A 71,158-nucleotide genomic window follows, 5' to 3' on the forward strand; every position below is an offset into this window, starting at 1 on the left:
CTAGACAAAAACAAGCCTCTATTGTGGGCTTTTCTCTCGCGGTTTTCCGAAAGTAGTGGTTGTGTTGGGCTTTATTTGGGGCAGTTTTGGAAACACCGCGACATACATTTGGTGCTCACTCTTTGATGTTTCTACTGAAGTTGTTTGGTGTTTATTTGGTTTGGTGTTGGTTTGCTTAAAAAAATTTGGTGTTTTTCAAGTCTCACCATTAAATATGCTTTTATGAGCCGAAAACAATGGCCCAATGCATGAGTGATAATGAAGATAACTTTTCACGAAGTTACAATGAGAGTAGCACTTGCTACTAAGATAGTTGCCGACTTGTGATTTTCGGACCGAACATTTTTTCGTCCGAATTTTAAAGTCACTTTTACATTGGGCAATCCCTAGTAGTTTCTTACCAAGAATGTAATTATAAGGGAAAATAGTCCTATATAGCGCCTATGTGGAGATAACAAGTTGTTATTTGCATTGGGAATGCTCTAAGAGGAAATGGTAGAAACGCGTGGATGGAAAGAAATAAACTTGCTTAGAGTAAATTGAGCAAGTTGCATAGTATTGATGAGTGTCGTTGCCCATGGCTACCCATAGGGGACTAATTGATGGAAGAAAGAAGCTCCATCAGCATCCCCGACAAGCTAGCCATAGAACTAATAATAACAGCATCTTAAAACATCAGCGCAACATTTCTCTGCTGCTAGCTAGTTGCTTCTACTAGCATAAACCCATAGGATCCATATGCTCACTTATGTCTGCTACCCTCGATAGGCTCGACTCCCCTAGATCACATTTGGGGCAACCGAAGGTTCTAACTCCAAATTGTCCAGATCACCGGGTGCAGGAAAGCAAGTTCAGAAATAAAGTAATGTAATAAAGGGCAAAAAAAAAAAAAAGTAATTGCCATTAGCCAAACTAATCTACTACGGTTAATCTACTACGGTTTGATTTATTTTCTCATTTGTCATAGCTATTGCATATTTGGATGTGATGAAATACAGTCTGTGTGATAACAACACTACAAATAAGTATTCACTTCTCTTGTTTACAACAAAATTTAGATTTGTGTTGAAGTATACCCCACGTGCTATTATAGTTTAAGAAACTTGTAATAATAATCTTCGGGCTATTGAATTTCAGATATTGGAAGAAACCAAATTAAACTAAATCACAATTCAAATATAGAACTTATAAATGCTAAACTAAATCACAATTCAAATATAGAACTTATAAATGCTAATGTGACATGAGTATGTGGTCTAAATGGAATGATTCTAATGTATTCGGACAAGGCGAATTTTACTGTAGATACTCCTTAACTTCTGTAACATGATCAAATCTGGAAACAATATTTGTGTAACATTCAGTTGTTACACGATCTAAAAATTGTTAAACTTTTACAACGATGTAATAATTGTAAAAAATGTCTAAGAAAAATATTAGACCGGTGGTATTTTTCCATCAAAATGGTTATAACAATAGTTGATGTTCTTAGTATTTTTCTAATAAAATTCATTTGATTCTTGAAATAGAAATTGAAACACCATTTTTCCTTTTTCAATTTTTTGCAATTCCTCTACCAATTGATATTGACAACCGATCCAAAAAAAAAAAAAACACAATTTCTTCAATAAATAAAAAGTGGACTCGTGGAATTCCAACTTCTAAATCAATCTCCAAGTAATCCCCAAAAACCGGAAGACAAATACAAGTAGAACACAACCATGCCAAAGAAATAAGCGGAGCACATAACACTCACTTCCTCTCCACATACCAAATATATAGATTATCCAAATATCCTAAAAATCCCCACATCTCTGTTCCCATTTTTTCTTTTCTCTCTCTCTCAAATCTTTACAACCAAGAAACCATCATGACATTAAACCTCTCAACTTCCCCTCTAACAAGATTACTCAACACTTCAAAATCTCCCAACACTCATTTCTCCAAATCTTTATGTTCTTCAATCTCTTATCAAAAAACCCATTACACAAAAGAATGTTTCTTTCAGAAAAAAAGTGTAAAAAAAGACTCTTTTAAAACTTGGGCTATACCTGGTTTTGACATAGGGAGTTTTGAGAGTGCACAATCTGTTATAGAAGCATCAGCAGTAGTTGCAGCTATAATATTTGTTCACGAGAGTGGGCATTTTCTTGCAGCTTATCTACAAGGAATTCATGTAAGTAAATTTGCAGTTGGTTTTGGTCCTATTTTAGCTAAATTTAATGCAAATAATGTAGAATACTCAATTAGAGCATTTCCTATTGGTGGCTTTGTTGGTTTTCCTGATAATGATCCTCACAGTGAGATACCAGTGGATGATAAAGATTTGTTAAAAAATAGACCTATACTTGATAGAGTTATTGTAATCTCAGCTGGAGTTATTGCCAATGTGATTTTTGCATATGTGATAATTTTTGTACAAGTCTTGTCAGTTGGATTGCCAGTACAAGAAGCCTTTCCTGGGATACTTGTACCTGAGGTTATACAGGCTTCGGCTGCTGCCCGAGATGGATTACTTCCTGGTGATGTGATTGTTTCTGTTAATGGTTCTGAATTGCCGAAAGGTGGATCGAGTTCTGTTACACAGCTTGTTGATATCATTAAGAAAAGTCCTAATGTGAATGTGTCACTTAAGGTTGAGAGAGGGGGGAGTGATTTGGAAATTGGTGTTACGCCAGATGAGAGTGTCGATGGAACTGGGAGAATAGGGGTCCAATTATCCCCAAATGTCAGGATTTCGAAGGTTATAGCGAAGAATCTTATGGAGGCTATGAGTTTCTCTGGAAAAGAATTCTGGGGTCTTTCATCAAATGTTGTGGATGGATTGAAACAGACTTTCTTTAATTTCTCGCAGACGGCGAATAAAGTTTCGGGTCCTGTTGCTATTATTGCTGTTGGTGCCGAGGTTGCGAGGTCAAACCTTGATGGGCTTTATCAGTTTGCGGCTGTGCTTAATATAAACCTTGCTGTAATAAATCTCCTTCCATTGCCTGCTTTAGATGGGGGCACTTTGGCTTTGATACTCGTTGAGGCAGCTAGAGGTGGGAGAAAGCTTCCTCAGGAGATAGAACAAACGATTATGTCTTCTGGGATCATGCTTGTTTTTCTTCTAGGGATTTATCTTATTATCCGAGACACACTTAACCTTGATTTCATTAAAGAGCTTTTATGATCACCAACGAGCTCTTTGAAGTTTAACAGTTTGCCAGGCCAAATAGAAGATCAAACGAGCTACATTTGGCTTAGTTTCGGTCATGGTGGTTTATAAATCAGACTGGAGGAATCTTCGAATGCCTGGTGTGGTATACAACTTTGTCCGAGATGCTTTGTGGTGGAAAGGGTACGGTTTCGTTCTGTATTAATTCAGTTCAAGAGCATGTGCTCTACTCATTCTGATGTAAATTTTGGAGCTTATGATACTGGCGATACTGTAATAGGTTGGGGACTCTAATTGTCTAGTTTCAACTTGAAAATCATGTATGCTGAAAATTGATATGTATGATATTCTCATTAAGTTATAGTCCCTGGATTAGTACTTGGGAATTATGAATTCCCTTCCATTTTTCAATTTGAGAGCAATCATTAATAAGAAACTTTTCTTTTTTCCAATTTTTATTTATTTATTTAGATTTGTTAACAGCTGCAGAGTGCAGACTAGTAGTAACTTGAAACAGTATGAGAGTTTTCTTAGTCAATTGAGGCCAAATAAATTGTGTATTAGCTGGAGCTACCTAGAGAGACTAGATTATTGAAGAGTAAGCTCTGTGCAATTAGTTTAGTTTCATCATCATGCATACATGTATGTGAAGAGTAAGCTTTAATTTGTGCAATTAGTGTTTAGTAAGCTTTGATTTGTGCAATTAGTGTTTAGTTTCATCATCATGCATACATGTTATAGTGGTATCTACAATCTGAGTTGTATAGGCATTATTAGGCGGTGTTTGTTTTTTTAGCCTCTGAGCTCTGAATGGCTGAATGTGCCCTCTCTCTCTCAAGTATCAGAGTTTCAAACCCAAACGCAGGTTACAGAAAAAAAAAAAAAAAAAACTTACTCTTCAAATAGTATTTTTTCTCTCTTCAACCACAAAAACTCATGCATGGCTTCTCTTCAACCAACAAAACTCTACAAGGGTTTTACACAAAATCCATGTGTCATGGAGGGGTTCTAAGGACATATATTAAAAAAACACGTAAACAAATTCATGATTGTTACGGCATTTCTAAGTTTTAGATTTGGCTAATTTTTTGTATATATGATCTTTCAACTACTCTAAACATTGTCACAAAAAATTATTCTAACAATGTAAGATTCATGCAGATGTTGAAGTTGAGAAAAGCAAGTCTTCTTCTTCTGATAATGATGCTATACATAAGCTTTTGAAGAAGGATTATAAGTGGGGTTTTTCTTCTGATTTCGAATCAGTTTCGATACAGAAAGGAATTTCTGTTGATACCATTAGGCTAATTTCTAGTAAAAAGAATGAACCTGAATGGATGCTCGAGTTTAGATTGAAATCGTTTGAGAAATTTTTGAAATTGAAAGAACCACAATGGTCTGATAATAGATACCCTTCATTTAACTTTCAAGATATTTGTTACTACTCGGAAATGAAAAAGAAACCAACTTTGAATAGTCTTGATGAAGCTGATCTTGAGCTTTTGAAGTATCTTGAGAATAGACTAGCTAATGTTGCGGTTGTTGCTGTATTCGATAGTGTTTAGAAAGGCGTTATTGGATAAGGGAGTTATATTATGTTCAATTTCTGAGGCTATTAGGGAGTATCCGGCCAGATTTAGTTGGGAAGTACTTAGGCAAAGTTGTTCCATGTGAAGATAATTTTTACGCTGGACTGAACTCTACGGTGTTTAGAGATGTGTCTTTTTGTTATATCCTGAAAGATACCGTGTGCCCAATAATGCTGATTCAGACTTATTTTTGGATCAATGATATGGAAACTGGACACTTTGAGAGCACACTTATAGTTGCTGATGAGGGAAGTAAAGATCACTATTTGGATGGGTGTACAGTGCCTTCTTCCGATATAAACCAGCTTCATGCCTCTGTGGTTGAGTTGTATACAGAAGAGGGTGCTGAAATTAAATACTCCATAGTGCAGAACTGGTATGCAGTAGATGAGGAAGGGAGAGGTGGGACAACTTTGTCACGAAGTGTGGTATTTGTGCTGGTGATCGCTCAACGATATTGTGGACTCAACGATATTGGAAGGTGAGTTTTATTCTGTGGCGTTGACAAAATATTATCAACAAAGATGATACATAAGGGGAAGAACACTAAAAGTACAATACTCTCCAAGGATATTTCAGCTGGGAAATCGCGGAATTCCTATAGAGGGCTTGTTCAGGTACTAAATATTATCATCTTTTAGATAAACCAGAGCTATGAATCTATGATTGTCTGGTTTCAATCTTTCTATTTTTCTTGCAATGTGGAAATGTAATAAATTTGCGTATCTAGATGTATGCATTCCTCTAAGATGATTTCTTCGCCCTTTAACAGGCAAAGAACGCAGGCATCTAGTATTGAGCACGAAGCAAGTACCTCCAAAGTTAATGAAGATCAGCTATTCTACTTCCTGCAAAGAGGCATTGGCCACGATAAGGCTGTCAAAGCCTTGATTTCTGGGTTCTGTCAGGAGGTAGTCGAGACGACGCTTCCTTTGGAGGTCAGAGCTGAACTGCAAGAGTACACGGGTATAAAATTGGACAGATCTGTGGGCTAGGAGATAAGCAGACCATCGACGTTTCTTCTGAATTGCCGAGTGATCGACTGTTAATGGACATTTGGAGCACTAAATAAAGACCGGCCTGATTTCTTTCCTAGGCTGGAACATTTTACACGCTGGCATGTGTCTCAGTTCATAAGCCGATTAACTATTGGTCAATCCACACACCACAAACCATGATCATACTATAGGTATATCTGACGATATCTCTAATTATATGTAAACAGATAAAATGGAGGATGTAATCCTGGCGATAGTTCTTGCTTTGAGTTTGATGAAGTCTGATTGTCTGAAGGATCTCAATTAAGAAGTATTATTACACATTTTAATAATTGATCTTATGTCAAAAGCCAAAACTATAGTAGTGTATAATTCACCCGTCTTCAAACAATGTTTGTTTAAAATAGTAAGATGATTTGACTTACGGGAAAAAAATGATAAACAACTATGAACTGCATCATAGTTAACATAAAACTAAATTATTGTGGAAGCAATTATTAAATAGAAACTTACGAAGTTTGAATAGGTTCAAGTTATCAATAATTTTCAATTACTATTAGTTGATAGTAGGTGAAAAAGAATCCTGACATTTGTCTACCTAGGACCACATACTGCCCATACTAAATTGTAGGTTGGTTGGCCATAATTTTGAATTGGTTCTTTGGAAGTTTGGAACTAAGACGTGATTCTCTGTAAATCACGTACTAACTACTAAATTGTCAGGTGCCAAATTGCCAATAGACCACGATTTCCGCTCTGGACACTTCCAGAAGTTCGATGGCTCGTGCAATGTGTATTTGTGTAGCCCGAAGTCCAAACACTTGGGGATGCCGAAACTTGGTGCATTACAAGTGAAAATAATCTCCCTCTAATGGTGAAAACTAAAGTGAAGTTTTGCAATGTAAAGATGAATAAAATATCTCGGACGGAATGTTAGAATCTGTCTAGAGGCTTTTTGATCCAGATGGAATGTAATATCCCATCCAGTATTTTGTTTGAAGTTAAAAAAAACCGAAAAAACACGCAAGACGGAATGAAACATTCCGTCCGAAAAAAAATCGAAAAAAACACACGAGATAAAATCCAACATCCGTCCGTAGCTAACAAGTCAGCGAATATCTCGGTGAAAATTTCACTTTAAAATCAACTGGAGACTAAAATCACCAGTTTTTCACCTCTACATTACCTAGCTATTTTCTAACAAAATTGGTGACTATAGTCACAAACCTTCTTATTCACTTGCATTGCAAATGCTTTTATAGATAACAGTATATACACATATGTAATCATATATTGCCGACGCTATAATTAAACTTGTGAATGTCGATCATCAATCACTATATTGAAAAATTTCTAGCCACTGCAAAATATACCAAATTGAAGAAGAACCTTGAATGATGACGAAGCATGAACTATGAAGTATGAACACTCGGCAAAACTTCCAATAAAATGTCAATTTTCAACCACGTAAAATGACTTTTAGTAGCAGAAGTCACGTTCAGTGTCCCATTAAGACACTTGTCTTTTGGTCCAAAACACCATACTCCGAATTATTATCACACGTCATCAACGTCTAATACTTTGATTTGATATAAGCTATATAGTTCACGAAAATCTTGGTCGTTTCCAATTTTATGCTACGTGGCTTTTTTTTTTACAGCTGTGGCTTTATTTTGTTCAAGGAAACTAAGTTGTGTCTTAAAGAATAAAGATGAACACAGATTCCGGCAGACTAATTGTAAAATTTTACCATTGACATAAGTGACATTTATTTTTTCAGTTAGCTGTTACAACGTCTAAATCGGAATTTGATTGAGAAAATTGATGTGATCACATTAAGTAGTCTGCCAACATCAACAGTGTAGAAGAAATGTTCATCATCACAAATTAGTGGCTATAAAAACTTCCCCAATTAATAATTGGACCACTTGATCGTCATCTTTTATTGTTCTGCAAAAGTTATTATTATTATTATAAAGTCCAAAAGAAAGGCCAGGGCAGTACGCTATCAAGACAACACGCCAAAATCACCGGGCATTACGGTCAGTGAGAACATGTAGAGAATTACACCTATACCCTTCCCCGTCAATAACGCCGTCCAATCCAAAGCAAAGAAACAAAGGGCAACCATTGGTCAAACCCCACCCGAACCTCAGCTTCGGTTGTAAGAAAAAGAGAAGAAAAAGAGGACTAGACTGAGAAAGAAACAGAGAGAGAGAGAGAGATGATGAGAGAGAAAAAAATGGGTAAGATTAAGAGGAGGAAGAAAATGGGTAGACCACCAAAAGGTGTAGTAGTAGGAGCAGATCTAGATCCACATCCAGCTCAACGCGAGCGGGATTTAAGGAGAAGTACGCGTAGAAGAAGTGTGACTTACGTTGACGACTTTTACGACGATGAGGACTTGTTTCTAGAAGATGAAGTCATCAGTGAAGAAGAAGAAGAGGAAGAGGAGGAAGAAGAAATGGGGAGGGAGAAAAAGGTCAAGTTAGTTACCAAATTATCAAATAATAATAATAATAAAAAAAAAAATAATAAACATAACTCAGTGAGTCGACTCGGTAGAGGTAGAGTTGGGCACGTGTCGTCTTCGGAAGAAGAGGAATTTGAGGATAATAAGCCATTCAAGAAGCGGAAAATTGGTGATGAGGATGATGATGATGATGAGGAGGATAAATCTTCATCAGATCATGATGATGATAATGAGGATCGATCGCGGGAAGAGAAGAAGGTATAGGCTATTTTGTATGTAGAGTAAAATGAAAGGGTTTAAGGTCCAGCTCAGCTTGAACTTGTTGTTAGAAGAATTTGTTGTTGTTGTTGTTGTTGTTCAAATTTACTTTCTTTATGTGGAAGATTTAACGGTCAGGTCAACTGTCATAACTAACCCCACACAAACATATGTTGAGAGAGAATCTTGTCTTTCTCTCTCTCCTCTTCACCACACACCACCAACATAAACACTCACTACACACTCTCTCCTGTCTCCCCATTTCACTATCTCACACCTAGAAACATTAGGCCACACTGTTTTGTCTTTCTATGTGTTCTTGTTTTCGAATTTGTAATGATCTTTCTTACTTTTGGTGTTTTATGCAGGGTGTTAAGATAAATGGGGTTGTGAAAAAGTTGGAGTCGGTTCAAGTTCAAGGTTTGTTTTTATGATTGTAATTGTTTGGTGGATTTAGTTTTTTTTTAGCCCCAAGTTCATTGAATTGAATTTCAATTTTTGGTCAGGAAAGCTGTCTGATTCTTCGAAGGGTGTTGTTCGATTACCGGATAAGATGCATTTGGAATTTATACTTGATAAGCTTCAGAAGTAAGGGCTTGTTTGTTTTTTGTTGGAACTTCATTTTGTGCTCATCCTCTAGTGAAGGGTTTTTTGTGTTATTTATGTGTTTGATGGAAATTTCAGGAAAGACAGATATAATGTTTATGCTGAGCCGGTTGATCCCGATGAGGTATGTTAATTAATAACTGTTTCGTTTTATTGTTAATATGACATTCTATGCAGTTTGTAACTGATATGGTCCTTTGCAGCTTCCGGACTATCACGATGTCATTGAGCATCCAATGGACTTTGGTACTGTAAGAAAGAAGCTAGGGAACGGGGCATACTCTAATCTGGAACAATTTGAGGTGGGTTTAGAGTTTTAAGGCTATGATAGGTTTTTCCGACAGCATCCACGTATATCCTCTTCACTATGTTGTTGCTTAGATTCCGTTAGTAGATACGACTTAATGGTAATTGGTGTCAGTAATCTTATGTAGTTCGAAATTCTTGATTCTTTGTCTGTACACAATATGATTCAACTGAAATTATTGTTAAACACAATTAGTTAAAAGTTAAAACACAAGTTAGTTTTCTTACTTCTAGTAGGGCTTTGTTATCTCGTAATTTGTACTGGTCCAGTTTTCTCTGTTTTTGTTAGTACTTGACTAATGCTTGATATCCCTTTTTGACATAAGGGTAGTTGGCTGTATGCAGCCAGGGGTGCTCTCATCTCTGTGGCTTTCCTTTTTGAATTTCTATATTACACCGAGTCACATACTTCTGTAAATGATGCATTACTTATTATTTCTCACCAATCTTAATTGGGATCCCATCTTAATAATTACATAATATATCTACAAGCTGCCAACAGTACATTGAATGTAGGCAGTTTTTGCCTTTCTTTGTTAATCTGTTGTCGTTTTGCAGTTCTTATGTAAGCTCACTATCCAGAATTTTATCTGTTGAATATTAACAAAGAAAGCCCATTGGTTGAAGACTATATATAACTAAGGAAATAATTTTCTTTCTGAGTGGGGACTGGGGACACATCTTGATGTTCCATTTAGAGCACTATGCTGTAGGATTTTGTGAAGATCCATGGTTGATGACAGGACATGGCTGTAATTTACATCAACATGTCAGTGAATTTGTACCTTCTTGTGTTTTATCTGAGATTGTGTATTTGTCCCAAATTTTACAAATGTGATTTCGGTTTTGATATTATTAATTTTGTAATTTACCCTTTTAGTTTCTAAGCTTTTTCTTTCAAATGCAGAATGATGTGTACCTTATCTGTACGAATGCAATGCAATACAATGCACCAGAAACCGTATACTATAGACAGGTATAACATCTTGTTTATTTTGTTAGTGTTCAAGTTCTATTAATGAAAAGTTTAATAACTAATTTTATCATATTGTTATCTTGGAAAGGCGCGCTCCATACAAGAGTTAGCACAAAAGAAGTTTCAGAGGTTAAGGATTGAATTTGAAAACACTGTCACAGAACTCAAGTCAGAAGAATGTAATAAACCTAATTCCATAGTCGAGAAGCCAGTCAAAAAGTCCCCATGCAAACCCATACAAGAACCTGTTCGTTCTGATTTCTCCTCAGGTGCCACTCTTGCCGCAGCTGGACACACTTGTACCTTGCCAAATGTAACACAAGCCGGTGGTTTTGAGAAACCTAGCACTTTTGATGCACATGTAGATGGGAATTCTTCTTTGACTGAAAGTAAACCAGAGAAGACTGAGGAACAACTTTCAGGTATCATGCTGAAGCCCCTCTCTATTACCATCTCAGCATGCCAGAATACCATTGTGATTAAATTTTGTTGATGCATATATTATGGGGAAGGGTTTGGGGGACATAAGCGCATTTGACAAAAACAAACTCGTTAGTGTTGTGCACTTAGAAAGTTTAGACAAGGCTAATTTTTTGCAAGGATAATCTTCTAAACATATAAAATGATTCCAAGAAAATTAGTCAAATTGGGAATTTATATCCTTGTCAAAAGTTGTTAACAAATTGAAGAATAGTGAACTGCTCATTTTCACTGTTTACCGGAAACTCCAAAAACCTCTAAGCAGGGACATAATTACGCAATTCTGTTACCAATGACTGGGTTCTATAATGTTGGTACTGGTGCTTAGTGACATAAATATCTTGTCCTCTGAGTTGTGGATTCTTAATGCGATTTCAAGTGCATCAGATGTATATCCACTATGGTTTTCTATCTTCTTATGTAAGCTTAGATTTGATACCTTGCACTTCTTTCCTTTTATAGGCAAAGGATTCCCATCAAAGCTTGGGAGAAAGCCATTTGTTATAGATGAGAGTCGTCGTGGAAGTTACCACATTTCAAATGAACCGGTGGTCAGAACGGAATCCATGTGTACAATATTCGAAGGAGAAAACATGCAGCTTCTTTCTGTATGTATTTGTAATATTATGATTTGTTAAATACTTAAATTTTATAGTTTCCTTCACCTCTGAACTCTTCAAGTCTCAATATTATGATTCAGGTTGGACTTCATGCAAATCACTCTTATGCTAGAAGCCTGGCACGTTTTGCTGCCACTCTTGGACCTGTTGCTTGGAAAGTTGCTTCCCGGAGAATCGAGCAAGCACTTCCTGCGGGAAGCAAATTTGGTCGTGGTTGGGTAGGGGAATATGAGCCCCTTCCGACCCCCGTACTTATGCTTGAAAACAATACACAGAAACGGCCAGTTTCAATCTTCCCTGCGAAGTTAGCCAAGGATGTCAAAACAGCTGAAAGCGCAAAGGTAAGAGCAAGTGAACCCCTTCCAAAGCCTATACTGACGATTGAAAAACAGATGCTGAGGCAACCAAGTACAAATTCACGGGGTGCAGCTGAATCAAGAAAGGAAAAGGTTTCTGAGGCATCAAAGGTGTTCAATAACAATATGCAACTAGGCCTCAGAACTACAAATTTATCTGGGTTGACAGCTTCCTGCAAGTTGCAAGATCCTGCGAAGGAGCGCCAATATACTAACTCTACTTCAGACGGGAAGCTCGGTCTGTGTAATGTCCCTGGAAGTAAATCATTTGGGAGTGCCTCTTATCAGAAAAGAAGTTGTTTGTCTATGGATAACGTGAAGTCTGAGAACATGGTCCTGAAGCAAGTCCAGTTACAACAGTCATCCTCAGCTTGTGAGAGTCCAATTGGAAGTGCTTCACAGAAGCAGGTTGAGCACAGTTCAGAAAAGACAACTTCAAGGTTGCTGGAGACAGTTTCAAGGAACAGGAATCTTCCACAATCTGTGCCCTTTAAGCAGTTGGAGACTAATGGAGTAGTTGCGGAGGACTGCCTAATGGGAAACTTGGAAATAGCTCACATAATCATCAAGCAAGCAGTTTGTCCTATGGTTTTGTTTCTAATCAACAGGCGAGAGCAGCAACATACTTCCCACATGGAACTCCTGAGCAGTGTCTTAGTGATCCAGTTCAGATGATGAGAATATTAGCCGAAAGACCTAAAATTCAGCAGAAATCTTCAAACTCGGTTGCAACTGAGGGTGCACAAATTACATTATTGGATCCATCCTCAAGAAGAGACGATTCTAGTTCCGCTGCCAATGCTGCTGCACGAGCGTGGATGACCCTTGGAGCTGGACATTATAAGCCGCCACCTGATAGTGTAGGTTCACCCAAGATGCAGATTGCAGCAGCTTTGTTGTACAACCCGGCGAGGGAAATTCCACAGTCTGTTTCAGAAAACCGCGAAGAAGCCCCTGTTTCTAGGGGCCAGTTGCAGTGTGGGAATAACAGGTTTCCTCCTCAGGTGTTCCTTCCACAACCCACACGGACTGGTGATGAATCCAGATTGTTAAACAGACAAATGGCTTTTCCACAGTTAGTCACAACCGATTTGTCAAGATTCCAGTTGCAGTCTCCTTGGCAAGGACTTGTACCACATACCCAACCAAACAAGAAGCAGGACACTTTTCCTCCAGACTTGAATATTAGTTTTCAGTCATCTGGGTCTCCGAGGCAATCTTCAGGTGCTATGGTTGACTCTCAGCAACCAGATCTTGCATTACAGCTTTGAGTCTGGTTGCTACTTTACGAAATCAGGACAGGTGAACAAAGTTGAAGAGCCTTCCACAATGGTGGTGGGGGCAAACTCCTATCGCAGTCAACAGAACTTGATTGTTCATCGTCGATCTCATGGAGTTGATTTTCTCCGTGTCCAACAAGGAGTTGCTTCTACAATATCATTATTTAATGGTATGCACAGTTTCACATTTTTGTTACTGGGAGATTGGATCAGAACACTTGCAGGAGATTGGATCACTAGTGAAGACATTTTCTGGTTCAGTCCTATGATCACACCCATGATACAAGTGGCGTGCTCTTTGACGAGTTGGTGTGGAGGTGATATGTATTGTTATAGAATTTGAGGATAAAGGAATGAGGGAAACAAATGGTACGCTAATTCTTTTCCCATTCATCCTTTTTGACCGAGGATAGCTACAGGCGGCAGAATGTTAAATCTACTATACAAATGCGTACCATAGGAACTGCTAGTAGAAGTTTGAGAGCCAAGTGGTATAGTTGACAAACTCATTCGGTTGTTGTTTACTACGCAAGTTACAAAAGGAAGATTAACTGTTTGTTCTGAATCGTTATGTCTGTGCACCACATTGTAATTTGATATCTGCTCCATGTACACCTGTAATTATTGTTGCTAACTACACTGGATGTATTAGTGGTAGCCTGCATAATAAGCTGTGTCTTTGCATGGTGTTGGGTTCGGCTAAAATTGTTGCATGGAAGAGATTGCTATATCTTTGAAATTCACTTAGATTAGTTCCATATATTTCAGATATTTGTTGCTCCTTGTCCTTAGAGAGTTAGAGCTATTCAAAGAGGAGCTGATGGCCAATGAATTCATATGTTAGACAGGTGATACCTTTCTCCCCCGTGGTCCAATAGTTTTGAGTGATTGGTGGCCGGCTTGGGAGAGTTGAGAGGAGTGTTCTAATTGGTCGTCATTCATTATGTTTTGTTGATGGAAAATTTAATTCTAAGAAGTGTTGTTGCATGGACTAATTAAAATTAGTTAACTAGAACAAATATCATATTTGGATAATGATTAGGAAAGATTATTCAATTTTCACTTTAAAGAGGCATACTATAAAAATAGCCCAGTTTATGAAAATTCTTATCTTGATGGAAATCAAGAAAATTCGAAGTTAAATAAATAAAGATATAGAAAACCTATTTTGGTTTAAAAAACCTCTTGTTACTCTTCTTTTCGACTATAAACGATGAAATCGCCCATTGAGATATATAAAAAATGATCGATTTGAAAACGCTGTAAGAAATGAAATGTCACAATTTTTTTTTAATACATACTGAAGTGATGGAAAACAAAGAATATCAAATAAATGACTATCGGAATCGGGGTTTTGGGCATAAAAATTTCACTTACCTCACAAAAGCGGGCCTAACCCTTGGGGATGCGGTAATACATTTAAGAAATTATTCCACCGAACGTACTCCCCCTAGATGAGGGAATAGCGACGTGAAATAAATAAAGAAAGGGAAAATAAATAAAGAAGAAGAAAATCTCGGGTTTATTCAATATCCCTAAAGATACAATAAGCAAGCTTTACCCCTTTATTTTAGTCAAGTCTCACAAAAAACCATCCGATTGAGGACAATCCCATAATTTTATAGATTCTGTTAGTTCATCTATTTACTCGATTTTTTTCTACCCCTCTCACATTGCCTCTCGTATTGCATATCATTTTTTTATTTTTTATTTCATTAATTTCGTGTGATCAACGCGAAGTTCATAAAATACCTCTGCCTTCTTTGAAATATCATTAGCTCTCGGTCTCCCGGTCGAAAAACAACGTCGATGAAGATGTGTAGGTGCACTATTGCGTGGTGGAGATTGTAATTTTCCATAAATTTCCCATTTATCACTCAACAACGGAAAGATTCTTGCTTGATCTTGTAAAAGTTTTACCATTTTAGGAGCCTTGCTGATAATAAAAAGAAGAATATGATGGTGGCCTAGTGGTCAAGGAATTTTCTATTTTCATCTCTTAATACGGTAACAAAGTCCCTCTCAAGAAGATTTGATTCGTGGAGAAATTATGTTATTTAAATTGAGATATTAAGAGCATCTTTAGGAGTGACATCAAGTATCAACCTAACATCAAACACCAATTTTTAAGAATTTGGTGTTTTTTCAACTTTAGGAGAATGACATGTTGATGAAAACACCAAAAAATAACCAAAGCTAGCACCAAATCGGCCAATATTTTAGTCTTGGCTTTTTTATCAGATCAAATCTCTAAATGTTTTTTAACACCGCATGGGCTTGGGCTTCTAAATGGGGCTTCTATGGCGGCGGTTTTGCCAAAACCGCGTGAGAGATTGAAAAAAAAAAATAAAAAATAAAGTTGATGTGTGAGACATTGCGGCGGTTTTCTCAAAACCGCGTGGGGCTAAAAGCTTTTAAGATGGGCTTCATTGGTAGCGTTTTGGGAAAACAGCGTGGCTATTTTATATATGGCGCGGTTTATCCAAAAACAGCGTCATTTTGATGAATTTGATGAATTTGAAGTTGTTTGGTGTTTTTTCAAAATTTTAAGTGTTTTTTAGGTCCTAAAGCTACCTAAAAACAAAAAAAACAACAAAAAAAACCAAACCAAAAAAACACCAAGCAATTTTAGGAGCAACATCAAATTTTCTACATCAAACTACGCAGTTTTGGATAAACCGCGCCATATAGTCTATGCGGTTTTCCCAAAATCGCGCCTTAGAAGCCCATTTGACTGGCCCAAGCTCATGCGGTTTTGAGAAAACTGCGCCATCTATGGCACATATTTTATTTTATTTATTTATTTATTTTTTCTTTCCTAATCTCTGGCGCAGTGCCATATAAGCCCAATTAGAAGCCCAAGTCCACGCGGTTTTGCCATGTGAGTGATTTGATACAACACCAAACCTGGAACCAAATATTAGTCGATTTGGTTTCAGATTTGGTGTTTTTTCTGGAACCAAATATTAACTGATTTGGTGTTTGGTTTGGTGTTTTTTTAGTGTTTGATGCTAAGTTGATATCACTCTTAAAGATGGTCTAAATGGTTTTGATGTTTTAATGTAATGCTATTTCGTTTCTTTTACACAAGGTACGGGATAGTGGACGATTTATACAGTACCTCTATTTGGTCAAGCAAACGGACACCGATAGAAGACAAACTAAACTCCAGGTTGATCTTCAGATTAAGTTTTATTGTACCCAATGTCGCTCAACACTTTTTTATCAGTTGCAGTTGAATTACAACAGTAAATTTTAACTGGTGCACGCATCATCTCCTCAAAGTTCAAATGTTCACTTAGAATGTGCTCCCGCATAATTTCATCAATTCAAGGAATAATGCAAGAATAAGTAAAAGCACTTAGGGAATACTAGACTCTTACAAGCTATGTTGTAAGGACGCGGATGCAGACACAGCAAAGTATGCGGAAATTAATTAACATTTATAATTTTATTTTATATAAATTAAACATTAAAAACTAAATTAAATATATCAACATTTATAAATTTAAAACTATTAAAATAAATAGCCACAAAATTAAGTTTAATATTTCCTAATCAAATTTTAAAAACATGTCATAAATTTTAACAAAACAAAAAAAATAAAAAAATTGAGTTTTTTAATATTATTTTAATTTATTTTTTATTTTTTTAAATTAAAATCCGCGTCCTGACCATATTAACTGTGTCCTGAATGTATTTTTACCTGCATCCGATTTAGTTGACTGCATTTTGACCATATTGACCGCGTAGGATGCAGACACAATAGGTGCGTCCGTACTAGTACTATAGAGGTTACAACTTACAAGGATTGAGTTCTCAAGTTTTCGATTATTTGAAGAATATTGTTACCACTGTAGGGGGCAATGGAGCATTAGTACTGATCGAGCACCTTCACTGGGCATCTTTCCATACAATCATAGCTCTTCCTTTGTAAGTGGCATTATCAGTACTATCGAGCATATTCACTGAGCATCTTCTCGTACAAACCTACCTGTAAGTGTTGATTATTTTTAGTGTATAAAATTAAAGCTACGAACCAGATTTATACACATGCACACACCTCTCAAAATATATAACCCTAGTCTCAAGTTAACAACTCTCAAGCAGCTGGGCTTTGAAAATTAACAGATTACAAATCATTAACTATATCTGTATTTGTACTGTGTAATAGTTGCAAACCATACAATTTTATTTTTTTTTTTTTTTTGCACAAATGTGTGCGTGAATATGGTAGACTACATTTATCTTATCAAAAAACATATTGTAGACTACTACATAGTTGAATTGGTGAGTTGGTGAGTTGGTGAGCCAAAAGAAATGACTGACAACCCAGAGACACCAAATGATAGACAGATAATCATCTGTGTCGTGTAAAAAAAGACTAGTTGGATAAAAGGTGGTAAAATCAAAGGTAAAGGAAGAAAACGCGTAGAGAAAATGAGACACCACGTAGCATGCATTGGAGAATTACTCGGACCGAACTTGTAGCTTTCACCTCTAAATCATAGCTTTCCTCAAGAAACTCTTCTCTGGGTCCCACTCCTCTCACCCCACATGAGCCCCAAAAAAAAAAAAAAATCCTCCTAAAACTCTCTCAAAATCTTTTTCTCAAATTTAATCCTCTTGGGTTTTCTTTCATGATTATCAAAATGATGAAATAATTTATTTATTTAAAAAAAAATATATATATATATATATATAAATCACAGTGGTCACCTTTCCTTGTGCAGAGAGAAGAGAGAATATATATATATATATATAACAAAAAAAATCTCTCTCTCTCTCTCACTTTTTCACAGAAGTCCATAGTACAAATTCACACACAAAGATCTTTGAAAAAGCAACAGAAGAGGGGCAGAACAAGTACAAGTACATTTTTCATTTATTTCTGTGTACAAGGCAAAAAACCTGTTGTGTATACAGTGGGAAGAAAAGAAAGAAAAACAAAAAGAGGAAGGGAATTTAAATGATGCCCAATACTGTAAGTGATGATGGGTCATCAGGAAGTGGTTCAAATAATAGTAATAATAATGGAGGTGGTGGAGGAAATGGTGGAGGAGGAGGATCAATAACATTGAAAAAAGGACCATGGACAGCAGCAGAAGATGCAATATTAATTGAATATGTGAAAAAACATGGTGAAGGTAATTGGAATGCTGTGCAAAAGAATTCAGGTTTATCTCGTTGTGGGAAAAGTTGTCGGCTTCGTTGGGCTAATCATTTAAGGCCTAATTTAAAGAAAGGTTCATTTTCTCCTGAAGAAGAACGTCTCATTCTTGAACTTCATGCTAAGCTTGGTAATAAATGGGCTCGTATGGCTGCTCAGGTTTGGCCATTTCTCATATCTTCTTTGTTTATTTCTTTTTATTTCCATTTTTGATTGCATACCCTTTTCAAATGCCCATCTTTGTGTGTGTATTTTTTCTCCTCTGATTTTGTGGTCCTTGATCTCTTGTTTTTTTGTTAGTACCCCTTCTTTGTTCCTCAACCTGTGTTTCATTTTTAGCTTAGAACTCAATTGATTTTAATTTATGAGTATATATGCATAATTTCACTTTTTTTTTAGCTGTTCTGCATATCTAGGATTTGGTTCATTATTAGTTTCTTTGTAATTCGTCTTTGCAGTTACCAGGGCGAACTGATAATGAGATAAAAAACTATTGGAACACTAGAGTGAAGCGAAGGCAGCGAGCTGGTTTACCACTCTATCCACAAGACATTCAGAAGCAAACATCGTCGTTCCAGCTCCACCCGAACAACCACCACCATCAAACTCGTCCCTCGTCAATGGCAATGTCTTCGCAACAGCAAAAACCCAATTTCATGACTCCTCTATCGTTATTTGATTCGATGAATTATCCTACGGCGCAGCCCCTACTAAGCCAACGCAACAATTCCCCTTATCTCCCCTCCCCGCTTCAGGGGTTGAAGCGATTTCGGGGCAGCAATGTTGGATTTTCTCATCAATTTCCCCCTCCTCCACGAACTCCCACTGTGCCTTCATCGTCGTCACTGTTTAATTATAATTTCTCCTCTCAGTTGTCGTCAACTCCAAATCTTCAGTACGAGATGAACACTTACAACTACAATCCCCCGTCAATGCTGCACAACTATTTCGAACCTAGTAATTTGATTACTCCTGGTTCAACATTCTCCGTGAAGACGGAGCTCCCTTCAAGCCAAATATCCCAGCCAGCAGCTAACACTCTTGCTTCGGCCATTACTAATGACCAAAAGATATCTCCATCTTTTGCAAGAAGCAACAGCGGGTTACTGGATGCGTTGTTGCAGGAAGCGGAAGCTATGGGAGGAAGGGAACAAGCAAAGCAAGAAGGATTAACACAAACTAAAGATGAGAAAAGTGGTGCATTAGAAGACTTCCTCGCCAATGGCCCACCTTCCGGTTCAGTTTTCAGTGAGAATGCCGCCACACCACCATTAGGATCTGGAAGTCAGTGGGACGAGGCAAGCTCTGCCCAGTCGTCGGCAGGTGAGTCTTTCTGTACTTCACAATTTACTTTTCAGGCATATGTTAGGTACTCAGGACTCTATGTTTGAATTCTTCTTGATGGTGGCTAAAATTTTTATATACATGTGAAAATAATTGCAAAAATGATTTAGTCCAGTGAGCACCTATACTAGATGTTATTCATTCTTTTTGTTCCTTTCATTTTGTGTATGTGCGCATGCTTCAGTTCTGAACTTCTGATATTGTACATGTACCAGTTTCTGCTCAGAGAAATTGTTAGTTGTGTTCTGTTTATTACTGTTCCAAATCTCATCAATGTACATCTTTCCATACTTGTTATCAATTCTCTTTCTGCTTTATTTGCTAGTTGGTTAAAACCCAAGATTTCTCTGGTTTGAAGCTTTAGCTAGAAATAAATAGCTATAGTACAATTGGTTGGGAATGCTCTTTCCCTGCTTTTAAGCATGAGTACAGTTTGTATCCACGTTCTCTTAGTACAGGTTGATTACAAAAGGAAAAGATGTTCATATTGGGGACTATTTTTGTGAACTCGACATCAATTTTTCTCATCAAACACCATATTCTGAAACTTGTTTGGATCACATTCAGTCAAATGGGCTAATTCATTTGGATTTAGGTGTGGAGATCAAGAAAGAATCAACAGTTGAGATCAACAATTCCCTGGAAGATGACGACTTGTCCAGCTTGCTTAATATTCTCCCGTCTAGCATGATGGTCTCCGACTTATACAATGAGGGTGCTGAGACTTCAAACGGGCAATCCTCTGTGACAGATGACGGCATTGGTCTCGATAGGCAACATGTACCAACTACGACAACCTCTGGCACCACAACCGCCATGGACCAGGACTGGACTATAGGAGCTTGGAACAATTTGCCTGAAATGTGTTGAGGATCATCGGAAAACATCTTGAGTTGATTTAAAAAGAGTAGAGATTGGTGGGATTTTCTTGTTAAATTACATTTAATGGGGGTCAGGGGTTTTGATTGAATGGATTTGTTTGTCTTTTTAGTTTTTAACTGATACTATATATACATATTGAAAAGTTAATATATTTATTAGTTTGCAACATTTAAACTAGCACACTAGAATTTAGAACATACTGCTGCATTGGCATTGATTGATTATTGAAGACAACTAGATGATTTCAAAGGAATCCGCTAAATTTGGTCAAATTTAGAACTTGCAAAAAAAAAAAAAAAAAAATGTTTACCAATTTTTACTTTCGATAGGTAGACTAAGTCTAAATATATCAATATCCAAGTTTAGAACTATGGTCATTTATGGACAAACATGAGAAACCCAACTGCCATATCCTCAGTTTTTTTTCTCCGGAATCTCGCTTTGTATAATGGTTGAACTTCCAACTTTGCTATATTTAGAGTTGCCATATGCCTTTGGTGGGCCTTCTTCATTAGAAAAGCTTTACTTTTTTCTGTTGAACAAGAAATTTTCCCAAGCTGGCTTTACTTTATCCTTAAATGTCTCATTTATTTAGTGGGAAAAAGGGTTCACGCACCCCAGCTTTTCCCCAATCATCGCCCACCTTTATCTACATATATAATAATTTTTATGAGAATGGATTGGCTGATCTCGCGATCCTGAACTATATAATCTACGCTCTGCAACCCCCCACGTCTGTTTTAAAAAAACATGACAACAGACATGGCACGTTGTTCCAAAAAGACCATAAATAGTCCTTTAAACACACCCTAGTGTTGTTATAAAGGACCATAAATGGTCTTTGGATCCATCACTCGATTCTTTCCCATAAGTGCATTAATGTGCCAAAGAACATTGGAGTGTTTGAATTTGTTTTTTGGTAGCGCAAAAGGATTGGGTTCTTCAATCAATAATTGATGGATATAACACATTTGATGACGATGAAAGTGTTTGATGATTTCACTGTAAGGTTATATATCATCATGAACATCTTGCTCTTAAAGTACTCACAGAGAACCTTAAAAGCTTTGGTGATCTCATCATCTATATTTCAATATCAGCGCACTGTCAAATCTTCATAACATGGAAGTCCTGTTACAAAAATTTATATGGGACAAAATCAACAAGTTGGAAACCATGTCAAGGATCCGAAATAGGCCGGCTCAACCCGGCTCTCTTTTCATTTAGACATTCTGTAGGCGGAATCAGTTAATTCCTCACTGATGTGGATTGACGATATAAGAACAAAAAAAATATACAAAAAAAAAGATTAATTAAATAATAAGATTACAAAAAGTCATAGGCACTCATTCTTGACTATAGGCGTTCCAGTTCCTGGGTTCAATATTTTCAGTAAGTTGGGCATGTATGCAACTCATAAGTGGCGTCGCCTGCTAGCTAAAACTGTTAAAACTGTTCTCGTTCGTTTTTCTAGTTACAAATGGTCAAGTGACCCTAAAGGTAGAAAAAACAGTGCCGTTGTGCAGGGTCAGCTTATTACCAGCTACTGACCATAAGCACGATTAAAAGAGGCATTGCCAGAAAGTGCGAATCAGACCGAACATGTATGTAGTTGTCTAATCTCAGCTAGTCGAATATATTTCCTAAAGGTGCAGAATATTTTTCTAATGGAAAGATGGAGCTAGGTAAAATTTCATCAAAACTTCGAGGTTAGATTTCACAAGACAGACAATAGTATATAGCAACACTAAGTCTTAGCTATTATTCAATATATACTAAGTAAAATTTTAATCTAAAAGTGGCGTTCAATGATGGTTGAGATATGATAGACATGCATTCCCTACTCGTTCTAAGTTCCAAAATTTCTGACTTAATTTCTGCATAGCATTTTTGTGGACGGTTGCTAGTACAGTGCAGGTTAAAAGTTGAGGAAACTGCGACACTTTTGATATGATTATATCAATTGGCATACACCGATGTAAATGTGCACGTACAATTGTTATGTGCAAAAAATTTGATACAAAACATTTTCTAGTTCAACACTCCAATTAAGCCATAATAATCAATTGTAAGATTGTAAGAGTGGACATTTGAAAGTGGGCTCCAAAGATTCTGAGGGGCATAGAGATTGCATGACCAAAGGAGGAAATAGGGTAATTGTCCATGCACATTACATGCTCCAAATTTGGGTCCGGGGGCATTCCCCACACTCCCACCTCATTTCAAGCCATTAAATGCTCCTCCCACAAGGTTTACTTCTTACTATAGAAATGTGTCTCACATCAACCTTGTGTCCCTTTCATTCATCATGTTGGTACCTCTACATCACAGCTTTAAAAGAGTTTATTTTCTAGAAGAGTCTCACTAGGAGGGAATCTTGTCCAATTTAGTTTCGCAATCATTCTAATTGTAGTGAATTTCACTCGCATGCCACTTCCACTTTGTGTTTTCACATTGCAGAAAATCATCAGAGCAATAGCATAGGGGACAATGAAGATTTGGAACCTTGCCAACTTGCTGAAAGTTGCTCGCCACATTTTTGGCATGGTTCTTTCAGCTTATAGCTTACATATTCCCCTACTTTCAGATCACCCTAAAGGTTGTATGTGTTTCACATGTGCTGGATATGCATCAACGTGGAGAAGTAAATATCTACTTTCCAAGGGAATTCATTTTCTTGTTTTTTAATGGTGGAAAATGAAAGTAACATCATTTATTTAAGTAAGACAAAATCAAATTGCAAGACCCAAACACAGCTGAAGTATTTTCGAGTACATTCCTTTTGTTAGGTGGGCAAATTAGCTTAACGAGGTCTCAATCTCAATCTAACAATGTTACACTGGCAAATTCGTAGGATTACTAGGGTGTTACACGGGCATTGGATAGCATTATTATTATATAGATAGATAGATTAACTCTTGGCTTATTGGGCCTTCCGCGACTATTCTAAGTTACTTGCAATGGAGCGGGCCATGAGTGTAAGCATTTGTTAATTTGAGGGTTTCAGAGTTTGAGGTTTAGGCCCAAAACCAATTGACTCAAACAACATTAAGTGAATTGTGAATTTGAATGATTTGAATCACGTGTGAATTTGTCTAAATCCATAATTTACCTCCTACACTGTCTGATTTTTATTTTAGTTATGTTGGTATTCCACCTAATACTAAAATTATTTCTAAAAAAGAGTTATTATTAAATTTTGTCTTTTTCCTATTTACACTTGAAATTCAGAAATAATTTTAGTATTAGATAAAATACCAACAAACCTGAGATAGAAGTTAGACGGCTTGGAGACATAATACTTACAAAAGTAGAAGGTTTATTATAAATTGGTGACAAATATGGGGGTTGATACAAATTAACCTTTGAATCATATAAAGGGGTGTAAACTGTAAAGAATAACAATTACAGATTCCGTCTAATTATGAAGAAAGGACTTGGAGAAATTTTAGGTGAAGGACGGACATGGGTCAGAAACAAATAACCAAAGAAAGTCTCATTAATATTTGCTTCTAGCAGTTCCATGAAGGGTTGAACTTTTTAGGTGAAGTTATGCAAATTAAACCACGAAATGATTTGGAATTCTTAAAAAATTATGGAATAAGTAACGATATGAATATATCAAGATCTTCCATCAACTTATTATCCAGTCCAACTCCAACCTCAACAATGAGCTCAGGGGATCCACAATGCATGCTTAGATATCCTTGTTAACTTGAACACATACTTTTCCAATGTTAGAGCTAGAAAAGATGGATCCTAAGCTCTCCACGAAGCTCTCAATTCCGTAGTAGATCTTATGTTTGGAACTGATCTTCCCTTGCTTCATATGGTCCTCCATCTCCTTAGCAAAGTCTCCCAAGCGATTCAGATATGAACCTACCATATATCCTTCTATTTTCAGTTCTTTGCCAACTATGTTGAGTAGATTACGAACCCCTTCCCTTTCAGTCCATACCTAAGCAACATTTGTAAATTAAATTTCAGTCTAAGAGTAGAACTTATAAAATATGCTTGTTTGAATCGGTTAATAATACATGATATAGATGATGATTATGAAAAATGTACCTGATTGTATTGAGATATCATCCCACAAACAGGGATACGAGCACGATAATTGACATGGTTAAGGACAGCTTCCAACATTTTACCACCCACATTTTCGAGGTAAATATCTATACCATTAGGAAAGTACCTACAAAGAATGAATTCTGCAAATGAAAAATAGTGATAGAAATGGATGTGTCTAACAGTATATAATATATAAATATAAGCTGGAGTTGTATAATGTTTCGAAAGTAAAAAAGCTACAGAGGTTAACGTACTTGCTTAAGGCAGCATCCAAATCACTTTCTTTGTTGTAATTGAATGCATCATCAAATCCAAGCTCATCCTTTAGAAGTTTGACCTGAAAAAGTAAATTTGTTATATTAGTAAGTTGGAATGAACTTATGAACCAAAGACAGTGTAGCATCAGTTAACTCTGGTGCGTTTCCAATTTATCAGGTATAAAGAAGAAATTGTAGAGCACTATTAGGATCAATTTGTTGCAGACAAAGATTTTTTGCTGTCTAATAAACTTGGAATCCCCAAACAAGTTCATGCTCGCTAAGCAGCGCGCGAGAGGTGTGTTGGTGCTAGCCTCTAGACATTAGGCCAGTTCCAGCACCTGAAGTTCATTTACCCACGTAGCATTCCAACTTGCAAGCGAAAAATCGTGTTACGCCTAATTAAGCCCTAACCTACTCCTCCATAAACAGTTAGTTAAAGTCTTAAACAGTTTTATTGGAGTCATTTAGCGTACCTTTTCATCTGACCCAGTGCTACCGATGACTCGACACCCTTTGATTTTCGCCAATTGTCCAGCATACATTCCCACCCCTCCTGCAGCCGCTGAAATGAATACATTCTCTCCTGGTTTAACTTGTCCAAGAACTTCAATTGCAACCCAAGCAGCAAATCCAGGAACTCCTGAACCATCACAAATTCCAAAAATGTAGCAACAAGTTTAATTTTCGCTTTTAATTATCATAGAGTCCTTTTAATAAAATAAATTGGTTTTACCTCAACTTGAAGAATGCTCAGATCAAGTTTAAGAACTACAAAATGTTTTGAATAATGTTAGACGCACCTGCGTCGAGCATCTACTTAGATACTCCAAAACATAATCATTTCAGGGGTCTGTTCTTGGGTTAGCTAGACTTTTTTGAATGATAGCTATGGGGTTAGGCGACCCCTACCTGCATTCCTTAATCAAAATCTTACATAGATTGTTCCTCTTACATCCTCCTCAATGATTTTAGTCAATTGTTCATCTAGAGGGGGTATAAAATACAAAAGAGTCTCGAGAGAGTCTTTTACACACTTAGCTAATAAATCTGCAGCCTTGTTGGTCTCCCTATAGCAATGGTTGACACTACTATAACTGAGTTTCTTCCTTTTGCTCCTGATAGATAGTACAATATTCTGACAATACCATGGTGATGTAGTCAAGCCATTAACTATACTCACAGCAATCATAGAGTCAGAGTACACCTGTACTTTGGTAATTCCATGTTTCAGACACCCCTCTAGCCCTGCATCAATAGCCATTAGCTCCTGTTGAAGTATAGACCTCTTTGGGTTAGAGCCCATGTAGGCAAGGGTTAGCTAGACTTACCCCCATTACTAGTTGCAATTAGTGTTACCCCATTTTCAAAAATATTAGTGATACCCCCATTTGTAAGATCCAAGGGCCATGTTTCTTCATCTGAAAAAATGGGGTGGGGTGTGGGTGTGTGTGTGTTAAGTCTAATTAACCCTCTGTTTTTTTTCATTGGTATTACTCTCATATATTGGTCTCTGAAACAGGATGGGTTACAAAAGTAGGTTTCATGCATGCATCCTGAGTTCCATATATCACTTGACGTTCTGTTCAATCGTCAAGACCACTGTTAGAACTTAGGACTTCTGACTTAGGTAGTGACTAGTGATATGATGATGTAAGCGATAAAGCAATCTAAGGAGGACATTACATTGAACCATCCTTAATCCCAAAGCAAAATCCTGGGCTAGAACTTGTACATTATTATAGTGAAAAATTACTTAACAGTCAAATTAAATGTTTTGATCACAACACCTTATTGTAAAGGTATTGAGAATCATGTAGTTTTGCATATGAATAGAAGTTTATTAATAAAAAAAATCGTAGAGTATTTAAATGTAACCAAAATTTTGTACCAGCTTAATTAAAGAATTTTACCAAGGGCACTGAGATAGTCAGGCAGGGGTATATTGCTGTGTGGATCGACCTTTCGAAGATGATCAATGGGTACAATACAGTACTCAGCCACCGGAGAGAATGGATTCACAACAATGTCACCAATCCGATAAGTAGTCTCTTTGGATCTAATCACCCTTCCTATTCCATATGCAGTCAAAACCTATGCTTCCAGGAAAGTATAAGTGTACAAAGTCTGAACTGGTAGATTAGATTTAACTGTGCAAAACTGAAAGGAAAATACAAACAAGTTTGTAATTAGCAAATATAGGCTACACCATCTTGCCAGTTTTCAAGGAAGTTGAACCGTTCATGTTGGATCCATTCCTAAATGTAGTGCATAGTTGTAGCAACTAGCAACTGTGTTCCTATAAACAGGAACAGAGAATTCCGTTTCAAACTGGCAAAAATGGTGTAGTTTCATTAGTTTGCATGAGGATCTCCTCGCCCGAGTATTGATTTCGATTACAGAACCCTACAGCGTATTGGCATTCCGTTCGAACATCCCGAAAAATAATAATAATTATTAATAACTTTTTGAATGCGGCAGAGGGGATCCGGTTTTGAAAACAAAGTGCCCTTAACTGTATTTTGCGAACAAGGTTGGGAGTTGGAACCTGATTTAACTCGAACTGAGGAGAATAAAGCCCATCTTGAGAACCAGTCATTCTGGTGCGAAGATATGGATCAACCGAGAGCCATAAGAGTTGCACTGCTACATGGTGATCAGGGATAGAATCATTGGACAATGTGAACGTCTTCGTTTGGAGTTTGAGATGATCGGTCGTTGGAACGCCTTGAGGTGCATAGGCAGATAAAATCCATTCTTTGTTCTCTACCAACATTTCTTCATCCTTCCTACTCATCTCTCCTTCTGTATGTCTAGTGCAATATTTCAAATCTAGATTAGTCTCAACGTTTTAGAATGTTGTAAGTTTTTATAGATGATCCAAATTCTAATAGAAATTCAGATTAATTGCACTACACACAGTCTTGTGGTTCTTGTGGTACATAGCACTAGACCGAGTCTTGTGGTGCAGGTGGATTGCTTAGAGTGTGACTTTGTGCTGGTGTAGCCATTAACCTTTTTTTGTGAGGGGTCACACTTGCCTAAAAATTGAAATTCTAACAAATGGTGGTACTGTTTGCATTGAGTGCCGAATTCATGCTTGCAAAAAGAAAAAGAAAAAAAAAGATTACTGGTGAAATGCAGATTTCCAAAATCTTGATCTATCTTCCGACTCCGGAAATTTTTATTATATATTGCAAAGTTTTGGGGGTCGATTGTAGTTTATTTTATCTGTGGTAATAACTCCAAGGAACCGAAGTTCTTCGTGACTATTTACAAAACTAGTGGTTAATAGTGAATGCATCAGCACTCAGCCACTCGCCAACTTTTTATTCATTTATGAAGACCATTCACCAAATTAATCACTATCATGTATCGAAGAACCAAAACGTTAGTCAATTGCAATAAGGATGATTGGATTTTGATAAATCCTGTGAATTATTTTAAAAGAACTTTAATAAGTAACTTAATTGGATGGCAAATCAAGAGTATATATACTGTTTGTTATATATGCGTCACTGTTTCATATTAGAGCACTCAGGTACTCATTTACATTGTTTTACATGGCAAATCAAGTGTACATAAATTTGATCCTGTTAGTCAATTATATCGGAACGACATTCGCAACATGGAAGGAGCAATTCGACAATCCATGTTTTGGAGGTGCAACGCCACCAGAAAAAAAGTATTCTTCTGGGGGCAGATTTTGTTTTGGGGATAGACAGAGTGGCAGTTGTATCTTCTCATTCTTCTTTTGGCAAGAGCAAATTCAAGGTAACTGAACCATAGTACAAAATATCAGGATATAGGTATTTATCGATATTTAATTTCTGGAACTGATAGTTGTGCCAGACATGGAGCAACACTACTCATGGGACAAAAGGTATGGTGGGATGTTCGACCTCCATTCATAAGAAATCTGGAGAATCATTATACTACCTACTTTAAGTTCATCAACTAAGATTTAATGTATTGAGCAGGGTACACAGATGAGGATACCCTACTTGAATTCTTCTTATCTTTCTTATTTTTCCATCTTGTAATATTTATTCTTTTAATTAATCAATCACCCTTTTAGCAAAAAAAGATATTCAATTTCTCAATACGTATCGTGGATATATCTTATTTTTGGAGATATTTGATATTGTTTCACATGAAAATATCGACTAATATCATAGATATTGTGGATATTTCTTGATATATCATGATACATTATTTATATTTATTTGAAACTAGGTATAACCCGTGCCGAAGGCACATTTGTCTTTACATTTCTTGATGCACATTGTGGTCAGAAAAAGAAAGTTAATATAATTCAGTAAATTTACTCAATATCATTTGTTAAGTGTTCATGGAAAAAATATATATTCGTAAGACACGTCAATTTTAGTATGCAGTTTCTTTTGTAATTGAATAATTTTTAATTATATTACTTTAAGCTCTTGTGGTTGGCACATTTTTATTCAGATACTTTAGCATGCAAGTTTACTCTCAAGAAAGAAGAACAATTTTTAAATAATATATAGGAGACAAATATCAGTCCAGACTCCAAACCGTATTACTATTCAATTTTACACACGATTCTGTTGTCATTCTAATTTCAGATACTAATTTTATTCCCAAATTAAAGCACTGTCCAATAACCACCAGTTGCAGGCCACTATCACAAAATCTGAAGCAAAATATTATACAATTTTCGACACGGAATATATTTGCAAGTCTTGCATTCCATTAACTCTGCTCATAAAATGGGAAGAAACGTGAAAATACTGTAGCAAATCTCAAGTCATTATCAAACAATAAAAAGTCTAGATGAATTTATTCAAATTCCTTTAGGCTATGTTTGGTTTGAGGAATCGAAATTTCTGAAAAAATAGTGAAGAATACATAAATGAAGAGTGAAGAGGAGAGATGCAGCTTATTAAAAAAAATATATATATAAGTTGAAAAAAAAAGGATTAATCAAACAATTACACCATTAGTACTTAAAATACGAACACTATGCATTTTTTTAAATAAGTACAAAAAATTAATTACAAAGTTTTAATTAGAGAGTTATATACCCTCTCTAATTGCTTTACAAATTTCAAGTATGTTGTATATGGCACTTCCTACCTAGTAAGCCAAGTGGGTTTACCAACTGTAATCTCATGATTTTGCTAGCCAAGTGTGGCATGCAGTCGTAAAGTTTGTTTTAGGCCAAGTACTTGACAGAAAAGAGAATTCTAGCCATCTTCAACACTTAAACCATCTTCAACACTTTAACCATTTAGGCTTCACTAATTACAGTAGCTCTGAAGATCCATATGCCCTCACAGCAGCCATAAAGTCTTATTCCACCAATAGTCTCCTCAACCCTTTGATGACGCCCCCCTCGATGCACTTCAAAATCGCCAAACACTCAACAACAGAGCTTGTGTTAATACTAATATTCATACATAACGCCTGAAGTATGGCAATCACAATCTCTATATATCACTCCAAAACCTGATACGCCAGGATTGTCATTTGATGTCCATGTTTACATTGATTGGTCAGGTAGTTCCCATTTAATCTTCTTGACCCTGACTTCAGCACCATGTCCTGCAACCCCCAGTTCTTAATGCCATAGTGTCAACTACAATGTTAAACATACAACCCTTGAGAGCCAGAAAATAATTATATATTCACCTGCTTTTTTTGAATTCCTTTCTGCTCCTTCTAAAAAAATAAATAAATAATCCTTTCTACATAAAACTTGCCTCCAGTTTCTTGCCTTCTAACACCGTCTTATTTCTGCATTTTGAAAGTGATACCATTTTAGAAATAATTGTAGCTACCTAAAGATGTTTCATGTTTGTGTTATCCCCCTCGCAATGTATTAGTGCCTCTTCTTTCATGTTCATTCATAAAGTCGGTCCATGAAGCCAAAGATCTTTGCAACCCAATTCTACAACCAGCAGCCACCTCGAGATGAATATATTTATTATCAACCACCTTTTCATGCCAAGATCAATGCCTTTCATGTGTTTGAATGTAATCAAATACTACTTTGAACTGGTCAGCAAATATCACGTCTCAATCTGAATGATAAGAGATAAAAAAAGGGGGATTTGATAGTTAGGTAAGACTTAATAGGCTTCTAAAGAATAAATGAAAACATGAAATTGCAAAAGGCAATTTCCTTTATACATCGCACGTTGCATATCAAAAGTTCGAAACACCGAAAGCACAAAGAAAAAAATAGTTCAAACTAAGAAGACACTCGACTATTAATAGAGTTTAATTATCTATGACTGCTAGAATTCAAAGGTTGTAATCATTAAGACATGCTTCGTGAGGTTGAAAGCCTCAAAATTCAATTTGATTAGAAACTATTCCCAGAAAAGAAATCTTCGTGTCGTATTTCATATAAATTAGTGCGTCTAATAGTGAGACACATTTGCAGTAAACAAATCTATCCTTATCAAACTCTTCACAGAATATATAAAGGAAAAAAAATGAGAAGTGAGGGAGATTTAGCATAGCCTAGCAACGCAATAATTGCTGAGTTGATGTTGTCAATTTCGTGATATCCCAACCAAGGCCTGAGATGGCATTCTAAAGTTAAAAGATAGATGATGTCATTGTCATATCAGGAAATGGTTTTCAAAGAGGTTTTATACTTATGTCAGTCTATTAAACTCAAAAAGTTTATAACCTTACTGGAACTCAAACTGACATTGACAATAGTAGCCATTCTCCATGAATTTCCAACAACAACCATTTTAAAAAGTTCCACTGAAAATTTCAATATTCTGTTGAAAGTTTAGCCACACATTCTCTAACCATAATCGACAATAAGATATTGTAGCTTGCCATGTTAAGCCAATAATATATGCAATGCTTATATTACAACCCAAAATAGTAAATAAAATTATTACAATCCCCTATTCTGATCATACTTTAAGGCACTTAATAACACCAAAATTTGAATGTGTATAACCAACAATTAAAGATGAAATAACCAACAAAATTTCGAGATTTACATACCATCCAATATCCAAAAGGGACACAACCACATTCCAATAATAGCCTAAGTTCTCATCCATATGATATTTCAAATAAAGAATTAATAAAAAAAATATATTCATGATTGATAAATGAGGGGTTTCAAAGTCGTACCTGAAACCTGATGCTTAAATTGATAACTTTGTACCTTCAAATTTATAAGAACTCCAATATTCGACCAATCATCTCGATGCAAGAAACAATAGTTATTATAGAATACATACGAAAGAAATTATCTAACAATAATCAAAATAGAAAAGAATCCCTAACATGGTTTTGTCAGTGAAAAGATAGAAAACCTAAAAACAAAAATTATTAAATATATAAATCAAATGGCAGCCATCAGTTCAAAAGGCAGTGCCACCTTTGGAAGGCAAAATGGCAAACACAATAATAGCCTAAGTTCTCATCCATATTAACTTGGATAGAAAAAATAAATTCACCAAAGACCACCAAAAATCCATTAAAAGGGGGAAACAATATTAAATCTACATAATAATGCTAGAAAAATATAAAGGAATCCCTAACATGGTTTTGTCCGTGAAAAGATAGAAAACCCAAAAACAAAAATTATTAAATATATAAATCAAATAATGCTATCAAGCAAAGGCAGTGCCATGCCACTGGAAGGCGGCAACACTAACGAACTTGGACAACACCAAAGACAACCAAAAATCCATTAAAAGGGGGAAACAATATTAAATCTACATAATAATGCTAGAAAAATATGATTGAATATGAAACTACTTGATCCAAAAGTAAGATTCCACTATGAATAACAAAAAAAAAAAAAACAATTTTAAATTGAAAAACTGTATATACCATAACACTCCTGAAATTGTCGGATTCTCAAATGCAAAGAATAAACCTTTTTTCTTATCATTCAAGAAAGAGCTCTTCACAGGAATACTATTCGTTTAAATAACATAACATAAAAAAAAAAGCCTCTTGAGAAAAAAAAAAACTGTATTAGAAACTATAATACCAACCGTCTAATTCAGTTCAATGTTTGATCACACATAATTTCTTATTAATCGTATAAGATTTTCAATGTAATGAAAATGAAAGAGAGCTTATAACAGTGTAGGTAACCGGAATCTTCTGAACCAATTGGCAATGATGCAAATCCAGCAGCAATTGTCTGTGAAGCAACCTGAGTGAGAAAATATATCATGAGGGAATATTCTTATGGAGTATTTAAGAGATTAGTAACCTATAGAATATTCTTAGAACCCTAAATGAAAAGCGGAAGACATACCTGGAAGAAGATGGAGTCTTCCTTGCAGTTTCTAAAAAAATGAAGTATTCAGAAATTGAGTAATTCATAATTGTTACAAATTTCATTAAGCAAAGGGGATACTCCATGTTGTTAATGGTAAAATTGGGATTTAGAAATTGGAATTTGGGAGAGAGGAGTTGTAGGAAGTGAAAGACGTTTCTTTCCTTTCAATTGTGAATTTAAAGACGTTTTAGAAGGTTTAATACTTTAAACCGGACATACTATTTATTGATCTTCACTAACGGTCAGCACTTAGCAGGACTCTAGGATGGGCGGGTCCTTTCATTTCTAAACTTATCCAAATCCCAAGCCCACATAAACATAAACTTGATAGAAAACTTTGAGGTTTCAAAACGCCATAAATGTTTACACATTGTTTTGCAAAAAAAAAAAAAAAAAACACATACACCTCATAATAATAATAATAATAATAATAAAAAAGTAATTGTTTCAAATGAAACCTCTCAAATCATTAAGTATGAAAATAAAGAAACCATTTAATCCATAACATTTAATTCATTCAAAATGATCCCTAAATAGTTGAGCTTTAAAAGTGGGCTTAATCCCTAAGACTCTCCATGACCATCAAACCCAACCGTTAGAATTATTATAAAGCAATACCATGCATGTAGAAAATTTAATACAACTCTTTAAAACCATATTATTTATTAGTAAGCGTGCTTTTAGTATGAAAATTAAATAATAAATTAATTAACCATTATAAATTAATACCGTCCATTGAAAAGGTTTATGCAAATCCTCATGCACATCTAACTCAGATCCCCACGCGATCTCCACCACCCTTTGTCTATCCATTGTGTTTTATTATAATAGATATAATGGCAAATATTAAATAAAATTATTACAAATACAAAATATCACAAAAATATCATAAATATTGTTGAAATATCACCGATATTTCAATCATATATCTCTAAACATATCGTGATATTTATATATATTTTTTGAAATCTAAAAAAATATCGACAAATATATCATCATGATATTTTGTACTCTGAACTGAACATCTGTTATAGCTTCTCTATGGCAGTATATCTTACTTCTTGTTTCCTCATCCGCCATTATAATTGTACTCAAGTTACTAAAGAGTGGGAGGGAAGTGGATTATTTCTGTTGTGACCTACCTCTTCTCCTCCTCTACTATTCTATTTATAATGACCCTCCTCCTTCTTGGGCCCTCCAGCTGTCCCCTCATCTTACGGCCTCTGGACTGCCAAGTGTTGAGTTCTCGTGCGACGTTAGGGTTTCACCCTTCCCCTGCTAGGCACGTGCCCAGATGGTTCTATTCCATGTCAGCTAGCCTTTCGCGCCGCGGTTCTCCCCTATCTGTCCTCGGTACTCGGCCTCCATACTTGGCTTCTCGCCCGGCTGCCTCGGGTAGCTTTGCCCGTCATCCCACACCCTGTCCTCTTCCCGGCTCCCTCATCCGCCAGACCCGCGGCCATCATAAACTGTGTCGCTACAATGCCCCCTCTCGAGTTCGCGGACCACCCGAATGTTCGTGGACTCGAGAACCCAAATAATCTGCCCTTTTTCGTAAATTTGGCTGCACGCCTTTCTATTGTTGACGCACGTGTCCCCCGCGTGTTTGGTCTGCGTCGCCTCGGTTCTTGCCCCTCCACGTGTCACCTTCCCTCTGGTTCAACTGGCGGCCTCTTGATTTTCGCTCCTAGTTCTTTCCCCTTTTACCCCTCCACGCTTCCATTTCTACTTATTCCTTCTTTCCTTCTCATTCTTTTCTCACCCTTCACCTTAGCCCGTTATCGATTCGCCATTTTACACCTTCCTCTTTTTCTTCTCACACTCGTCGCCGCTCCTGTTTTGATCACCCTCATCCCTCTTCTAGTTTTCCTCCGCTCCTCCATTCTACACACACACCTCTCTCCAGCGTTCGCTTTCTTTGCTGGATTGGCGCACCCGGGTTGGTAATCTTCTCTCCTTACTTTTCACATTTGACTTGTAAAGCTGTTCATATTCCTTAGCTCCCTCCCATGCCAGTTCTCACTCCGGCGGTCCGACTTCCCTCGCGGTGCGTGCGCGGAGGAGTCTTCTCCTCCGATCCCCACGCGCCCCCCCCCCACCATAGGCGGCCTTTCAAGCTTCCAACGCCTCCCCCCGCGCTCCGTCGACCCTAATTTGGGCGATTAGGGTTGGCTATGGCATCCCAAATGACATCCTCCTCGAGCACGTGCCCGACGTGACTCATTTCCCTCATCTGGTTCCCCCCAAACCGGGATGCCTTGTGGTCACAGTCGGCCAAATTGTATCGGGGCTGCGTCTGCCACTGTCCCGACTAGACGTAGACGTATGCAACCATTTCAACATTCCCCCTTGCCAGGGTATCGGCAATTTCTGGCGTATCATGTATGCCGCGAACTATTATAACCTCCACCACGAGCCCGAATAGTCCTGGCGACATAATTTCTCATTATTATATCGCCAAAAGTACCAAAGATGTGAGTGTGGGATACCATTCTTTCGTGTCGCCTCGTAAAGCGATCCTTCATTCTCAAACTCACCACCTCGGACAAAACTTGGCATCACTACCCCTGTATGTTTACGGTAATTTCGTGTGTCGCGGAGGTTCCCTGAAGTGACTCTCAACCATCTCACCTTCACCGCCTCGGGGTGAGTTCACTTTCTTGCCTCTCTTTCTTATGTTGACTTATCTGCGGACTCACTCCTTGTCTCTATTTTTTTTTCCACATGCGGGTTGGAAGTCCGACTCCAAATCCCGTTTCACGTCGGCTGAAGTCTGCAATCTTCGAGCAACTCCGCAATTTGGGCTCTTCTCAAGCTGAAGTCCTCGGCATAGATCCCTCTCACGGAACCCCCTTACTAACTGACCCTTCCTTGCACACCTTGGGTAAATATTCAGCTCCCTTTTATCGTCCTCCTCCCCCTAAAGAACGAAAGCCTCGTCCTTCTCCATCCTCACTATCCGCCTCCCAGCCGTCCCAACGCAAAACCCACCGCCGCGGCTTCACTCGTAAAACCTCCAAGTCCCAGGCCCGGGCTCGGGCTCTAGAGGCGATAGTCAAAAAGTCCACCGCACACCTTTCTTCCCGGCCCCGTCAGTATACATCTCCTTCTTTTCGTTCCCTTGCTGACTGGGACGATCAATATATTCCCCCCAATTCCCCTCCAGCCGACTCATCACCTTCTCCTATGGACGTCTCCAAGATCAAACTGTTCGACAGTGACTCGGACGATGACGTGACGGAAGTCCCTCCTTCCCACACTGTCCCGGCCTCTACTGTTCCCCGCGTGTCCGCGGATCCCTCCTCTGAAGAGCCCCCCCACAAGCGCCACAAGTCCTCTTCCTCTGCAAGCCTTTCTGCGGCTCCTCCGTCTCCTCCTCATCGGCAGCGGCCCGGAAAAGAAACCGCTCGCTCTCTCCCTGGGTCCGCGGCACCACAAACTTTCCGCCCCCACTTCAAGGTGCGTGGCCGCTTGGTCAATGTAGAGGATTCCGCTCTGGAAAACCCGGCCGTGGCCTCGGCAATGTTCTATGGCTCCCATCTTCCTCGTGACCTGGCCTATGCTGACTCTGGGACTTTCGAACAGCATCGCACTTCCTTGTATGCCGGCTGGGAGAAGGTCTGTCTCTTTCATCCCCTTTTCACTTTCTGTTTTGACCCTTATCCTGACTGCTCTTCCCTTGCTAGGTGAGCCTGGACATGGCCTATATGATCCGCGGCCTCTTCTCATCCTTGGACTCTGTGGAATCCTTGGAGAAGGAGGTCGGCGGCCCTGATGGATTACGGGCCACTGTGGCGCCTCAAGCTGCCGTTGTCGGCGCGGACATGGCCAAACTCCGAGCTGAGGATGAACTGAGGACCGCTGAAGCTTCTCACCAGGCCTTCATGGACGGGGTGAACGACCGCCTAAGCAAACAGCGAGACGCCCTTGCCCTCCAGCACAAGGAAGCCACAGCCGCTCTTCTTCTCCAACACACTCAGGACATGGAGCAGCTGCGGGTAAGCTTCAAGGCTCAAGCTGACAAGCGGGTGGCCAAGAAGATTGCCGAGGAGCATGTGCGTTTACTCAAAGAAGGCCGACTCCTTCCCGAAAAGCCCCCCTCTCCCATGCCGGAAGATCCATCTACCGCGGTACCCATTGCCGCAGAGCCGCCGGTTTCGGAGTCGGTTGATGTTGCTCTCCTCAATCCGCTGCTTGAAGGCTCTGTTTGCGAGGCCGCCTCCCCGGGCCCCAACTCGAGTGATCGTGACCAAGCTCCCCTTGCCGAAGATCTGGTGCAGGATTTAGACTAGCCCCCCGTCGGCTGTCTGCTATTGTTTAGCCATTTTGTACTTTACTTTTCCAACAAAGTGTGCCCCTAATATTATTAGTTCTTTCCCTTTCATTTGTATGTTGGCGTGGTAGATACTGTTTCACTTTTTCTGATTACATGTATAATCTCTCGGTTTTAATTGTTGCTTTGTTTGGCATGCTACTGTTCGTCATTTCTTGTCTCTATTTCTACTCATCTCGTCCTTATCTACGCTGGGGCCTTCTCTCTTCTTGCCCCCATGTGTGATTCCCGCCTCTCGCTTGGGAACTTCTCTTTTCCCTTTGGAGTCACTCGTTGACTTTAGGTTCCATCGGGGCAGCTCGACCTGCCGTGAGTCCGATTTGAACCGTTCGACCGCGGAAGGCTCATCCCCACCGCAGCCTCTAGTTAGAGTGGCCTCGCTTTCCGTTGGGCCTCTCTCTTTGCCCCCGGTATAGCGTACGCCTTTCTTCCGCGGGCGGCTCTCCCCGACCCGCGGCTCTCTCTCGAGATGGACCTCTCGTCCTCGGGCGTCTCTTGCCCTCACCTATGTTTCGTCTGACTGTTGCAGTTTACGTAGAGCGGTGAAATTTGGTCCCCCAAAAGTGCCATTGTATTATATATTTACAAATAGCTCCAGTGTATCATTCTGGATTTTCATTACATTCAAACATGAAACTTTTTTAGCATTCTCACATTCCATGGCTTTTCCAGCACCTTTCCTCCCGCTGTTCTTAGCTTGTACGTACCGGCTCCTCCCACATCGACCACTGTATAGGGCCCCTCCCAGTTCGGCCCCAGCTTTCCATCACTCTCTCTCTTGGTACTCTGCGTCACTCGTCGCAGCACGGCATCCCCTATCCTGAACTGCCTCGGCTTGACTCTCTTGTTATACCGTCTCTGCAGGCTGCGGTGGTATTCCTCTAGTCTGATCCGCGCCTCGTCTCTTCTCTCTTCTGCTAAGATCATATCCGTTGCCAGTATGCCCTCGTTCAACCCCGTCTCCACCGCCCTTGTCCTCGTCGTGGCTGCGACCATTTCCGTGGGAATCACGGCCTCTACCCCGTAAGCCAAAGCGAAGGGAGTTTCCCTTGTTGATGTCCTAGGCGTGGTCCTGTAAGCCCACAGAACATGACTGAGTTCATCTGCCCATACTCCTTTCTTATCCTCTAGCTTCCTCTTGAGATTGTTCATAATGGCCTTGTTGGAAGACTCTGCCTGCCCATTGCCTTCAGGATTGTATGGGGCCGAGAACCCCTGCTTAACCTTGTATGCTTGTAAGAACGCTTTCACCTTGGACCCGGTGAACTGGGTTCCATTGTCTGCTATGATAATATATGGCAACCCAAATCTACAGATGATGTTCTCCCACACAAACTTGATCACGTGAGTCTCCTTAACTTGTTGCAGGGCCACTGCCTCAATCCATTTGGTAAAATAATCTGTGGCCGCCAACATGAATCTCCTTTTACCTGTAGCCATGGGCAGCGGACCCACTATATCCATTGCCCACATTGCGAAAGGCCACGGACTTGACACAACGTGTGTAATGGTTCGCTGGTGCAAAGATCATCTGGGCGAACTTCTGGCACTTCTCGCATCGTTTAGCATAGTCCACGGTCCCTTTTTTCATATCGCGGCCAAAGTAGCCCTGTGATATCGATCGTGTCTTTGTTGTCACCGCCGGTGAGTGACTTCCACAATCTCCCTCATGCAACTCCGCTAACACTTCAAGGGCTAATCTCGGCCCGAGACACTTTAACAAAGGCCCGGCGAAATTCGCCGATATAGCTCCCCTCTATGAGCCGTATTATCTCAGGATGTACGTTCCGATCTCCTTTTCTCCCCTTTATCTTCCACCACGTCCCCCGACAAAAAACTCTTGATGGGTACGATCCATCCCCCTTCGTCCTCCTCTACATGACATACCTCCACCCCTCTTTCCTCTCCCTCCTCCGTGCTAGGCTTCTCCAATCGCTTTACCTTTATCATTCTTTCTTCCGATTCAGGGATTGCGGCCGCCACGTAGGCTAGGGCGTCGGCATGTCTGTTTTCACCGCGACCCAAATGTATGAATCTAACCCAGCGAACTGGCAGCCCTCTTTTTGCAAAGACGCGTCGGATATTTTGCCATCGCGTGGGGCGCGGCCACGAACCCTCCGTTAGCCTGACACACCACCAGATTTGAGTCGGAATAAACTGTCAACTCTTTCACCCCTACCTCTTCTGCCATTCTCATGCCCGCTATTACTGCCTCGTATTCTGCTTCGTTATTTGATGCCGCGAACCCCAACTTCATAGTTAACTCAATTCTGTTGTTTTCCGGCGTGACCAGCACTGCCCCTATCCCGCTGCAATTGTCTGTGGCTGACCCGTCGGCAAAGACTCTCCATCCATTCCTTCGATCCCAGGGGTCCAACCAATCCTGTTCCGTGATCCTTTCCGGCCCCATGACCATCTCGTTTCCCCATGTGTGGGTCCTCCTCATTTGGAAACTCGCTAAAAATTCGCCCGCTGCGCGCTTTTCTGGCGTTACGATCGACATCAGATCTCGTAAGAACTCAACATCACTGCCCATTTCAGCATCCTCCCCGACTTCTCAGCTTTCAATGCTTGCTTTAGCGGCAAATTGGTCACCACCACTACAGAGTGCGCCTCAAAGTACGGTTTCAACTTCAGGGCCGAGAACACCAAAGCCAAGGCATATTTCTCTATTCTGCTATATCTGGTCTCGGCTTCCAGCAGTGTTTTACTTTGGAAGTATACCGGCTTTTCCAATTTACCCACAATTCTGACTAGTACCGAGCTAATGGCATATTCCGTGACCCCCAAATATAGGTACAACTTCTCTCCCTGTTCTGGTCGCGATAGCATAGGGGCCTTGCCTAAGTAATCCTTCAACTCTTGGAACGCCCTTTCGCACTCCGGGGTCCATTCGAAATCCAGCGTATTCCTCAGCAGCCGGTATAATGGCCTACACTTATCTGACGACTTCGAGATGAATCTATTCAAAGCCGCGACCCTTCCTGCAAGTCTCTGCACCTCCTTGACATCGAGGCGGCGGCATCTCCACTAGGGCCCTTATTTTGTGCGGGGTTGGCTTCTATTCCCCGGTGAGTAACTATGTATCCCAGGAACTTTCCCGTGGTGACGCCGAACGTACATTTCTCTGGATTAAGTTTTAAATTGTACAACCGCAGTATTCTAAATGTCTCTTTCAAACCCTCCAGATGTTCTTCCTCCGACATGCTCTTTTCTACCATGTCGTCTATGTAAATCTCAATCCCCTTTCGGATCTTGCTTTCGAACATTTTCTCCCCTAGCCGCTGAAAGGTGGCCCCGGCGTTCTTCAATCCAAACGGCATTCTTGTGTAACAGTACGTCCCGCCTTCCACCACGAAAGCTGTCTTTTCCTGATCTGGCCCGTACATGGCCACCTGGTTATATCCCATTGACGCGTCCATGAAAGAAAACACTTTAAACCCTGCAGTTCTATCCACCCATTTCGTCTACTCGGCGGCGTGGGGTAGCTATCTTTGGGGCACTCTGAATTCCGTCCGTGAAGTCGGACGCGACATCCGCACCTTGCCATTCTTCTTAGGTACCGCTACCACATTTGACAACCAGTCGGTAAAGGACACCTCTCGTATTATCCCTGCCCCCTTCAACCTCGCGACCTCTTCGCGAATCCCTTCGGCGTACCTTGGTCTGATCCCTCGCATCTTTCGTCTTCTTGGTTTAGCGTCCCCTCATATGTAACTTATGACATGCGAACTCGGGTCAATCCGGTGACTTCCTCGATCATCCGGGCAAATACATCTCGGTTAGCGGATAAAACGATTACTAATTTGCTCTTCCATTCCTCAGACAGACTGGACCCCACTGATGTGAACTTCTCTTCACCGTTCTCCCCCAAGTTTACTACCTCTATCTCATCCAAGGTCTTCGGTCCTGCTACTAACTCTGCCGATCCCTCCCCGACGGGGCACTGTAATTGCTATGCCTGCCTCTTCCTGGACCGCGAGGTCTCTTCCTCTGACCCACGGATCAATCTCTTCACCGTACTCTGGTGGCTATTTTTTGCCGACACCTGATCCCCGCGGACCTCGTATATCCCGGTCGGGGTAGGGAACCGAATCACTTGGTAGTAAGTGGAGGGAACTGCTTTCATCTCGTGAATCCATCTCCTCCCCAGGATGGCGTTGTACTGCGAGTCGGCATCCACCACCTTAAACCTGGAAAACACCGTAACCGGTCCCGCAGTCACTGGGAGCAGTAGCTCCCCCAAGGGTTCCGTCATGCTCCCGTTGAACCCATACAAATTTGTTGGCGAGGGTCTCAGCTGCTTCCTTTCTATGTTCATTTCTCCCATTGCCCCTCTAAATAGTAAATCCACAGCACTGCCGCAATCCACCAACACTCTCTTTACTATGTAATTTCCCATAGTCACCGTGATCACCAACGCGTCCTCGTGCGGGGAGTCGATGGCTCGGAGGTCAGCGTCCGGAGAAGCGTGATGCTCTTCCTTCCTTTGCGATCCCATAATCTGTCCGCGACTGCCTTTCCGGCGTCTCATGCACTTCTTTGTATGCTTGCATTTCGCCTTATCCTCGCGGTGTGCATTATGGCTCAATATCTCTCCACTGAAGATCACATTGATCGTTCCTAGTATCCTCCCCTGGGTAGGCGCCTGCTCCCCTTTGTCCCCTTCCGCTACAAACTCCTTCAATAATCCCCTTGTTATCATCCTCTGAATTAGCCACCTTAACGCATAACAATTTGTCCCGTCGTGATTGTGTATTTGATGATAAGCACAATAAGGTCTGCCTTGTACCTCCACTGGCTTGGTTCGCGGACCCTCATACCCCTGCAGGTTCTGGATCAACGGTAGTATCTCGCTCAGCGGCTTATTCAATGGCACTTGCTCTTCCTCGCGGTAAGGCTTTTTGTCTCGACCTTCCCTTCTAACCTCTTCGCGGTCCCTGTAGGGCCGCGATGAAGACTTTCGATACCCGCTGCCCCCTTTATCAGAGGGTTCATAGTGCCGGCGCCCCTCCGTTTTATCCAACGATAACACCGCCTTTCCCGGCCTTCTCACCTCCTTCTGCATGGTGTCCTCATACCTAATGTACTTTTCCACCCTCGGATACAAGTCCTGTAGAGTTGCTATCTCATTCTTTGCTACCGATTCATGTACTCTAGTTCCCGGGCGCAACCCTCTCTCGAAAGCTATCACCGCCCGTCCTTTCATCTAGATTTTCCACTTTCAAAGTCTCCGCTTTGAATGCGCACAAGAAATCTCTCGCGATTCAGCCGACCTCGCCTTTCGTTGAACAAGGCCGCGATGTCCACCACCACGCTTCTTTTGATGTATGAAGTGATCAATGAGCGCTGCTCCAACTCACGAAAGTTATTAATACTCTTGAAGGTAACCTGTAATACCAATCGGATGCTCCCCCTTTCAAGCTTGCGGGAACATCATACATCTTAGTCCGTCATACCGCGACTCTTGCCACAACGGCATCTGGCTGCGGAAATGGTGAATGTGGGTCGGTTGGGTCTCTGTTCCTCCATCATACCTCTCAAACCTTGGCTGATTGAACCTCTTCGGCACTTCCGACTTCCATATCAAATCTGCGGTGGGTTGCGATTCAACCCGCCACCACCGACTTCGCCAGCGCCTCCTGCTCCGCGAGTGCATCCCCAAGCTAGCCCGGATCGTTAGCTATCATTTCCCCGACTTGTTCCTTAGTAAGCCCCCCCCCATTTGTTCTTCCGCATCCGTTCCCCTTCCTCCTCTTTTCTCGTTTCTAGACACCTCCCTTTCCGACTCCTCTATAGTTTCTCTCTCCCTTCTCGACCCCTCATTTTCCTCCCTCAACCTCGATATTTCCTCATGCAACAACCTTGTCTCCTCTGCTCCGGACATTATTGTCTCTTCCCCGTCCGCTCCTCCCTCCCCCAGCTTCTTGTTGACTCCCGCGTCCCTCGGTGGTGGTAATGCGTCTTTCTTTAATTAGCCCCACTCTTCTTTTTGTTGCCATTTCACTATTTTTTTTCTTTACTCTCTCTTTTTTCTCCCCACGGGCGCGCCAAATGTTGTGACCTACCTCTTCTCCTCCTCTACTATTCTATTTATAATGACCCTCCTCCTTCTTGGGCCCTCCAAATCCCCCATCATCGGCCTCTCGACTGCCAAGTGTTGAGTTCTCGTCGGCGACGTTAGGGTTTCACCCTTCCCCTGCTAGGCACGTGCCCAGATGGTTCTATTCCATGTCAGCTAGCCTTTCGCGCCGCGGTTCTCCCCTATCTGTCCTCGGTACTTTCGGCCTCCATACTTGGCTTCTCGCCCCACCGCCTCGTAGCTTAGCCCGTCATCCCACACCCTGTCCTCTTCCCGGCTCCCTCATCCGCCAGACCCGCGGCCATCATAAACTGTGTCGCTACAATTTCCTTACTGGTTTATTGATATATATATATATATATTATTTTGATTAATTTCTCTATAAAAAGAAAATTAAAAATGAGTGTTTTAGTAACACACGTGGGCGAGTAGCTAGGAGTGCTGGTAGATTTTACCAGCATGAACAAATTCGGACTCTGAAATTGTTCCTCAAATTACTATCGATTGGCATTAATATCGGTTTCGGTAGGATAAGATGTTGATCCAATAACAACCCACTACCTAATTTAGTACTAGTCAAAATCAATGGGCAATGTTTGTATCCAAAGATTAATTTCTTGTAGAACATCGATGAATGTAGAGAAACTTTGTAACAAATTTTACATTATCCTTATGGAAAAGTTAGTCGGTATGTGGTGGTGTGAACTGTGAATTGAAATTAACCTCCCAATTCCACATCTTGCCAGTAGTCCGCTACAAATTCTACCTTGATCGGGCCTAAGCCAATCCAGATCGGCTATACACCTTACCTCCCATTCAAATAGACATGATGATATAGGCCAGGTACATAGTGAATTAGGGACCCATCAGTATAATCCTATCGTTTCATTTGCAAAAGACAGGCGCACTTTCTTTTTTCTTAGTTTTCTTGGCTTGCTTTTGACTTTGTTTGGCCCAGCTCAACATTTCTTCAAAATTGAAGAAGGAAGATCAAATCAGATGTAGAGAACGAGACACTTCCTTGTACGGTACGGCCTAGTACGCTATCCACACATATAGTTCTTTTCAACATAATACACCTCATAGCCCACTGTTCTAACAAACCAGGGTCAAATGGAATTTAGTGGACGTTTTATATATATAGATTATATGATTAATCGGAGAAACCATGTTTGTTTGATATTATCAGTAAGAGAATGAATTGCATTCCGTCAATCCATATGTGGAAAGTGGAAACGGTTCTGACTTGCACATATTCAAACTATATTTATCCACCAACCCCAACAAGCTGCCTACACTTTTTGCTAGCGATTATCCATAATCCGCTATGAAGTGTTAATAAAAGACGTGTAAAATAAAGGAACATATGCATTTTTTCCATATTAATATCTGTACTAGTCTACGTTACACACTTTGAAAAGTGTTTTCTTTTGAAACAATTCACTGTGAATAGGTAACAAAGCATTATGAGTTCTTGAGTTTCTCTATTTAAACCCCATGTAATAGCAGCTTAGAAGAGCACACACACTTGCCCAGAAAAAACCGAGTTCTCTAGCCCTTGTTCTTCCCTACATATATACGACTTGAAATGGCTATTGGTTTGATGAACAACACTATCTTGAAGTCCTCTCTTTCAAAAGCTCAAACCAACCATCATTCTCTAGTACCCCTCACTATATTTGACAAAGCTGCTTTTGATCTTCATGTTGTAGTTCTATATGCCTTCAAACCACCTATGCCATCCAATGAAGTCTTAAAGAATGCACTCTCCAAAGTTCTTATTCACTTCCCCCACCTTGCCGGACGATTTACAACTGATGACAAAGGGCAACCCTGCATTGTACTAAACAATGCTGGTATTCGAATTATTGAAACTTATGTGCCGACCACCTTAGCTGATCAGCTACCTTTTGATCCATCAAAGGAGGTTAACCATCTCCTTCCACCAGTTGAAGGAATTGATGAGTTGCTCCAAATTCAACTCAATCGTTACGCATGTGGTGGTCTTGTGATTGGTCAAACTGCGCACCATCGCGTTGCTGATGGCCAATCCTTGAGCTCTTTTTTTGTTGCATGGGCTAAACTAGTACGTGGCCTCGCCGTAGACCCACTTCCCTACCATGATAGAGATGCAATTTCAGTCCCAAGAAACCAACCTAGAGCACAATTCGCTCATCGTTTCATTGAGTTCCGACAGACTAATGTTCCGAACACCCCTATTTTGCTATCCTCTATTGAGAATTTGATCACTCATTTCTCTACTGACTTCATAAACAAGATTAAATCAAAGGTTACTCAAGGTAATGACTCTAATCCACACCAAAGGTATAGCACCTTTGAGTGTCTCCTAGCTCATGTTTGGAAAAAAATGACACAAGCTAGAGGCCTTGAACTTGAGCAATTCACTCAAGTTAGGGTGGCAGTGAATGGGAGAGCACGAATGAAACCACAAGTGCCTATTGAGTATTTTGGGAATTTAGTTCTTTGGGCTTATCCGAGGTTGACAGTGAGAGAGGTATTAATGGAGAGCCATGCATACGTTGCTAAGGCGATACACGACGCTGTGGCTAAGATTGATAACAAGTACTTCCAATCATTTATCGACTTTGGAGAATTACTGAAGAGAAATGGTGAAGAACTTGAGGGGACGGCACCAGAGATTGGGAACACCTTGTGTCCAAACTTGGAGGTGGATAGTTGGTTGAGGTTCCAGTTCCATGATCTCAATTTTGGGGGAGGAGGGCCTTGTGCATTTTATCCTCCAAATATACCAGTTGAAGGGTTGTTAATTTTCTTGCCATCTTGCAGAGTGGGAGGTGGTGTTGATGTGGTTATGTCACTCTTGCCTGAACATGCTAGCATCTTCAAAACAAATTCCCACTCTCTGCAGTAGTAACATTAGTACTTTGTGTTGTTTAAGTTCTATGTGGCTTGTGCTTTTTACTTGGATTTAGTTTGTATTATTTAATCTTGATATGTGAAATACAATAGTATGTGATGGAATAGTCGGCTAACAATTAGTACCTAAAAGAATTGATATAAATACAAATGATCTATGAAAACTCTAAAGCCTTTCTCGATCAAAGAAGAAAATTAAAATGGTACTGAGAAGGAGATCTCACTGAGAAGTTGCAATGCTGAAAAAACACAAGTCGATTGTACTGTCTGGGGTAGCTCAAGCAATCGGGGCCTAAGCAAAGTTTGAATATGGGGCCTTATAGTATTAATATATACCAATAAAATTGTTGGGATGGATTTGTTTACGTTATTTCATATGAATGCAAACCTCAATTTATTTAACAAAGAATTTAGAATATAACAATTATAATAAAATTTGATCCCAACTTTTTTTTTTTTTTTCTTTATTAAATAGTGATCTCATAAATTTGAAACTTCAATAGATTTATTTAACAAAGAAATGCACAAGAGAGAAGAAGAATTCTACACCAAATAAAACAATATATATAATGATGGATTATAGGGAAAAACCAAAATAGACAAAAGAAGAATATAAGTAAAATTGAAGAATAGGTTTGAATGCCCCATATTTGATTTTTTGTTATAGAGTGATGAAATTTTTTAATAAATTATAGTGACATGTATGTATTTGTTTGGAGAAGACGAAAATATGAGGGAAACGAAGGCGTTTAACGTGATTTTCAAGTTTCCAATTTAAAACGTTTATCTAACGGATTAAAATAAATGAAAAACAATAATAATAGTTTTTTTTTTTTGGCTAATAAAGCAATAGTGGGCTGTGAGCTAAAATATATTGGGGGCCCTTGGACTGCGGGGCCAAAGCTGCTTATTATGCTATGGGGTAGAGCCGGCCCTGTGTACTGTTATTCCATTCCAATGTCTTTCCAACACCCGCAAACCTTGAGAAAAGGATTTCAGGCACAAGATGTATACAAAGCAAACAACTAAGGAAAAGAATGAAGATAAATTCAAGAAAACACATATTAAATGGTGTAAAAGAAAGCATCCAATTGCTTTACAAGGTGGAAAGTGGAGAGGCTACCTAAATAAAATAGGGAAAAGATAGCTAACCCACATGTAAACCAAATAAGAGAGACTTTATTGCTTTTAAGTACTCTTTAATTTCTCTCCACCAAGGTACCAAATCCACTGCTACAAATCCCCTCAAAGATTTAAATGAAACAGCAGTCCTGATTTTCTTGCAACTCTGAATCCCAACTCAAGAGCACACAGGTACTCTTATAAGTTCTTTTCTCTGGTTCGTAGTTTATGCTAGAAACTTTTAACATAGCTTAACCATGAGTATATATTGTTACTTGATATATACAAATATAACCAATTAATTCAGATTTCAGACCCTTGCACATGTAATATAATAGTGAATAAAGATCTATTACTAGAGAGATGTTATGAGTAATGATCCGTCTTTTATTATTATTTACCTTCGCGGTTTATGATGCCTAAATTTCTATTAAAATGTTGCTATATATCTAGCTACAAGTATTTTTCATCTTTTTATATCTGAATTCGCACTCTCTTATTGGGAAGTTTCTGCTCATACCCAAACTATGGATGCACCAAGCTGGGCAGATCAATGGGGTGAAGGAGGTATTGGTGCTTACGAAGCAGGCAAAGACAGTAAGGAGAAGAAAGACGAAAAAAATAACAGTAGCAGCATGAAGAAGATGGACAAGGCCAAAGCAGCAGCCATGGTGGGAGCACAGAAGGTAAAGAATGGGACATCAGTCGGTATCAAATGGATCAAGACCCAATGCCAGAAGAAAAGCTCTTCCAAGTGAACCTGTAACTTATCAGCACCCAATGGAGGGCAGAACAAACATGTTAATTAAGAGATTGTTAATTTAACGACCAGATGAAGTAATGAGAGTAATTAATTTCTTCAACTCAGTGATCATTGAAAGATCATATATCTCAATCATATCTTCACTAAAAACAGATCAAATCAGTAAAAGCAATGCATGATAGATAAAAAGAAGAATGTCAAGTTAAACTTCCTATCTGGACAGAAACCAAAAATTTAAAACTTCCATAGGCGACTTAATGGATATTTGGAAGAACTCAACGAACGACAAAAGCGGACAGAGTTGGTAATGGCGATTGCTTGAACAACATGATTTCACAAACTCTGTTCAAAATAAAGGAAATGGGTCGGGTTTGGGTTTTACAATTACAGTAGATGTCATCTACTATCACCTCTCTCTATATTAAAGCAGAGTCCAGCTGAGGTGGCAATCACAATCCTAGGTGGCGCGTTCTTAAGAGAGGGGTATGCCACGTACACTCATCTCTCCACTAAAACTCTGTAGACAAATTCTATTAAATATATTAGAATAAATTCTATTAGCAATCGAATCCGTATGACAAATAGATAACAAATTCTATTAGCAATCGAATTGTACCGGTCATCTTCTATATATTAACAATAATTTTTCCTACTCATCATCTTACTCATCTTCTGTTCATCTTCATCTTCAACGTTCTTCCTGCTGATTCATTGAAAGGTTCACTTTTTTTTCTCTTTTTCTCTTTTCCTCATTATCTATTTATTCTATACAGTAATTAGTTTTTATTATACTATATCGCCTACCTTGAAGTAATATAATCCGTTGAAAAATACCAAACTATGGATACGATAGGAGAAACACAATTGAGGACGGGGAAGATTGGTGTTGAGTTTTTTAGAGACATGGTGCCAGTATAGCATGCATCTTCAAGGTTCCAATTTAATGGGGAACACAATTAGTAAGCTAAGAAAGAGGACTTGCGAGAATCTATCCCCTAATCAATTTCATACATATTAAATGCCGTGCTTTGCAATGACAACCGATCACTCGAGAATAGGTTAGACCAACCCGTAGTAAAGCCATCAAAACAAAACAACAAAACAAAGCTTGCTGATGGAACCTCTTGCACCAACAAAAAGAAACCCGTCTCCGATTTCTTTGTCACATGGTGCCCGTGATAGCATGCATCTTCAAGGTTCCAATTTAATGGGGAACACAATTAGTCGTTGAGAAGGAGGACTTGCGAATCTATCCCCTAATCAATTTCATGCATATTAAATGCGTTTTTGCAATGACAACCCGATCACTAGAAGATAGATCGACTTCAATGAAAATAAGCATTGGAGAAGCACTCAAAGCAACTACATTAATAGCAAGTGATAAACCGATTCGATCGAGCAACGATTCAAGCGAGAAGGTTAGAGCAACCCGTAGTAAAAGCCATCAAAACAAAACAACAAAACAAAGCTTGGCGATGGAACCTCTTGCACCAACAAAAAGAAACCCGTCTTCGATTTCTTTGTCACTAATAAGAGGATAGTTAAGTTCTTTAAAGAGAATCTATAAGAAGATAGTTAGGAAACGAGAACAAACAAATCATACCGAGAACTGAGATGAATGCGAAATAGATCAAAATACACGGTCAAAGCGGATAAAGTAAGCGTCATACTTCATCGAACTACAAATAAATCTGTTTCGAAGTTCAATCACCCATTAACGGTCCGCCTGCGTCTCCGATTTCTTTGTCACCCATGAACCATCTACATACGGATGCATAACATGAAACCCCAAAATTCATAATCGTAATAAAAAAATTCATCCTCGCGTTTCGGCCCTAAGACCTTGACCTTTCCGGTTTGATATTTCTCTAATGTAAGAAAAACGTTTTTAAAGAAGAGAAATTGATCCACAATACTTCCCATAGCCTCGAAGGTCGCATATATTTGCCAGAAAAATAATCGAACTTCGAAGCACATTGATTGTTTACGAAGGCAGACAAACAAAATGCGCACACTGGCGCATGCACACTCCCAAACACACACGAGACCTGCACCTTAACACAAGCTAGACTTGGACTCATGTAAGTGCTATACATGACCCAGATGCAATGTCGACACAAGGCCTCATTCGGCCGAAAATTAAGAGTGTTGCCTTGATGGCCGCCTTATTGATGAAGTTCTCAATTCAATAAAGCGTAACTTTGTGACCCGGCAATGTTGTTGATCAATGTGTGCCATTAGTGGCCATGTGGTAGACCCATTGTCATTCCCAAGTCTACGAGGCTTCCAATATTGATGTGTTGGCCACACAAATGACCAAACCGAATATGTGGACAAACATCATAAAAAGGCGTAGTGCTTATTCCTTTTCCTCCTAAGCAACAACCATAATATTCATTGTTGAAACTATAACTCCAACTGCCCCGAGAGAGTGAACAAGTTGAAATGAACCCAGCAATTCCATCGTTGTGAAATAAATCTTTTTCGAAGTTCGATCCACCCCTACCCAAGACCCTCGCAAAAAGCTTTTCCGACAAGAATGCTCATGAAACCCCAAAATTCATAATCGTAATAAAAATTCATCCTCGCTTCCCCATAGCCTCGGAAGGTCGCATATATTTGGCCGGAAAAATAATCGAACTTCGGAAGCACATTGATTGTTTTCTGAAGGCAGACAACAAACAAATCACACTTGCATGCACACTCCCAAACACACAGACTGCACCTTAACACAAGCTAGACTTGGACTCATGTAAGTGCTATACATGACCCGGATGCAATGTCGACACAAGGCCTCATTCAACGAAAATTAAGAGTGTTGCCTTGATGGCCAGCCTTGATCAAGTTCTCAATTCAATAAAGCGTAACTTTGTGCGATTGGCAAGGTTGTTGATCAATGTGTGCCATTAGTGGCCATGTGGTAGACCCATTGTCATTCCCAAGTCTACGAGGCTTCCAATATTGATGTGTTGGCCACACAATGACCAAACTGAATATGTGGACAAACATCATAAACAAGGCGTAGTGCTTATTCCTTTTCCTCCTAAGCAACAACCATAATATTCATTGTTGAAACTATAACTCCAACTCCCCCAGAGACTGAACAAGTTGAAATGAACCCAGCAATTCCATCGTTGTGACCTTTGCCTACAAGAACAAGTATCGGAATTTGGCAAGTATGTTATCTCGATCAAATAGAGCAGTGTGTAATGCAGAAGCCTCATGTTTTTTTATTACTCTACTTATGTTTCTGTTTTGCTGCAAGTAAAGGTTATGTTGCAGACCTTACCACATTCATAGTAGCACAAGGAGCCAGCCATCCTGCAGAAAGCATGCTATATTAGTTTGTATATATTTATTTTATTGACTAATATATTTTCCGGTGTAGAACTAAATGGATGTCTCCAAAAAACTGAAGGCAAAACAAGCACGCATAGAAAGAATGTTTAAGTTGAGAGCAAAGGGAAACCATACACACAGAAGAAGAATGCATAACACACCAAGACAAAACTCACCTGCCGGTCTAGCATTTGGTAATTCTTATCACATTCATTTATCTCAACAAAGACAAGCACAAACACATGAACTAATATATCTTTATCTCAACAAAGACAAGCACATGGATGCTTCGCTTCATATCCATTATCATTTCAATACAATAGCAACGTGCAATCATCCCCGTGATTTCACATTCACAATACCGATTACTTTCCTTATGTTCAACATTCAACAACACAAGCACATGGATTCTTTCATTCGTATCCATTATCTTTTCAATACAATAGCAATGTGCAATCATCACCTATGATTTCACATTCACAATACCAGTACTTTCCTTATGTTCAACATTCACCAGGTAAAAAGAAATCATATTTATATATATTTACATATGTTTATGAGAAGTTACTTACATCATTATGTGTGCAGCAATTGGATATAATGTCCACCCGTCACATCCAATCTCACGATCACTATTCCAGCAGACTCAATATGCAAATCTTCCTCAATATCAATCAGGTACAATATTGAAAATATGATAATATATTTATGAAATAAAACTTTTAGGATTCTTACTTTTCTCTTCTATATGTTTAGATATTGGCTCTTGCAATACACAAAGGTCACAAGAGGTTTCGACTGTATACACAAATGCCACAACCTTGGCAAGCGATGATCATATGGAAATTGATTATGATACAATTGGTAATACCTTATTAATGCATTTCTTAGTGTATATCACAAAATCATTTGTTAACACCTTATTAATGCTCTGAGGCGATGACATTTTAGCAGGCGAGATGTTTACTTAATCAACAGAACAATCAAGACAAAGTTGTCACCAATAGTAAGTTCTAATTGTATTATTGTTTTGCTAAATTAATTTATATTATTAACATGTATGTATTTTCATTTGCAGGAAAATTCTCTACACCGTGGAATTTCGGAGGACCTTCAAGTGTCTTGCTCTCACCGTGGTGCTATACTTTGGTATGAGGAGAGGAACACAAAATATAAGAGACCCAAGAATCCAAAGTTTACCATCATTTGCCAACAAGGGAAGTTAAAATTGCCATTACTAAAGAGAACCTCCGAAGTTTTCTAAAGCAGCTCATGGACTACAATGGGGACCTAGATCAAGAAAATTCAGAGAAAACATCTGGGTCATACAATAACGATGTTTGCTATGACGTCCTATGGGGAAAAATAGACAAGGATATAAACAAAAAGGTCGTGGACCTTATGTTTTTCAAATTGACCGGGAATCATCATAAAATAGGTTCTTTTATTGCCAATGCCGGCCGGAAGCCAAGATTTGCTCAATTATATATACATGACATAGAAAACGAAGTTCAAAACCGAAAGTGGATTTTTTGAAAGAAAAAGAAAAAAGAAGATCCGAAAAACATAGATAAAGAAATTGTCGACGGATTGATAAAAATGTTCAATGTTGAGAATAATCTAATAAAATCTTTCAGAACAGCAAGAGAAAGATTTCAAGAGTCTGATTTGATCCACGTTCGCTTGAGAATCATTGGAACGCGAAACAAGGATGCAAGGCTGATAACAACATACCCGAGGCGCCAGGTTCTTTGGATTAATTGTTGGAGACGGACATGAAAATAATAATGGTAGAGACGTAATTGTCGAGAAAAGATCAGAAGGCTTAAAAAGGATGAATGAGTTACAACCAAGCTTTATGGCTATGCAATATCCTATTCTTTTTCCATTTGGAGAAGACGGTTTCCATTTGCAGATTTTAAAAAATAATGTACGTGGAAGTAAGCTGACAAAACGCAATACAGTAAGCATTAGAGAATTCTATGCTTACAGGCTTCAACATAGAAAAAATGAAGGACAAACACTGATGAGAGGTGGACGTCTTTTGAGCCAGTTAGTAGTTGATGCAGAAACAAGCGTGGTGGAGCTCCGTCTACGTTGGATACGTGATAACCAGAAAAAGATCAGATCAGAATTGTACCAAGGTCTCCAAGATGCAGTTGTTGTCGGGGACACAACACCTTCCGGTTGGAAAAAGATTAGTTCTACCTTCTTCATTTTGAGGAGGTCCAAGATATATGGTTCAAAGCTATCAAGACGAATTGCTATTTGTAGATATGCGGGGATCACCAGATCTTTTCATCACATTTAATTGTAATTCTAAATGGCCGAGATAGAAGAATTCACCACCTTAGTGGGGCTAAAACCACAAGATGACCCATTAATTGTAGCTCGGGCATTTAAGATCAAGCTAGATCAACTCATGGGCGATTTATGTCGAGGTCAACACTTCGGAAAGGTTATGGCGGTATTTTCTAGATGTCTCTCCTTTCGTCTCACCGTGAATCTAATTTATTGAATTTTAGTTGAACTTCCTAATTAACTATATATTAATTAATATTAACATCAGCCAAAGTGGCTAATTATTTATTTTCATTTGGACTTTGAATTCGAACTTTAGCCTCTAAGTCAATAGAGACTTTTGTTTCTCTCGTCCTTATTACCTTTTGTGTATTTAATCTAACCGATTTCCTCTTTGCAAATTTGTTTACACAATTGAATTTCAAAAAGGGGACTACCACATGCTCATATATTGTTGTTCCTCCATGACAAACTAAAAACTCCATCGACATCCAAAAAATCATCTCGCCGAAATGCCCGATGAAGTCGATGATCCATTGGGATTTCAAGCCAGAGTCCAATACATGATACACGGTCCATGTGGCACAAAAAATGAAAAATCTCCTTGCATGGATGAAAATAAATGCACTAGAAAATTCCCAAAGAGATTTTGCAACTAAACAACCATAGATGAAAAAGGATTTTGCTGCTTACATGAGAAGAAATGATTCCAAATTCGCTATTACAAAGAAAGGGAAAAAAGTAGATACTTGATTTGGGTTGTTCCAGACAATGAGAGATTTGATTGTCAAATACCAAGCACACATAAATGTCGAATTCTGCAACCAAGGAAGGTCTGTTAAGTATTTGTTCAAATATGTGCACAAAGGTGGTGACAGAGCAACATTTGTTATTGAGGAGAACATCCAAGATGGCGAATCAAATGGAGAACAGGTCATACGTGAAGTTGACGAGATCAAACAATATCAAGACTGTCGTTATCTATCAGCACATGAGGCAGCTTGGAGAATTCTCGGTTTTCACATTCAATATCGAAACCCGGCAGTCGAACGTCTTTCATTCCACTTGGAAAACCAACAGCCTATCATATACCGGGCGGTGATTATATACCTAATGTGGCAAATAGGACTGGAGTGCGACACTCAATTCACCGAGTGGATGAAGACGAATGTGGAGAACGAAGATACAAGGCAATTGACATATGCTGAATTTCCTACAAAATGGGTCCAGGATGCAAACAATGACAAGAAATGGACAAGAAGGAAATCGGGGAAGAACTATAGGCAGGGATATACTATACCCCACCGACAACGGGTGAACGGTTTTATCTTCGTCTACTTCTTAACACGGTGAAAGGTCCAAGGAACTTTAAAGAGATAAGAACAAATAAATGGAAAAGTGCATCCGACCTACAAGTCGCGTGCCTTTGCACTAGGACTGTTGGAAGACGATGGTGAATGGCATGAAGCAATCAAAGAAGCAAAGCAATTTCAGCATTACCAAAAACATTGAGGCAAATGTTCGGTCACACTCTTTTGATGTCTTCGCGAGATAACCGATCCTTTGGAACTATGGAACAGAAATTGGAAATTATTTTTCGAGGATATTCTCTTGACGAAAAGAAACAGACTCAAAAACGATGAACTGACACTCATCGATGAGGAAATTCAAAATCGTGCACTTTGCAAGATTGAGAGATTATTAAACAAGTACAATAAAAACTCAAAGACTTTTCAGAAAAACTAATTCCCGACATGTCGAAAAGAGTCCGATGTTAGTAAAGGTAAGATTGCTTCAAGAAGAGTTGTGCTACGATAGGGTAGCCCTCGACAAAAAGAGTTCTCCGAGCATCACAAACAGCTAAACGGTGATGTTGATCAAATGAGAGTTTTTGACGCAGTTATCAATGCGGTGGAGAAAAACAGGAGGCCTATTTTTGTGTATGGCAGTGGAGGCGGTAAAACATTCCTTTGGAACACGATCCTAGCGAGATTGAGATCACAGGGGAAAATTGTGTTGGCGGTAAGCTTCTTCCGGGTATAGCATCTCTATTAATGCACGGAGGAAGAACCGCACATTCAGATTGAAAATTCCTATAGACATTGATGAATACTCATGTTGCAACATTGGCCAAGGCAGCCATTTGGTGAACTCATATCTTGGCGGATCTTATTGTATGGGATGAGGCACCAATGAATCATAAAGATGCTTTTGAAGCAAAGTGGACAAAACCTTGAGAGATTTGATGCGATTTAAAAATCCACAATCCAATATAAAAGTCTTTGGAGGAAAAAACAAGTACTCTTGGGAGGAGATTTGGACAAACTCTACCCAATTATCAAAAAGGAAAAAGAGAACAAGTGGTGCCGCGGCTTCACTAACCAGATCTCATTTGTGGGACCAATGCAAGGTTTATCTCTTCGACAAAAATATGCAACTTAGAGACGAAAACCTTGATGCAGAAATGGTTGAGTCCATATCCAAATTCAGCAAGTGGGTCCTCGATTTAGGTGAAGGAAAGTTGCCTACAATTGCTCTTAATAGTAACAAAGAGCCAACTTGGATAAAAATCCCAGACGATCTTCTCATTTCCTGGAGAGAACGGCATTAAAGAAATTGTGTCTAGCATCTACCCTGACATTGAAAACAACTATACAAAGCTGGAATACTTAAGAGACAGATGCATTTTGACACCAAGAAATGATTGTGTCGACGAAGTTAACTCATTCGTCCTTTCGACATTGGAAGGAGACTCTAAAAATACCTGAGTGCTGACTCAATAAGCCCAATGTGTGGAAATATTCAAAATCAAGATATTTTGTATCCGATGAGTTCCTAAATAACGATAGAGTTATGCGGGATTCCAAATCATGAACTCGAAATTTGAAGCGCGTGCACTCCATTATGCTCCTCGTAAACACAAACCCGAGTATGGGCATGTGCAATGGCACAAGGCTGATCATCACAAAACTAGGAGAAAGGGTTATCGAGGCACAAATTATAACAGGAAGGAATATCGGAAAAAGAGTTCTCATCCATCGTATCATCATGTCTTCAAACGAATCAAAATGGCCTTTCATTCTAAGACGACGACAATTTCCTATAAAAATTTGCTTTGCGATGACAATCAACAAGAGCCAGGGTCAAACTCTAAAACATATTGGAATCTACCTTCCTACACCCGTTTTCAGCCATGGACAACTGTATGTTGCTGTTTCCCGTACCACGTCACGAGAAGGATTAAAGATATTGATAGACAACAAAGAAAATAAACCATACGGTCATACAGAGAACATTGTTTACCATGAGGTTTTCAACAATCTACCAACAGGTATGTCAACTAGACATGATCCGAACACATCATCTCTTAATCTATGAATATATATTTAATACCATTAACCAAATGTTATTATCAAACTTTTCAGAATAAATTTCACAGCGGCTACAAATGCAAATTGAAGAACAGCAAGCAACATAGCTCAATCAGATGGTAAGATTATCAAACACAAATGTATTACAACCAATTGCACTCGCATACATATTTTTGTTTTATTTTTATATCTAACTAAATTCTAATACATTCTTTCTATTGTGCACACAGGAGATAATAATGTTAAAGCTGAAGGCATTGGAAGACATATATTATCATGATTATTTTTTTAATCAATTTTAAACATTATGTATTTTCTATTTCTATTACTGACTTATACATAATAAATTAAGTTGATTACCTTAGTAGACCCTTGAACCTTGATCTTCAATAGAGGATCCAAAAGATAACTTCTAAGTAGGATCGGAGGGAATAGTTCAAAGGGACCTATAAGAAAAAAAAAGGAAAACTGAAATAACAAATACTAATTGCAAAAGTAATAACTAAAAAAAAAAATCAACCCATATAAACTAAAACCCAAGAGAGTAAGATAATAAACTATCTCATGTATAATAAGTTGATTTGCAACTTAAAGAAAACTACAAAACCTTCTTCCTGAAATGTTTGAGACTTCAAATAGAATGTGATAATTACCAACCTTCCGGCTGATCCGACCGGACGCATCCCGATCCTTCTAGACCGAATAAAAATGTCACCTTGAGGGCAAAGTATCCTTTCCATCTTTGCCGGTCAAAGCGATAATCCGACCCCCATTCATCCAAATTCCATATGTATATTTGTGTCCCAACCCCTCTAAGAGTAATAGTGTCGCAATGAATTACTCATCAAAAGTTAAAATTCCTTTATAATTCTCAGATTATATTTAGTTTTGGTGTATGAGCGCTTTTAAGTCAAATTCCATCGTAAGGCCCTGCGTAGCATAGCTTACAATTGGAATTTCAGAATCCGATCATATCAAATAAAGCAAAACAAGGAAAACAAACATAGAAATCGGGCGATAACTTACATCTTTGCCTTCATTTAATGATTGTGACAGAAACCTATAGATCTCAATTTGGCGGTCGGCTAAGAACAATGGCATCCCTTCCGATTTTCATGGATCAAGTTCGATAATCACAATCAGAATGTGCATATCATGGAGATGAGATTCACTTTCATGAGTCAACGTTAGCTTCAATATTACAAGATTAATCAGAAATTCATAATATTGATATATCTTAACGACACATTAGATTGTCGTGGTGTGCGGCTATTCAAAGGCCTCTTTTCGTATATTTGGCTTCACCAAGCGAATTTGGATTTGCCTCCCTTCTTAAATGAAGGAAATGCCTACATGAGATAACCTCATCTTTTCTAACGTTCTTCTTGATATCTATGGCTCATTGCGGGTCATAAAGGGACATGCAACGTATACGGATGTAAAGTCGACATTGACTTCTGGAAGAGGAGTATCCGCCTACCCTACTACTATCAATGATGTGTCGGCTAACAAGGTGATGGCGAGGATTTTGGTTTCTATCAAGAAGTTATTCCCGATGTAGTGGAACAAAGATGCGAACATAATTCCTTGATCTGAACCTTGGGGCACTTTGAGAAGTCTTACCACGGATGGTGCGCACTTACTCCGGAGGAGATCGAAAGAGGTAAGCAAGATCGAGAATACCTGGGATCTTTCTGTTTTTGTATATCTTTTATGGGTGGTGAAAGGCACCAAAGTTAGATTAAATACATAAGTCGGAGAACATCATATTTTAGAACAAGTGCTATATGCTATAGCACTTTTACGTATTTGGCTTCACCAACCGAATTTGACTGCCTCCCTTCTTAAATGAAGGAAATGCCTACATGAGATAACCTCATCTTTTCTACGTTCTTCTTGATATCTATGGCACTCATTGCAGGTCATAAAGGGACATCTGTTGTTGTACCACGATGTAAAGTCGACATTGACTTCTGGAAGAGGAGTATCCGCCTACCCTACTACTATCAATGATTTAGATCTTGCATGAACATGTGGAGAGGGTTGGCAAGCTCTTACTTGGTCCGAAGAATGTCACAACGGCTAACAAGGTGATGGCGGCGAGGATTTTGGTTTCTATCAAGGAGTTATTCCTGGTGTAATGTTCGAATTGGAATTAGAAATGAGGACTTGGGTTCGGTTCACTCGCCGCGATTCTCCACACTTCTTTTTTAGATGAAGGTGTCCTTCCACTGGGGGTGACTTCATACTGCACTTGCGAGAGATATATCTTAACGATCAATGGGAATCGGTTGATAAAAAGATCTTCGTATTGAAAGTCAAGGAGCTTTGTAATGAAACATAGTCCCAGTCACTTTTTGTATATATTATGTAAGATATCTCAAACGAGGCTTTAACTACTTAAAGCGTTTATTCTTGAAGCTTTAATTTCTTGATGTAGGTTCTCTCGTCACTTATTTTCATGGTGGAACAAGAATAGCGAACATAATTCCGCGGTCTCTTTGAATCTCGGGGCACTTTGAGAAGTCTTACCACGGATGGTCCGCGACTTACTCCGAGGAGATCGAAAGAGGTAAGCAAGATCCGAATCACAGGATCTTTCTTCTGTTTGTATATCTTTATGGATGGTGAAAGGCACCAAAGTTACAGATTAAATACATAAGTCGGAGAACATCATATTTTAGAACAAGTGCTATATGCTATAGCACTTTAGATATTTGGCTTCACCAAACGAATTTGGACTGCCTCCCTTCTTAAATGAAGGAAATGCCTACATGAGATAACCTCATCTTTTCTACGTTCTTCTTGATATCTATGGCGCTCATTGCAGGTCATAAAGGGACATGCTGCATTACCGAGGATGTAAGGCTGACATTGACTTCCTGGAAGAGGAGTATCCGGCCTACCCTACTACTATCAATGATGAGATCTTGCATGAACATGTGGAGAGGGTTGGCAAGCTCTTACTTGGTCCGAAGAATGTCACAACGGCTAACAAGGTGATGGCAGGTGAGGATTTTGGTTTCTATCAAGGAGTTATTCCTGGTGTAATGTTCGGAATTGGAATTAGAAATGAGGACTTGGGTTCAGTTCACTCGCCGCATTCTCCACACTTCTTTTAGATGAAGATGTCCTTCCACTTGGGGTCGCGACTTCATAATCGCACTTGCAGAGATATATCTTAACAATCAATGGGAATCAGTTGATAAAAAAGATCTTCGTATTGAAAGTCAAGACCTGTAATTCGTGACCTAAAAATGGAGAACCACATATATTTGCAGCTATGTGTACTCTGAGCCAGCGCAAAATCTCATTCCACCACCAAAAGGAATGACCACTTATCCCATTGTTACGTCGAATTTAGTACACGTCCAAAATCTCATAGCCAAAAATGAATTTTGATCAGTGGCCAACATTATTTTGAAGCTATATATAAGCTGGATCACAAGACCAGAATATATATAAGCTGGATCACAGACCAGAACAGGGGGTGATGCTCAGCATTATTCAAACAACGTTACCAAGGCACAAAAATACTGACTCAGAAATAAGACACTTGAAACAGCTACATGATGGCCAAGCACTGACATTTATTTTCAGCAACCTATCTATGTAAGCATATATGTGTTTAACAAATAAACTAGCTAAATCTAAAGTACGCTATATGAAAGATTCAGATAGCTAACCTTGAAGCAAATCCTTGGACTCCATTGTAAAATTTCACAAAGCACCCATGCTTTTCAATTTTTGTAATCCATCCACGTGTCACCAATCCTTCCTTGACATCAGCATATGAGCTAAGAATTTTCAGCTTATGGCTAAAAACTGTAAAAGGTCACAATATACAACCAAGAACAAGCATCAGTAGTGTTGATCAAACCAAGCTCCAATACCCATTCAAAGTAATGTACCCTTTTTTGTAGAGGTAGAGCTGTGACGCACAGGTACATGTAAATGAATCAGAGGATTAGCACAGGCCACTTATCCCATTGTGCTATCGAACTGCCCAAATAAGACACAAAAATAATGACTCAGAAGTAAAACACTTGAAACAACTACATGATGGCCAAACACTGGGGTTGCCGAAGTGTTTCGAACCAGAACAAGAAGCAGTCCAACTTAACAAATACACTTGAAAATGCTACAATAAGCACCCACCTCCCATCACCATGGATTGAAGGCAAGGGGATCTTTCATTTTTCGAGGGGTTAGGATGAATGGCGGAGAGACGACAATGCATTTGTAATATGAAAAATACACACTCCACTTAATTAAATTATAAAATAGTCCAGCCCAAATAATAAAAGACGGTGTCCATACTTTGCAACTTTCCAATTTTGTGACATATGTAAGAATCCTATTTAGATAGGTATTAGAATTCAGCCCAAATAATTAAAGACAGTGTCCATATTCCTATTTTGTGGCGTCTGTAGGAGTCCTATTTAGATACGTATTAGAATTGCTGCGGACACAAATCCAAATCAATTTATAAACATATTACAAATCAAAATAGAAAACCATATTCGAACAACAAACAAAATAGTCTATATAAAAGGCATTATGGAGAAGTAGTTTCTTATAACTTTTCTATTCTCCAAGTTAATTCATCTAGATAGTATTGGTCTATTAATTCACTGCTTAAAGGTATGTTTTCTCTCTACTGTTCTATAATCATCAAACTATTTACCTTACACATATATGTATGCATCTAACTTAAACCTAGGAACTAGATACCAATAATTCAATTCTCTTATTTCGTTATTGTCAAGTCTTATCTCACGATCTATCCAGTAGCTACGATTCGGTTAAAAATCGGACTAATCGCTTTCTTAGCGCCTACTTTTGCTACTATACCTATAATAAAATACAGGAGGAGCATGTAAGATATAACACTTGATCAAACAAACCTATATGTAAATGTAAGAAAGAAACTAAACCCTACTAGCTGCAATGTATCTTCAATTTTCATGTGTTCATAAGTCAAAGAAATACAATAAAAATTATTACCTTTGCATTTTGAATTCATCACCGAGATCATATAAGCATATGTAATTTTGATTATCATATATGAATATTAAAAGAAAATAATGAGAGTAATTTACTAAAAGGGATCTCCGTCCCATATGTAATTTTGATTATCACATATGAATATTATAGAAAACAAGAATGAGAGTAATCTACTAAAAGGGATCTCAGAATTTCCGTATTTTTTAATACGTATTTTTCTATTTTATTAATTAATTAAATTATTTATTTTCAAAATTCGTCGGACCGGACTCGGGATACGTGGGCCTGTTTTTTGGGCCCGAAGTTCAGGTGGGCTTGGGTTTAGGACCCAAAGTATATAAACACTTTTTCTAGAAAATAGGGTTGAAGATAATAATAAAATATTAAAAATGAGGCGAGAGATGAAAATTTGAATTTCGGAGGGTGGAGCCTTGACTTAATTTCGAGGAAATTCGTAGGAGTTGTTCGTGACAGCGGTGAGTAGCTATTTTGCTATTTCACCGGATTTGTAGTTTACACACATCGGCGTATATTGTTTCGTTTTTTATACTATTCATTATCCGTTGTATTGGACTTCGTGCCATCTGCTTTATGAAACTTTATTGAATTTCGGATTTGTAAGTAAACTGTTAAACTGATAACTGTTGGACTGTTGCGTTTTTGAACTGTCGAACTATAATACTAATACTATGGGGTGGCTATATTTATTAGAATCATCAACGAGGAAGGCGTAAGGGGAGAACCTTCTCCTTTGTTATCTTGTGATGCATTTTTATCGTTTTTGAATTTTTGGGAGAGCATTAGATATTTAATCTTGTTGGTTGATTAAGGGTGGGACGTCGGGATTGATGTTTGGAGGTCGGTGGAAGCTTGAAACGTCGACCGGCGGTAATGGAGCGCCATTTCGAGTTGGTAATCGCTTCTAAATTGTTGTGGTGGTGGGGTAGGAAGATTGAGCGGTGGTAAGGTGTTTATGGGTGGTTGAGCGGTCGTGAGGCGGTGAAGCTTGAGGGAGAAGCTAATGGCCGTTCATCGCCATTCTTTGGGACTTGGGGTTTAGGCGTTTTAACATTTGTTTAAACGTGTTTTTGTATGGTGGGTCAGGGATGATGTTTGGTGGTAGTGGGGATGGTTGGGTGCTGCCGATTGAAGCTCGAAGCTCCATCAATGGCGGTCGCGATTTTCAGATCTAGATTTAGGATGATTTTTGGATTGTATGATTTTGGTTTTCGCATTTACTAAAGTTGTAGGGTTGTTGAAATGAGTAAAACCGATGGGTTGAAAAGGGTGGTGTGTGGGAGGTTAGTGGTGGCGGATTTTGGTGGTCATTGGTGGAGGAGTCGATGAACGGTAATTCGATTTTTGGGCCTTGGGCCAAAACCTTAAGTTTTTGCTTTGGGCCGAAATGTTTTGTTTTGGTTGGGCCCGATTGATTTTTAGTTGTTTGGCCGAAATTTCAAGGGTGGTTGGCCGAAATTTCAGTTTTAGTTTTATGTGGGCCGAAATCTAATTTAAGTGGTTGGGCCATTTTTCTATATGTTTTGGTTTGGGACCAGTTCTAATATTAGTCTATGGGCCGTTTCATTTGTATTTTTGGACCGAACCACTTAACTGTTTTTGGGCCCGTTTCTAATATTGCATGGACCAGTCCATTGGACTTAAAATAGATCTACATGGGTCTTTCACTGTTTAGACTTCCGGGTTCTAAGGTTTGGGCTCACTTTGTTGGTCCGAACCATTACCTTTGGTCATGAGCCATGAGCCATGAGCCATGCACTCTTTGACCTTAGCCATGAACCATGGCTATGACCTCGAACCTGTCGGTTAAAACGACGCGGTTAGACTTTTGACAATGATTTGACTTGACCGACGCGTGTTGATTTTGGCGTTGACCATGATGTGTTGACTTTGACCATGATGGGTTGACTTTGATGTTGACCATGATGTGTTGACTTTGACCATGATGGGTTGACATTGATTTTGACCATGATGGGTTGTCTTTGACCGTTGACATTGGACTTTGACTTTGACCACGATGGGTTGACTTTGACCATGTTGGGTTGACTTTGGCTTTGACCATGATGTGTTGACTTTGACCATGATGGGTTGACTTTGATTTTGACCATGATGGGTTGACTTTGACCGTTGACATTGGACTTTGACTTTGACCATGATGGGTTGACTTTGGCTTTGACCATGATGTGTTGACTTTGGCTTTGACCATGATGTGTTGACTTTGACCATGATGGGTTGACTTTGATTTTGACCATGATGTGTTGACTTTGACCATGATGGGTTGACTTTGGCTTTGACCATGATGTGTTGACTTTGGCTTTGACCGTCGACCGTTGACTTTGACCGTTGACTTTTCCAGTTTTTCACATATTTGACTATATGGATAAATGTAATAATAAAACGTTGTCGAATATTATATAATTTGGGTTTGTCATTATCTAATTTAGATTTGACGTGAGTAGTGGGTAAAACATATATATATTGGGCTTTGATTGTGACCGTGGACCATTTTATTTGTCTACACGCTTTTTATGTGTATATTATATGGACACATAGAGTAATAAAATCTTGTGGAAGCTTGTATAATTTGGTGGTCATTATCTAAGAAAGATTTGACCTTGATGTTGTGTATTTTTGACACGTGACGATATTGAGATATTAGGAGATATTATATTCCTAATACGTTATAATAAAAATGTATGTGATACGTTGAAGCATTGTGACATGAGATAATATCTTTGGGATATTTATATTAATGCAATGTCTTGGAGAAATGTATATACACTCCATTATTTTATATGTGAGATGCTAATATAGTATTGGTGAATATTTGCTCTACGGGAGTGTGGTGTAGTGCAATAATATATTGCACGTGAAAGAATGAAAGTGACTATGAGATATAATTGAGATGTTTATAGATATTCGGCTTAGTGCAATAAGGTAATTGACACATGCGTGATATAGTAGAAATGTTTATGAGTCATTAATGTATGACCTTTTGAATAAATTACGAACGAAAATCCTAGAACGATTACCACAACTCATGTGATTGGCCCCTTCCGGCGTTTGAGTTAATCGAATATGGCGAGGCCCTTCCGGCGTTTGATAAAATTTGATGGGCCCCCGGCGAGCCGAATAATTGGCGATTGATTATTCCGTTCGCAAAATAGAGCGATGATGCGAAATATTTTATGCCGAATAGTGGCGTTTACATAGATTTGGCTTCCGTGTGAGGATTTACGGTGTCGCGGCATCCCGTTTCGAGGTTTCGCATCGGAGTGGCTCATTATGTAAGGGAGGCATGTGGATGTACATGTTCGGGTTGGGTTCGCGATTGTGGTAGGTGGAAACTAGGTAAGACATAGAGATGACGTGATTTTAGGGACACACAAAGAAAGCCCGAAATAATCTAATTATGGTAATATGTTGGTAAATGATATATCTCTAGATAGATGATTTGTATATGGTTGGTGGTTATAGTTTAGTTAGAACCTAAAGGCGCCCTCGATGGAGGAACTACATGCCTTATTTATTATGAGTATAGTTGTTGTGTGGTTAGTGGGAAGTTAAAACCGATTGGAGGAACTACACTGCCTAGATTAGTGTACTTAAGAATGTTAAAACCTTTCGGTGCCGATTGGAGGAACCACCGCCTAGATTATTGTACTTAAGAATGTTGTATTAGTCGTTGAAAGTTAAAAGGCTACTCGGTGGAGGAACTAACTGCCGTATGGATTGTGTATATATATATGTATATTATATGTTGTATTTTAGGACTACTCACACCAGCATTTTTATAATGCTTACCCGATTTGCATGTTTGCTTATCGGGTGTGTTCATTCAATGAACATAGTTGATAAGTTTTTAATGAGGTTTAGTGTTGAAGAAGATTGGTTCTTTGCTTGTGGTTTGCGTTAGCATTGCATCTCAGGTTGTGTTTTGTTTTCCCTTGAGGTGATATAGATTTTCGGTTGAGATAATATTATTTGCATTTTCATTTGTAAATTGTTTTATAATGAAGAGGACTTTGTTTAAGTTAAAAATTTTATTGGTTTTAATTATCCATATTTTAAAACTGTTTATGGGCTTTTGGAAGTGGAGAGTCGTCACACCTCGAGATCGAAGAGTCGGGGGACAAATAATGTTTTTCAATTGCAGCCGAAATTAGGGTGTGTGAGGATCTCCATCCCTTTTTTCCGAAACATAATTTCAAATGTAAAAGATTTTTGCCCCTGTACCACAACTTACCATCTAAGGATTTCTTGACTCATGCCACCTTGGCCTCGGGATCAACACTAACCCTCGTTCCTCTCGAAAATTGTGAATTTTGCTTCCATAAGCTCTTTATCAATGTTACTAGGTGAGAAGCGATTGTAGTGTAGGTCCAGATTTGTTACCGCTAACGTGAGTGAAGTGAATTAATAGCTCCAAATATGGAAGACCTATTTGGACAACAAAAAGTGTGATGTACAAAACGCCTACCATGACAATTACATGGAAAAAAAAGTAATAATGGTATTGTAATGGTTGTGTAAAAACAAAAACAAAAACAAAAAGCAAGGTATTAGAATTCAGCCCAAATAATTAAAGACAATGTCCATATTCCTATTTTGTATGCCGTAGGAGTCCTATTTAGATATGTATTAGAATTGCTACGGACACAAATCCAAATCAATTTATAAACATATTACAAATCAAAATAGAAAACCATATTGCATACAACAAACAAAATAGTCTATATAAAAGGCATTCTATTCTCGAAAGTTAATTCATCTAGATAGTATTGGTCTATTAATTGACTACTTAAAGGTATATTTTTCTCTCTTGTTCTATAATCATATATGTATGCATCTAACTTAAACCTAGGAACTAGATACCAATAATTCAATTCTCTTATTTCGTTATTGTCAAGAACAATCTTTACTTGCACAAACTTATTACGCAGACCATCGAACTTAAACCAACATCAATCAATATGGACGTGCATGTAATGTAATTGACTCGACCAATTTTTCAGGAATATGGCTGAAAAAGAATACACCGGAATCAAGGAAATCAAAGAGTCCAATGGAAATTACAAAATCAAGGTCGAGTAAGCGAGAACCGGGAAGCAATTGACTACACTACCAATACAAATCAAAAGCTTAGACACGTTCTTTGTTAGGCTAACATGTAAGTATAAGCTAATCTTTTTATTTCACTACGTCAAACTCATACAAATAGAAGTAACACGATTTTATTGTCTAACAGGGAGATCAGATACATGCAAAAATTCCAAGTTTCATTATAGGCAAATATAAACCGCAGCTGAAAGAGATGCAAATCTACCACATCGAAGACTTTTCAACACTCAAAATATTTGACAATGTCACATACCGTCCAGTGAATCATCCCTACATCATCAAGTTCAAATGGAATACAATCGTGAAGCCAAACAGAGAATTTGACACTCAATTCCCAAAAGAACAATTTGACTTCGTAGATTTCACAAAGGTGTCATCGAGAAAAGACAACAAGCACCTAACAGGTAAAAAAAAATAAACATACGTAATTAATCATAAATATAAGATGTGATGTCTACAAAGTGTGTTTTCTATAACACGATTTTTTTTTCATTGTGTACAGATATCATTGGAATAGTCAAAACACATGGAGCCAACCAAGTAGAGATGAGAAAAAAGAAAAAACAATACAAGATCAACAATGATGGAATTATATCTAAAAGATGAAAGGTGATAATTTCAATTTAAACAGTAAAAGTAATGAAGTTAACGCCTTCTACTAACAACAATTTTTTATATAATTGTACAGGATCAATTCAATACAAGTGACTATTTGGGGCGAAAATGCAAAAATAATCAAAGATTGGATACTTAAAAACTCTTCAGGCAAAACTGTGCTAATAATCACTTCAGCATCAATTAGTGAATTTTACGGTAAGTCGAAAAAAAATCAAATTATTACTGAGTCGATCATCATTATAATAAAACTAAATGAAAAATCCAATGTCACAGGTTCATATTCTCTATCTACAACATCAGCAACGAAAGTGTATCAGAATTCAGACATTCAAGAGATTGCAAATCTGAAAAACAGGTACACTCTGCTATACTTATTCACTCGAAAAAATAACAAAATCAAATAAATAGAAAAAACTAACTAACTTATTTTTTCACAAATAATAGAAGTTGAAGCACAAGAAGCACAGATGAAAAAATCAAAAACTACTGAAGAAGTAATGAATCACAACAGAAGATCTCTTACGGAGATAAAAAATTCAGTAACAAATCTTTTTTCAGATGTAAGTTGTTATTATTTATTTATTATTTTTTTAGTATAGAAATATATTTATTACTACATTTATTTGCATTCAAAACATATTTATTTGCAGGAGACACATTTCACATGCAAGGCATCCATAACCAAGATACTGCATGATAACGGTTGGTATTACAAAGCTTGCCCACATTGTGCAAAAAAAATCACCACCAATGCAGAAGGATACGAGTGCACAAAACATGGCAACGTGGAACCAATTCCAAAGTATGATACATGACTTTAGATTGTAAAATGCAATATTCAATTCTGTATCGACTAACTTTAATTTTAATTTGTAGGTATATCCTAAAGATGGAAATAGAGGAAAACACAGCCACAGCAATGGCAACTTTATTTGAACAAGAGGCTTCATCTTTACTTCAGAAAAGTGCAAAGGAATTACTCACAATGGAGGTAGATTTATACACAACTTCAAAATTATCATAAATTATTAATATTTAATTTCACGCAACTGATTATTATCTTACTTTAATTTTACAGGAGAATGAAACAGAGATTGCTGAAAAAGAGTTTGGAAGGCTAATTGGGCACACAACTATATTCCAGATAAGAGTAACAAGATTCAACAAAGAACAGAACAACAATTCACTAACTATTTCTAAAATCTTTCCAGTGAACAAAATAGACAACACTGAACAAAATCAGAAGGTATACTTTATCTTAGTCAATAACAATTTAACAATATAATACTTCTCTGCAAATTACTTACCATACATATTTTACTTTCAGGACAACTACGATGCAACACCAAGTGACAATGCATCTCAGAATACAAAAATAACTCATCAGATTACACATCATTCAAAAGCACATCTAGATGGAACTGTGGCCACCATCATTGAAGATTCAAACAACACAAATGACGGAGAAGATGAACAACCACCAACGAAAAAGAATTTGCGTAATCTAATGAAGATAACCAAGAATAATAATTTAGTAGCATATTTGATTTTATATTTATATTTGATTATGCGACTTAATCGATGTTAGTTGAGGAAACATCATAATCAGTAGTTTGTTATTTCAGTAGATTGTTTTAAACTTTAATTTTTTATACTCAAGTTATTTTACTCTATATATAAACAACAAGCCCAATCAAAATTCCACCATATTGATTTAATACCAAAATTCTCAATAGCACATTCATAAATAGATTTAAATGATTGTGGACTATGGTGATGTTACTCTCAAATAAAGATTTCTATCATCACTTCACCTAGGTGCTCAACCAAGAAACATGATTTTTCATAAAGGCGTTACACTTCAAGTTGTTGCTCAATAGATAACGCCAGTCATTTCATTCCTGGATTTCGACCAAACTGAGATCATCCAATGCCTATTGGCTCAGACATCGGTAGACTAAAAAGCTGTTGCAACTAAATATGGAATAAGAAGATGTACTTACTACTAGATTCCTTACGAACCCGAGTTTTTGGTGGAGTGAACTGAACCCCTCATGTCGGGGTTGCAAGGGTTGGATGTTCTTTTTCGTTCTAATGTATATATAATCCTTTGTTAAAATCATCTTAAAATTCTACTAAGCCGTTTAAAAAAGTAAAACAAACAAATGGCAATAATTACAAAATTGATCAAAGCGATTCACAAAACTAAGAAACCATTTTCTATGATCTCCTACAAGTGTATTGATAACAGGCCATACCGAACAGAAAACAAGACCTTTTGGCTATGTTTTCAGAGTCTACAATTTCACATTCAAGATAAATGACATTTATTTTCAGCAACCTATCTATGTAAGCAAATATGTGTTTAACAAATAAACTAGCTAAATCTAAAGTACGCTTATATGAAAGATTCAGATAGCTAACCTTGAAGCAAATCCTTGGACTCCATTGTAAAATTTCACAAAGCACCCATGCTTTTCAATTTTTGTAATCCATCATCCACATGTCACCAATCCCTCCACAAAGACGATATGAACTAAGAATTTTCAGCTTATGGTTAAAACCGCATGTCAATCACTAAACAAGGAAATCGGCTAATCTACTTATAATCTACTTATTGGGAAAGGAAAAACTTGATAGAAGTAAAGTAGATGGATAAATAAGCATGTACACTAGCTTAATACATAACGAAAGTACCCTAAAATGCAATCTAAAATGTAATAAAATTTGTATGGTAAAAAAGCGCTCAAGTTGCGAACCCAAAACGATAATTTTTTCTACTTAAAATATGTACGCTCATTCACAGATTCCGTTAGATTATAAGACATCTAAATTTGGGCTAAGACACCAAAGAAAAGTCGGAATATAATTTTGTTTATAATCCAATGGATATCGTTGTTGAATGCTAATCCATATATGGTTTTTTTCAAGTGGACTTTAACACTTCCTTATTTAGATAAATCACAATGAGGTAGTTTTTGTATGTTCATCAGTTTGCTAACTCAAATAATAAATTATGTTCTTAGCATAACAGCGAAATAAGCCAAAGTT

The 71,158-nt window shown here is 38.5% G+C and overlaps 7 protein-coding genes, 1 long non-coding RNA gene and 1 pseudogene across 9 annotated transcripts; 7 read left to right on the plus strand and 2 right to left on the minus strand.

Annotated features, from left to right (window-relative positions):
• The first annotated feature begins 1,545 nt into the window (after positions 1–1,545).
• LOC147483232 (membrane metalloprotease ARASP, chloroplastic-like) lies at positions 1,546–3,609 on the plus strand. Its single transcript, XM_086577713.1, has one exon. It carries the CDS (start codon positions 1,871–1,873, stop codon positions 3,170–3,172), a length of 1,302 nt encoding a protein of 433 aa, XP_086433839.1. The 5' UTR covers positions 1,546–1,870; the 3' UTR covers positions 3,173–3,609.
• LOC147483233 (iron-sulfur cluster assembly SufBD family protein ABCI8, chloroplastic pseudogene) lies at positions 3,255–6,078 on the plus strand (annotated as a pseudogene). The gene is made up of 4 exons (XR_015205511.1): positions 3,255–3,302; positions 3,368–3,430; positions 4,309–5,363; positions 5,519–6,078. The product of XR_015205511.1 is annotated as an iron-sulfur cluster assembly SufBD family protein ABCI8, chloroplastic pseudogene (transcript).
• A 1,660-nt stretch (positions 6,079–7,738) lies between these two features.
• Positions 7,739–13,234, plus strand: LOC147483234 (DNA-binding bromodomain-containing protein). Its single transcript, XM_086581461.1, is given in 10 exon segments — positions 7,739–8,475; positions 8,844–8,895; positions 8,982–9,063; positions 9,160–9,205; positions 9,285–9,383; positions 10,295–10,363; positions 10,452–10,785; positions 11,306–11,451; positions 11,544–12,338; positions 12,341–13,234. Coding segments are annotated over 10 exon segments (2,880 nt in total). The 5' UTR covers positions 7,739–7,968; the 3' UTR covers positions 13,091–13,234.
• Positions 13,235–17,931: 4,697 nt separating this feature from the next.
• LOC147483235 (uncharacterized) lies at positions 17,932–20,663 on the plus strand. Its single transcript, XM_086581462.1, has 3 exons — positions 17,932–18,428; positions 18,728–19,592; positions 20,209–20,663. The coding sequence occupies exons 1-3, from the start codon at positions 18,069–18,071 to the stop codon at positions 20,481–20,483; spliced, it is 1,500 nt and encodes a 499-aa protein (XP_086437588.1). The 5' UTR covers positions 17,932–18,068; the 3' UTR covers positions 20,484–20,663.
• A 3,134-nt stretch (positions 20,664–23,797) lies between these two features.
• On the minus strand, positions 23,798–27,752 carry LOC147483236 (NADPH-dependent oxidoreductase 2-alkenal reductase-like). Its single transcript, XM_086580913.1, has 6 exons — positions 27,372–27,752; positions 26,737–26,917; positions 25,300–25,466; positions 24,821–24,903; positions 24,564–24,690; positions 23,798–24,453 (listed from the first exon to the last, which is right to left on the minus strand). The coding sequence occupies exons 1-6, from the start codon at positions 27,618–27,620 to the stop codon at positions 24,193–24,195; spliced, it is 1,068 nt and encodes a 355-aa protein (XP_086437039.1). The 5' UTR covers positions 27,621–27,752; the 3' UTR covers positions 23,798–24,192.
• A 13,670-nt stretch (positions 27,753–41,422) lies between these two features.
• Positions 41,423–42,676, minus strand: LOC147483237 (uncharacterized). Its single transcript, XM_086579513.1, has one exon. It carries the CDS (start codon positions 42,674–42,676, stop codon positions 41,423–41,425), a length of 1,254 nt encoding a protein of 417 aa, XP_086435639.1.
• Positions 42,677–44,906: 2,230 nt separating this feature from the next.
• LOC147483238 (tryptamine hydroxycinnamoyltransferase 2-like) lies at positions 44,907–46,552 on the plus strand. Its single transcript, XM_086577588.1, has one exon. The coding sequence runs from the start codon at positions 45,138–45,140 to the stop codon at positions 46,440–46,442; it is 1,305 nt and encodes a 434-aa protein (XP_086433714.1). The 5' UTR covers positions 44,907–45,137; the 3' UTR covers positions 46,443–46,552.
• A 1,103-nt stretch (positions 46,553–47,655) lies between these two features.
• LOC147483239 (uncharacterized) lies at positions 47,656–48,432 on the plus strand. Its single transcript, XR_015204672.1, has 2 exons — positions 47,656–47,761; positions 48,077–48,432. It is a non-coding gene; the product is annotated as an uncharacterized LOC147483239 (long non-coding RNA).
• Positions 48,433–54,743: 6,311 nt separating this feature from the next.
• Positions 54,744–55,325, plus strand: LOC147483240 (uncharacterized). Its single transcript, XM_086579514.1, has one exon. The coding sequence runs from the start codon at positions 54,744–54,746 to the stop codon at positions 55,323–55,325; it is 582 nt and encodes a 193-aa protein (XP_086435640.1).
• The last annotated feature ends 15,833 nt before the right edge of the window (positions 55,326–71,158 follow it).

Source organism: Coptis chinensis, chromosome 8 (assembly GCF_015680905.1).
Source record: "Coptis chinensis isolate HL-2020 chromosome 8, ASM1568090v1, whole genome shotgun sequence".
Taxonomy (NCBI): Eukaryota; Viridiplantae; Streptophyta; class Magnoliopsida; order Ranunculales; family Ranunculaceae; genus Coptis; species Coptis chinensis.

What these genes read in the sequence shown, in the direction of transcription:
- LOC147483232 (XM_086577713.1), top strand. Translation starts at nt 1,871, where the DNA reads ATGACATTAAACCTCTCAACTTCCCCTCTAACAAGATTACTCAACACT.
- LOC147483235 (XM_086581462.1), top strand. Translation starts at nt 18,069, where the DNA reads ATGATGCCCAATACTGTAAGTGATGATGGGTCATCAGGAAGTGGTTCA. An exon ending in GGGCTCGTATGGCTGCTCAG is followed by an intron (nt 18,429 to 18,727) that starts GTTTGGCCATTT and finishes TCGTCTTTGCAG; the next exon opens with TTACCAGGGCGAACTGATAA. An exon ending in CTCTGCCCAGTCGTCGGCAG is followed by an intron (nt 19,593 to 20,208) that starts GTGAGTCTTTCT and finishes ATTTGGATTTAG; the next exon opens with GTGTGGAGATCAAGAAAGAA.
- LOC147483236 (XM_086580913.1), bottom strand. Translation starts at nt 27,620, where the DNA reads ATGAGTAGGAAGGATGAAGAAATGTTGGTAGAGAACAAAGAATGGATT. An exon ending in TGACTATCTCAGTGCCCTTG is followed by an intron (nt 25,467 to 26,736) that starts GTAAAATTCTTT and finishes GTGATGGTTCAG; the next exon opens with GAGTTCCTGGATTTGCTGCT. An exon ending in TGATATCTCAATACAATCAG is followed by an intron (nt 24,454 to 24,563) that starts GTACATTTTTCA and finishes AATGTTGCTTAG; the next exon opens with GTATGGACTGAAAGGGAAGG.
- LOC147483237 (XM_086579513.1), bottom strand. Translation starts at nt 42,676, where the DNA reads ATGAAAGGACGGGCGGTGATAGCTTTCGAGAGAGGGTTGCGCCCGGGA.
- LOC147483238 (XM_086577588.1), top strand. Translation starts at nt 45,138, where the DNA reads ATGGCTATTGGTTTGATGAACAACACTATCTTGAAGTCCTCTCTTTCA.
- LOC147483240 (XM_086579514.1), top strand. Translation starts at nt 54,744, where the DNA reads ATGAGAGATTTGATTGTCAAATACCAAGCACACATAAATGTCGAATTC.